Source organism: Neofelis nebulosa, chromosome 3 (assembly GCF_028018385.1).
Source record: "Neofelis nebulosa isolate mNeoNeb1 chromosome 3, mNeoNeb1.pri, whole genome shotgun sequence".
Lineage (NCBI taxonomy): Eukaryota > Metazoa > Chordata > Mammalia > Carnivora > Felidae > Neofelis > Neofelis nebulosa.
The window spans coordinates 88398415-88470503 of NC_080784.1; the positions used below are offsets into that span (position 1 = coordinate 88398415).

Below are 72089 nucleotides of genomic sequence, written 5' to 3' on the forward strand. Positions count from 1 at the left end.
TTCTTGATGTTTTTACATTATAGATAAGGATTCTGTAATCCTATTTCAACATTCTTGTACACAAATTGTCCACATCTAGAAACCTGAATCTGTTTAATGTAGCAAGGTAATTTATACTCTGCTTTATTACCAAAAGAATTTCAGATAGTTTACATATTCTAAGAACAAGTGAAAGTCAAAAAATAGGTAAGAGAAAAAAGGATGGCAAAAGATGAAAACATACAGAATACATGTTGTAAAATGTTACACAGTAATTAAAATTCAGCTACAAGGTTTGGTTTTGAATGTCTTGGAGGCCAAGGCAAAAAAGATGATCAGTAATGAGATTCAAAGAATCCAGTTTACCAGCTGCTTAGAAGCAACTAAGCTTTTCCTAGCATTTTGTCAAGAGGAATCGGGGTGCCTGGGTGGCTAAATCAGTTAAGCGTCCGACTTTGGCTCAGGTCAGGAGCTCACGGTCATGAGTTTGAGCCCCACATGGGGCTCTGTGCTGACAGCTCAGAGCCTGGAGCCTGCTTCCAATCCTGTGTCTCCCTGTCTCTCTGCCCCTTCCCCACTTGCACCTGTCTCTCTCTCCTTCATTCTAAGAAATAAACAACAAACAAAAAGGAATGGCCGTGTCTGCATGTCTAATCTTGCATGAGTGTTCTTAGATGTGGGCTTTACACAGAAATCTGGGGAACAAAGGCCTGGAATTGTGAGTATTCTGTTCATCACTCAAAGGCAGATATTTTTTTACTTTACAAATCAAAGTAGGGTTGACATTCTCTCATGAAATTTAAAAACCAGATCACCCACAACCTCACATATGCCTGGAAGAACAATTAGGAAAAAAAACCCTTGCCATTCATTCTATCAACCTCTCACATATTTGGGCTTTATTTTCTATTACTGCTATTAGTTCTGCATTTTCAAACTGAAAGATTACTCTTCTTGGAATAGTAAGAGTGGGTTGTTACAACATCCATGAATATTTTAAGACATCAAGTACAGTGCCCTTCCCTTTGTTGCTCTGAACCTTTGAAGGAAGGTTCAGTGACTTACGTGTATAACAATTTACAGTATTGTTTTACAAACACCTCCGATATCTGTGGGGTTGACAGGACAGGTACAATGCAATACTCTGTAGATGAGAAAACAGAGGCCCTGGAGATGGAGCAGCTCGTCCAGGGCCACGCCGGTCATGTGTCTTCGCTTGGAGCCTGGCCCCTTCTACTTGATATTGTTTGTTTTCTCCTCCCCTTGTTTCGTGAGCCCAACTCCAGTCCTCTACCATTCTGGGATCCATCCACTCTAGATAAAAGCTGGACTGTGCCATATTTTTATACATGTCATTTAAAAAAGCTCTTTCTGCAAGTACATTTGTTTTTTGGATGACTATCCTTGTCTAAAATTGAAATCAACTTTGATTATGAACATGTGTTTTTATCTCTTTTTAGAATTTATATCTTGGATATAAGCTTCCTCAAGCCTAAAACACATTATCTAATTATATTCCCTTCACTATTATAAAACCTTGGATGGTTTAAAAATTTGCTCAAATAGAGAATACTTGCATCAATTTCCTCTAGTTTGAAACACTCCCGAGTAGCTGTTCTCACTGCTTAAAAAAAAAAAAAAAGCTACCATCAAAGTATGCAAATAGTATTAGATATTCTACTTTTGAACTACTTCGCTGCCATCAGTATAACTGAAATCTACTCTTTCGGCCACTATTTGGCCTCTGTATCTCGCTTCTGTTCTATACTGCGTATGTACTACAAAGTATTTGACTCAGGTGTTTGACCATTTTTCATTGAACCAATCTCTTCCTCCTCCACATATCACTTTTCTCTCCAATTGTACTCACTTGGGGCCAAAGGAGCATGTTGGCAGGGGAAAGAAGCACGTACTCTGGAGTCAAGAACTATTAGCTGTCATGTCACTTTGGTCCCCGTATTTGATGTTTTACATCCATTTTAAATTAAGAGTAGTTGTAGAAACATTAATAATAAAGAATAGCTGTAAGATCATATATGTAAAGCTCTTAGAGGCAAAGGTGTAAGGAGTTCAAATGTTAGTTTCTTTGTAAGTATACACCACCATGCTTTGCTTGAGTAAATGAGGTGGTCATTCCTATTCCTACCACCTTGTAGAGGGGAATCTACTGAAATAGGGCACGGAGGAGGAAAAAAAATCCATCGCCCCTCATTCTCTCTTCAAATCGGCACAATTTTACCTTCTCTCCGAAGACTCTTACTATGACCACGACTAAAATATTATGTGATATAAAAAGAAAAGCCAAACCAAAAGGTACAGAGGGATGGAATAAGAGAAAATCGTTAAATGGAACATGCTTAAAAATTTAGAATACAGATTTGTTACTTACCATTCTGCCTTCCGGTTACTCTGATAGTCCGTAAGGCAAAGGTGTCTATAAAGACTTAAAAGGAAGAATAAAATATGAAGTATAATCCAACAAGATTTAATACACTACTAAGAAATTATTTACCTAAATGCTCCCATAATTACATTTTAAATAGACAAATACAAAAGCATCAAACGCAAGCATACTGAAGTGTTTAGGCCTCCTGTCACGGTAACTCCACAAGACCACTCATAACGAAGAGTTCCATTATAGGTTTTCCCCCATCTCCTTAATTTATGGGAACATCACAATCACAAGGTGTTTCCAATTTTTTTGTTCATTAGCATTCCCACCAACCCCTAGCCTAACACTCAACCCATTGCCTGTTAATTCATATATTGGTGGACATTTTAAATTCAGACATTATTTTGGCTTTCATACTCATCTGGAATTGTTTGCTTAAGGCTGTCATGATAGTTTCTCTTCAGGCTGGTGTACTTTGGGGTAGGCAAACAATATTTAATGCTGGTACTAGTGAGTATTCTAATCAGTATTCTGTTTCTCAACAGCATAGGATTACCATTTTGAACCGAATGACAGTTGGTATAGATGTTCTTCCTGCTTACCATTCCTTCCAGGCAGCCCTAAGATTTTGTGTGTGCAATGTACTGAAAACCTCATTTGTTTCCAAAGTAGCTCCAATGCAGAACATTTGGGTGAACCATTTTGGGGGACTCCAACCTTGATGCCTAGAGATACTACATAAGCACAGCACAGATGCCTTTCATGTGCAGCTACAGACCCACCTTTGTCCGCTTTGAAAATGAAGGTCTGTGGGTAAATGGATACTGTCCGTCACCATGTTAACAGTATTCAAAGATCAAATCTACTCCCAGATTCTTTTTTGGACTAAAAAGACAAGATATTAAAAGCACTAGCTTTAAAAGACCATTTATTATTCTTAAATATTTACAACTCATGGGTTAAAATATTTACCAGTTTATTACCAATAGGTTATTTGTTGGGATTTTGTTTGGAGGGGGCTTCGCCTGTTATCTTTACCACTTTTATTTCCTATGGAAGAGAATTCCAGGTTATCTTTCAGACTTTTTATACTCTTCTTTCTAGACGTTTTGAACTAGTCACCTGGCTATCTTAGGAAATTTCAATGACAGCTTCGTTAATAGGCTTTCTACTTTCCCATCTCTGAAAAGCAGGTCCCACTTACTTTCTTAGCTACTGCCACGTAACAGTTCCTAATTGTGAAAAGCACAGTCCAATACAAATAGACACTGGGTGACTTCAAATGTATATACCATAGCATTCCAATGGAAAACTATAAATGCAAAACAGTGATTAAATAATGAAGACTGACTGGCCATAGAATCTCTTTAAGAAACACAATTATGGGAACATGGAGGCATAGCAAGCATTACTTATGAAGAATGCATCAAGGAAACCTGATATTGTCACTTAAATAACAAAAAAATGCCTTCGGGCTAAATAGTCCCTTCTTACACGGCTACTGTTAGACCTGAAGTAAAAATATCTTAGAGATTTAAGAAAATCACTATAAATTACTCTATAACTTATGGTTTGCAAGGGTTTAAAATGTTCATAATGTTCTTATTTACTTCATCTTACACGAAGATATAAAAAAAATAAATATTGCCATGCATATCTTGTTGGCATTCTAAAAACCCACAAATAAATAACTTGAAATGCTATCTAGAGAAATTGCTCCTGTATACTTATTATTATCTACGGAGGACTCAAGCAAGTCTGTTTTTATATAGCATCCTTAAACTGAAAAAGCTACAAAACAAGCCTAATTGAAATACCCTTAAATGATCAAAATGTAATGCTAAGGGAAAGAAAACAATACAAGCCAAAACTGGAGTGCAAACACCTTTTTTGCTGTAGGTTTTAATGGAAAAGGTTTGTGGACTAATGGGATTCCTGGGTTCCCAAGGGCATGCTGGAAACACAGAAAATGATGTAAAAGAAATTGGGAATCCTTCCTCAGGCAACTTTTTATCCTATTTCAGTTTCCTGAAACATCCCTGGTTAAGACTTCTTGTGATGAAAAAGACACAGACGAGCATTTATAAAAGTCCATCAGGTTCCTCATTAAAGCTGAAGTCACACACCAGAGACAGATGGTCTGAAGGGTAATTAAAAGACGGCAGCCGGTTGGGTCCAATCTGTTCTTCGGTGAGCAAATCAAGAGCTGACCTCACACTCAGAGCATGTTTAGAATACCAGATATAATCCAGCGTGTGCCGGCACTCCCCTGAGGTCCGGATCTTCCAGGTAGTATATGGGGGCTCTGACTGCCCGTCAGCACTCAGCAGCTTGTAGGCACTGTTCAGGTTGAGGCTGGAGGAAGCAAAGTGTTTGTAGACCTCCTCTGTTGGCTCTGCGTTGAAGTCCCCACAGACGATAAGGGGAATCTTGGCTCCTTGAGTGATGTTTTGGAGGTTCTGGAGAAGGTCACAACCCTGAGCTGAGCGAAATCGTTCCCAGCCAGTGCGTGCTTTTAAGTGGGTGACAGCGATACAGAACTGTCTACTGGACTCCTTGCACTCTAGGGTCTGTGCAATGGCCACCTGATTGGTTTTCAGTGTCATGGCCGTCAGCCTGATATTGGCACTATTGACTAGCTTGAATCGGTTCTGGAGAAAAAACAAGGCACAGCCATCTGGTCCGTTGTTGTGTTCCACATCTAGACAAGGTGACCAGGGCTTGGGGAAAAATGTGCCTTGATAGCCCAGTCTACTGAGGAGTGGTTGGAAGGTGTCAAAATAATGGTCCACCTCTTGGAGGCATAATATATCAGGCTGGTAGGCCAGGATTTCTTCTAGGATGAGACATTTCCTTTCTTCCCACTTGAGTGCTTCCACAGGGCATTGCACAAAGTTGTCTTTTCCTTCTCCAAGAGCTGAAATAAAAAAGCCAGTCAGCTGTCAGCTACTACAGGACACATGACTTCTAAGTACCTGGAAGTCTCCTTAGGTCTGACAGTACTCAAGACCCTCAGAACGCTTCCTCTACTTCAGATGCTTTGGGTGATTCTTCTCTGTCTAATCTGCATTAACCTACCAAACTAAATAACCTCTTACTATCCAAATGAGGCAAGCAATTTCTTTTCTTTCATATTAGAACTGTTTCGTGTAGGGGTGCCTGGGTGTCTCAGTTGGTTGGGCAGCTGACTACAGCTCAGGTCGTGATCTCGCGGTCTGTGAGTTTGAGCCCCGCGTTGGGCTCTGTCCTGAGAGCTCAGAGCCTGGAGTCTGCTTCCGATTCTGTGTCTCCCTCTTTCTCCCCTCCCCTGCTTGCTCTCAGTCTCTCTCTCAAAAATAATAAACAATAAAAAAAAAAGTAAAAACAAAACAAAACAACAAAACTGTTTCATGTAACTATATTCTAGGATATAAGATCTTAAGTTTTAGCTTGAAACCGTGTTCTTTACAATCCCTGGGATCTAACCTATGTCAGAGGAAGTAAATATTTAACTCTGTACACTAATTTTTTAAGGAAGATTTTATTTTTAAGTAATCTTTATGCCCAACCTGGGCTTAAAACTCACAACTCCAAGATCAGGAGTCACATGCTCTACTGACAGCCAGCCAGGCACCCCATCTATACGTTGACACTAACTATAATGAACCATAAGGACTGATGCAGACACTACTTGGAATGAATGGAACCGATTTTAAATAGGCAGCTTTTCCAATCAAATACTGGGAAGTCAGGGTATACACCCTTCTTAAAAAAGCTGCCTTTGTTTCTTTTTCTTAAAATTTCAACTGCAACATGAAAGGCAATTCTACAGAGAGCCGACACATTTTTTTAAATTCAGCAGACCTACGAAAGACAGGCTTTCTGCCATAACAAAGTAATATCTTAATGAACTAAAGCATTGTCTCCTTAGCCTTCGGTTACAGATGCATATGGGTGGGAATCTAGCTTCAAGAACACCCAGACTCGGGGAGCCTGGGTGGCTCAGTTGGTTAAGCATCTGACTTCGGCTCAGGTCGTGATCTCGCGGTTCGTGGATTTGAGCCCTGACAGTGCCGAACCCACTTTGGATCTTCTGCCCCCCTCTCTGCCCTTCTCCTGCTTGTGCGTGCTCTCTCTCAAAAATAAACATTAAAAAAAAAAAAAAGAATATCACCACCATCCACAGAGGCCCCATTCCCTGCAGAAAAGTCCTATATGTTACCCATCCAGCAGACTTAGTTTCTGCCTTGCCAATGCTATCTTAGTGCTGTGGACTGAAAGTTGGAGGCAACGGAAAGTGTGAGAATGATAAAAGACAGGGTCCTTTAAATATGGATGTGCTAGGAGGCAGACATTGTATTTGGATAGCCTACAAACATGAGGTAAGGTATAAATCTTGAGTTGCTGGATTTGTTAGTGAAAATCAGATGGCTCCCTTTCTTACCCTCCCCGTCTGGGAGCTCCTCATACTGCCCTGGTCACCCCGTCCTCCTACACCTCTATCTGCCCACGCCTCTTCCCTCCACGTAACACATCAGTGCTTTAGGTATGCGCAGAAACAGAAAGGAAGTCACAGCAACCTTAACTGCTCAGGCACAAAAGCATCAGGCATACCTTGGGCAAGGATGTTCCACTGCATGACCCTAATAGGTGGGTGGCTGCTGGGGTGATCCGTCCTCAGGTCTACAAAATCCCTCTGGAATCGGGGGGGTCGAGTGTGCAGGACAGCCCTGCATTCCTCAAGGAGTTCTTTAGGATCAATGGGCTCCAGATGTTCTGGATCAGGTGACACCAAATACTCCGGGTGCTGGGAGGCAGTGCTGCTGTTCAGTGTCTTGGCGAGAGCACTATAGAGCCTGCTCGTGCCGTGTCCCATGGAGCACACTGCAGGGAAGGAGAGCACAGTCACACACCCCGCTCAACCAGAAGATAAAACATTCACCGTCCCTAGAAGCCAAGAACCCGACAGAGGGCAATGTTGCCATGTTCATGCAGAAAGCCATTGCCACAGAGGTGGATTAAAGGAGTTGCCAGGTTCTAGCTTTCTACTAGGACAGGTAACTTAAATACAAATGTTAAAGTCAGTTTCTGATTAACTAAGATAATTCTTTTAAGGGAGAAATATCTTCATCTTCATGGCCTCTTCTAATTTAGGATTTGTCTTTATAATTTATAAACCCGGTCTTGAAAGCATGGCTCAACAAAATTCACATTCCTTTTCCTAAATATTTTACTAAAAATTTGGAGGCCAGTTTGGAAAAAGCCAGATGTTAGAAAGCCCATGTTAATCTGGAAGAGATTAGGTTATAGCAAGCTGTTGCTGTGGACACCTCATCTATATAGATCCCTCCGTTACGGAAAGTAACAGTTGGGTTAAATCCATATCCGTTTCTCTTAGGTGTCTACTATACATAGGGCTCTGGCTTTCTGTAGGCTCTGGACATCGCTGAGCAATATTAGTCTATAATATCAATTGCCAGATTTTTTAAGAATCTAGAAAAGGGGTTGTAGGTAGAAGGGGTAAGAGAAGGTTGCCCACATCTCCTGGGATCCTGTGAGGAGAAATGGGGTGGAGAGGAGCAGAATACATTTTCTAGTGCTCCACTTTTTATCCTGATAGATTATAATTCACCAAGGAGAGGAGAGCACAATCTCCCACTAATTAGCATGAGGGAAACCGTACTTGTAAGCAGGTGATGGCTCTTTTATTCTGTTCAGTTAAACATAAATTAGGGTCAATTTTACTTGGAACAACCTTCAAGATTCTGTGTATGATGAATGTTGGTATGGACGAATCTGGATTTCCCTACCACATCCATATCCTTGCCTTCTCTTCAAAGACACAGTTTTCTAGGGTGCATGGGTGGCTCAGTAGGTTGAGTGTCAGACTTCAGCTCAGGTCATGCTCTCACGGTTCCTGAATTCGAGCCCCGCCTCGGGCTCTGTGCTGACAGCTCGGAGCCTGGACCTGCTGCAGATTCTGTGTCTCCCTCTCTCTCTGCACCTCCCCTGCTTGTGCTCTCTCTCTCTCTCTCTCTCTCTCTCTCTCTCAAAAATCAATAAACTTAAAAAAAAAAAAAAGACACAGTTTTCTTATAAAATACATTATCTGGCAGGCTGACTGACTGCACCTGAAACCAGCAATCATATTCACTGTCGCAGGACACAAAGGCAAATTCAAATATTTACCACCAAATGTCCTTAAACATCAAGGTCAATAAGCATGCAAGCATGCTCTCTATTGTTCCTTTTCATCAACTCAACGTAGTTTTTTTTTCCCCCCAGCAAGAAAACTAAATAAAGGCAAAGAAACAAACACATCATACATTTAAGCAAGCCTGTTCTCTCTCACACATACATGCGCAAACACATGCACACACCTGTCTCCAAAGTGCTTGATTTGAATATATTAAAATATTTTTGTCAATTTGCTTGCCTATCTGAATGCATGGGTCCAAAGGAAGAGATTTTCTTCTGGGCTGGTAGTACAACTTTGAAAATCTTTCTTCTGTACTTCTAGTTTTTAAGAAAAAAGAAGTGAAAGGTCTTACTGGTTTTTCAAGTGTAGTCTCTAGAAGAGTAGCACCACCCAAACTGTAGACCGGAATGTCACAGAGCACCACAACAAACTCCCATGTTACCACGGGGTATTTTAAATTTGAAATGTACAGCAATATTTGACATATGTCAGGCTCTAAGCAAGCTACTAGCCTGATGTAGCTTAGTTTCATTTGTCAGGCTGAGTTTTGGGGTGGTTACTGTGATAAAAAAACAAGTGTGCAAAAATGAACATGAAAAAGAGAGTAATAGCGTCCAACAGGAGTCTAGGGTCGGAGGAGTTATGTGAAGCCAGAAAAACCATCTTGAACCACATTTCTTTTTAAAAAGTTAGGAACACCTTCACATAAAGAGAGTAACATCCATTTTCAGACAATGAATGCAAACCAGAAAGACATGCCCAGAAAGCAAATCAAAACTGTATCTCACTACAAATGCAAATGAGCTTTCTTATCATTAAGAAAATGATAGTACAGCCTAAATCAGAATTAAGAAACTCAGAAATGAGGCAAGAATCAGTAATTAAAAAAAAAAAAAGATCATTTGAGAGATAGTGGCAAATATTATGTGCTTATTTTAAGCAAAGACACAGTTTTGTGCTTAAACTTAAGCAAAGACGATCCAACATATGGGTAAAAGGAATTCTTGAAGCAGGAAAACCAATGCAAGGAAATGAAACAAATACTGAAAACTATAAATCAAGAAAACTTTTGAGAGTACAAATCATGGAGGGTTGAATTAAGTTCTGGAGAGGTAATTTCAGCATGGTAACTATAGTTAATACTACTGTACTGTATACTTGAAATCTTCTAAGAGAGTAGACAGATCTTCAGTGATCTCAACACACACACACACAAGGTAACTGTGAGGTGACAGATGTGTTAATTAGCTTGGTTGAGGTAACTATTTCACAGTGTATTCGTATACCAAAACATCATGTGGTATATACCTTAAATATATACTACTTTATTTGCTAATTATACCTCAATTAAGCTGGAAATAAATAAAATGGTTTAAAAGAAAAAAACTATATGAGGTTAAAAAAAAGACGTATCATGGATATATTTAAACATTACATGCATAAAGGTCTACCTTCTCTTTGCTAGTCTAAAAAAAAAAAGAAAGAAAAAAACCTTAAAAAAACAATATTTGAAACCACATATTGAAAAACACATCACATACCTGAGAATATCAACCCAGAATGAGCAACACCAACTGGACTGTAAAGAAAAAGAAAATCCCTTGGGCATCTAGGCAAAAACATCGAGTTAACTTGTAAGGAAAGTAAATTAAGAGTATCATCAGACTTCAATTGCAATGTTTTATGCCAGAAGAAAATGAAGTTGCATATTTGAAATATATAACTCAAACTTTATATATATGGCTCATCTACATGTGAGCAAGGAATTTATATCTAGCAACATGGGAATATTGACTGACTCCATCAGCCCTTCCTGAGCAAATGAGCGGGGCTGACAAACTAGCCGGAGGTACTTTTGCACAGTCCTCCAGCTAAGAATGGTTTTAAAGGTTGTTAAAAACATACACAGACACACACACAATATGGAATAGGATCACTTTTGGCTCTCAAAGCCTAGATGTTTACTATCCAGCCCTCTTCAGAAAAATTTTGCCACCTCTGGAACTAGAGCACTAACTTCAGACCAAAATGGTAGGACTTTGTGCTCGCTTCGGCAGCACATATACTAAAATTGGAACGATACAGAGAAGATTAGCATGGCCCCTGCACAAGGATGACACGCAAATTCGTGAAGCGTTCCATATTTTTTTTGGGATGAGCACTGGGTGTTGTATGGAAACCAATTTGACAGTAAATTTCATATATTAAAAAAAAACAAAAAAAACAAAAAAAACCCCCCAAAATGGTAGGACTTTGATATAAGATGGGCGGTAAGCATTAAACATACTGCTTAGAAAATCAAGTCTAGGGGCACCTGGGTGGCTCAGTTGGTTAAGCGGCCGACTTCGGCTCAGGTCATGATCTCGCAGTCCGTGAGTTCAAGCCCCACGTCGGGCTCTGTGCTGACAGCTCAGAGCCTGGAGCCTGTTTCAGATTCTGTGTCTCCCTCTCTCTGACCCTCCCCCCTTCATGCTCTGTCTCTCTCTGTCTCAAAAATAAATAAACGTTAAAAAAAAAAAGAAAAGAAAAGAAAAGAAAATCAAGTCTAAATGAGGTTGAGAGAGTACATTATTTAACGGCTATGTGATCCCACAATGAACTTACAAAGATTTAATACAGCTGAGAAAGGGGGCAGGGAGTAGGGACCACAATGACGAAAATATATTTAAATTTTTTTTTTTTTTTTAAATATATTCTAGGGGCATCTGGGTGGCTCAGTGGGTCAAGCGTCTGACTCAATTTCGGCTTAGGTCATGATCTCGTGGTTCATGAGTTCAAGTCCCGCGTTGGGCTCTACACTGACAGTGTGTGGCTTGCTTGGGATTCTTTCTGTCTTCCTCTCTCTCGCTCTCTCTCTCTCTTTCAAGAATAAATATTTAAAAATATATATTCAATTTAAAAATTTTAAACTGGGGTGCCTGGCTGGCTCGGTAGGAAGAGCACACAATTGATCTAGAGGTCATGGGTATGAGCCCCATGCTGGGTGCACAGATTACTAAAATCAAAATACAATAAAATTTAAAAACCTGTAAACTGTTTTCAGAGATCATAATTAGTAGTGGTAGTGTTTGTATTGTTATTATTGTGAGACTGTTGCGTAGGTATGAAACAAAGCAAATGGATATTCTAACTCCATCATTCTCTGTTGTCCTTTTTTGGGTTCAGTTTTGAAAATGCATTTATAGACTTTTAGCCACAACACTCAAGGAAAACACTCTTTTTTTTTTTTTTTTTTTAAATTTTTTTTTTCAACATTTTTTATTTATTTTTGGGACAGAGAGAGACAGAGCATGAACGGGGGAGGGGCAGAGAGAGAGGGAGACACAGAATCGGAAACAGGCTCCAGGCTCCGAGCCATCAGCCCAGAGCCTGACGCGGGGCTCGAACTCACGGACCGCGAGATCGTGACCTGGCTGAAGTCGGACGCTTAACCGACTGCGCCACCCAGGCGCCCCTCAAGGAAAACACTCTTGTTAAAGCCAACCCATTTTGGACTAATTGCAATGATTAAATCTGATCACCTATCTGTTGACTCAGCCTCTCAAAGTCTTTCAGTGGTTTTCAAAAATTAAATCTGCCCTCGAAAGACAAAGCTTTATAGCAAACACAATGAAGGACGCCTTGTGGCACAGCCAAGTACTCAGGCCTGAACGGGACAGATGTCAACACACCAATTCCGCTCCTGATTCCGTCAGTGTTTAACTGTGCCCGGCTCTCTATACCTGCTTACCCAGCTTTCAAATGAGGGCCTGTCAAAGGATCCTCATTTTCTCGAGATTTTTTTTGGAAAATGAATCAAGGTTAGAACTGGTGGCAACCTCAAAATAACATTTCTATTACTTGTACCAGAGACACACATATTTCTCTTGAGAAAACTTGCATGTACCATTCAGAATGACTTTTATTCCTCTCATATTTGAGGCCCAGAATGGACAATTTCACATATTAACAGAACAGCTGACCCTGAACAACACAGGTGGAACATGTGATTCAATTATATGTGGATTTTTCACAGTACAGCACTCTAAATGTATTTTCTCCTTCTTATGATTTTCTTAACATGTTCTTTTCTCTAGCTTGCTTTCCTGTATGAATACAGCATATAATACATTTAACAGACAAAATATGTGCTAATCGACTGTTTACATTAGCAGGAAGGCTTCCTGTCAACAGTAGGCTATTAGTAAAGTTTTGGGGAGTCAAAAGTCACATGCAAATTTTTTTTACATGCACATTTTTAACTGTGCAGGGGGTCGGTACTCTTAAACCCCCTGTGTTGTTCAAGAGTCAACTGTACCTGGGTATGGAATGCACTAAAAAATAAGCCTTTAAAGAAGTTTTACTAGCGTAGACCTCTTGCTCTTATTTCACTGTGGATTCATTTAGCTGCAAAAGATGTCATTAGGCTAAACTGTGAAGATTCTAGATAGAGGGAAATTGTTAGGGAGCATTATTATAGTCTTGTCTCTGCTCCTTAGATCTTAAAGGAAACTGAAAGATGGTCCCTAAGATGGACTGATGCAAGCGTGAATACCAAGTTCTATAATAACAGTGACCCAGCACATGCCTTCTAATGGTAAAGTACCTGGGAAGCTGACTAATCAATCAACCAACGTGCTGCACAGTGAGCCTGAACTAGAAGAGAGAACAGATGATGCTGAAAGATGTCTCTGAGGTCTACCCACTCCTGGAGGAGGGCGTCAGTCTATGCCTTACTGTACACTATACAATTTAATCTTTTACTCTCTTGGGTGTGGTCTTGGAGAAAACTTTTTTTTTAATGTTCATTTTAGAAGGAGAGAGCATGAATGGGGGAGGGGCAGAGCGAGAGAGAGAGAGAGAGAGAGAGAGAGAGAGAGAGAAGGGGGGGACAGAGACTCTGAAGCAGGGTCTGGGCAGACAGCATCGAGCCCCACACGGGGCTCAAACTCACAAACTGCAAGATAACGACCTGAGCCAAAGGCGGGCACTCAAGTGAGTCACCCAGGCACCCCAAAACTCTAATCTTCTTAATCTAATCTCTCAGTCCTCAGGGATAATCTGTTGACAGTACATTAATTTTACATTCTTATTTCCCTATTCCCTGAGTTTGGGGATGGGCACTCATACCAATAAGATGTGTGTTAGATCTTTTCTCTCAAGAAATTAACAAGTGTTTGGGGGAAAGATTAATACACGTGAACTAATGAGAGAAAAACTGAGTACTTACTATGCGGAATGGGCTAGGGTATAATAAGGGTTAAAATAATCAGAATGGATAACAATACCCAGAAAAAGACTTAAAATATGGAGCTCTAATTGCTGACTAAAACACTTGGCCCATCACAGGTAGCCACCATAAAGTCCTGCTTGCCTCTCTCAAACACACACATACTGGACACTAGCCCACTGGAGACAGACCAGTGAACTGACGAAAATCTGTCTTCATGGAGCTTCTGCTGTAGTGGGGAAATACAAGGTGATGGTCATCTGGTGAAAACGGCTATGGAGAGAAAAATGAAGAAAGGGAGATAGGGAATGCTATCAAGTGGGGAGCTGCTAATCCGTGTGGGATGCTCAAGGAGGTCTCACTAAAGGATGGAATTTGAGCGGAGAGGTGAAGATGGTAAGGCAAAAAATTCATTAGGTCTTATGGAGATCCAATGGGAGAACAAACATTCTGGGCGGAGGGAACAGCAAATACAAGTCCTGAGAAAGGACCACGCTTGGCAGGGTTCATAAATAGCAAGGCACTGAAATGATACACTGAATGAATAAAGAACTAAGTGAAGCAGTGAGGACAGGGGAGCAGATTATACAGGGCACTGTAGGCCATTCTAAGGACTTGAGCCTTTATCTGAGAGGGGAAGCCACTTGAAAATGTTAAGCAGGAATAAGAATCTGATTTACAATTAAAAAAATCTCACTGGCTGATGTCTTAAAAATACACTACACCGGAGGGAAGTAAGGGCAGACATAGAAAAAGCCATCAGAGGACAATTACAATCATCCAGGTGAAAGACAGTGTCAGTGTCATAGCTTAGACTAGTCAGTGACAGCAGTCAAAGTGGCTGGATTATGAATACTAAAATTGGAGCCAATAAGTTTTGGTGATAAGCTGGATGTGGTCTGAGAGAGAAGAATAGTCAAAAAGGTCCTGAGCGTTGCCAGCAGAGCAACCAGAAAGAGGAGGTTTCCAATACTAGCTAGGAAGATTTGATGGGGTTTGCAGAAAATAGGAGTTTAGCAATTAGATACGACTAGGGTTCAGGAGAGAGGTACACACTGGAAATAAACGTTTAGAAGTTAGTGGACACTTGAGACTAAAGTGAGTGTAGAGAGAAAACAGGTCAAAGGATTGAGCTCTGCGGCAAACCGGGAAAGATGTGGTGAAAATCTGAGGATGACAAGCCAGAGAAGTAGAATAAGGGGATCCTATGCTGGAATCTTCCCGGAAACAAAGCAAAGAAAGTGTTTCACCCATGAAGTAGTCCCCTCTTGTGCCAAACACTACTGACAGTTCAAGCAAAACAAAGACTGAGACCATCTGGATTTAGCAACATGGAAAACTTCAGTGACTTTAACAATAGCCATTTCCAATTTTTGGTGGAGTTGTGGGGAAAAAAGGAAACAGGAGAGAGTAGAGACATATTTTGAGGAAATTTTGCCCTGAAAGAGAAATGTAGTGGCTAGAGATGGAGGCAAGAGAATTTTTGGAGGCTACTATACATGTTTAGTTTGCTAATGGTGGGGGGGGGGGGGGGGGCGGGTACCAGAGGGAAAAACGCCGAAGCAGGAGACTTTGGACATGACAGGCATGAAGAAGCCCACATATCCTCTCCGCCCGAAAAGCACTATAAACCTGAACAGAACTGTCAAAACCAACTATGTCAATGCTCTGGATACAGACCAAAGGCATACGACAAATAGAAGCTTCTGTTCATGAAAGCTACCGAACCCTGCACCAGGGCTAGTCCCCCCTGCCCCTCAAGCTCGATGCAAGTAGTTCAACTAGGGCAGCAAGGATACCAAATTATCAAGCCCAGGCCCTGTTGGCCTCCCTGGTGAGTCTATCAAATATTTAAATAAGAAATGACACCAATTTTCACAAACTGCCATTTATTGCTTCCCACGTACAGCCCCTCTAGAAGACAGTCTGGCAGGTTTTTATAAAGCCTAGACTTACATATGGCCCATAACTCGTGCCCCTAGGTACTTTAGCTAAGTGAATTGAAAACTTCTGTTCCTGCAGAAAAATACACACACAAATGTTAAGCAGTTTTATTAATAATCATCCCAAACTGGAAGCAACTAAGATGCCCTTCACCATGGGAATGGATAAACAACTGAATAACACGGTATCCAGCCGTGAAAAGGATCAAGCTGTCGATTTGCAAGAGTCATCCTTGCAACACGGATGGATCTCAACTGCATTCTGGAAGTGAAAGAAGCCAGATCCTAAAACTTACCTATTATGTGACTGTGTTCACATGCCATTTTTGAAAAGGCAAAACTATAGATTAGTAGTTGCCAAAGGATGGAGTGGGGAAGCGGTGGCTGACTAGGGGACTATTTGGGGTGATGGAACCAATCTGCACAGTCCTAGAGTGGTAGAGACACGATCCTATGCCTTTGTCAAAATCCAAACAACTGTCTGTCAAACTTTAATGTGTACAAATTTAAAATATCAACCAGGAGGTGGAAGGATCTCAAGAGGGAATGCAGACTTTGACAAATGAATCTAACTTTTTACAAATAAATGTATGGCAATCTCACAGAAGGGGTTCAGTAAAAAGGGAGCTGTTGATCTGAGTAATTTTGGAAAACACTGTTTAATGGGAAACCACATGGCTCAAGACGAAAGGAACAGTATTCTAGTTAGTAAAGTTTCTCACGGGTGTAGTAGGTGTTAATCTCAAAACTGCTTCATATATATTGGTGTTGAACAAGTAAAGGGGTAGTGGATGATGGGAACCCTATTTCTCACAGAGACTGAAGTTAAGTTAAAGAGCAAAAAAGGCTAGAATGAATTATGTGGTCAGAGACATCAGGATGAATTCATGTTTTGCTTACCATACACATAAGATGTACAGATACAGAAATAACTATAGATATGTGTAGGATTCTGATTTGCCACTTGCTGTATGCCATTAGCTAACAACTGAGTTATCTCTGCCATCAACCTGCTTTTATGCATTCTAAAAACATGCATTTTATATCTTTATATGTCCAGGATTATTGTAAGGATAAAAATAAAGATATGAGTCTAAAACATTTCTTATAAAATATAATCTCTCTCTGCTCGAGAAAGAAAAAGAGAAAGAGAGAGGGGGGGGGGGGGAGAGAGAGAGAGAGAGAGAGAGAGAGAGAGAGGCAGGCGCCTGGTGGCTCAGTTGGTTAAGCATACCACTTCAGCTCAGGTCATGACCTCACGTTCGTGAGTTCGAGTCCCGCATCAGGCTCTCTGCTGTCAGTGCGGAGCCTGCTTCAGATCCTGTCTCCCTCTCTCTCTCTGCTCCTCCCCGACCTGTGCCCTCTCTCAAAATTAAACATTAAAAATATGTTTTTTAAAGACAATATAAGAGGTTGAAAGCAGACATGTATACAATTCATACAAACACAGAGCACATAACTAAATTTGTTTTAAACTGTTTTTTTGTTTAAAAAAAAATTTTTTTTTTTAACGTTTATTTATTTTTGAGATAGAGAGAGACAGAGCATGAACAGGGGAGGGTCAGAGAGAGGGAGACACAGAATCCGAAACAGGCTCCAGGCTCTGAGCTGCCAGCACAGAGCCCGACGCGGAGCTAGAACTCACGGACCACGAGATCATGACCTGAGCCGAAGTCGGCCGCTTAACCGACTGAGCCACCCAGGCGCCCCATGTTTTAAACTGTTTTAAACTGGTAGCACATACGATCACAAAAGCTAGGAAGTCACTGCTGTAAAGTTGTCTCCGTGCTGCTCCAGAGACTTCAATTACCCCAAATTACGGATAATCTTCCCTGACGTCTGTCTTTATATTTCTGGTATCCAACCTAGATTTTCTATACTTCAAAAATATTCTTCTCAAAAAGTCATGAGACAGAAAGAAAAGAGGGATTTGGGGAAGTCCCAACTCATTTTTTCCCATGTGTTCGGTTTTTCTTTTTCCTAGTCCCAAGAACATATGAGCTTACTTAGTTATTTCTTAAGGCTGTATTTCCCAAAACTTTCTGGTAACATACAGACATGTCAAAGTAAGTGCAAAATCCCAAGCTAGGGAATTAATAACTAAAAGTGAACACATAAAGACTTCACATATGGCAGCTCTTTCTGCCCCGGGGCCCTGTCCCCATGCTTTAAGAAAACCTGTTCATTATGCACCAGGGGAAAAAACCCAAAACAACACTTCACATACTATTTTTGCACTTAAAACACAGTGCCAGCCAAGACTTAGACCCACATAAGGACTACAATGTAGTAAGGCTATAAAAATTTGAAAACATAAGAAAACTAAAGATTATTGGGCACCTTTCTTTCTCCCCATCCTAAAAATGATGCCAGTGACCACTAAGGATTACTGAATACTTAACAGGCACCATTTACAAATTCTGGGGTGTCTGCGTGGCTCAGTCAGTTAAGCGTCCAACTGTTGATTTCTGCTCAGGTCATGATCTCACGGTTTCTAAGATGGAGCCCCACATCATGCGATTCTTTCTCTACTTCTCTCTCTCACTCTCTCAAAATATATAAACTTAAAAAACAAACAAACAAAAACAAAGAAAACCCAGGAGCACCTGGGTGGCTCAGTCGGTTAAGCATCCCACTCCAGCTCAGGTCATGATCTCGTGGTTCCCGAGTTTGAGCCCTGCATCCGGCTCTGCACTGACAGTGTGGATCCTGCCTGGGATTCTCTCTCCCTCCCTCTCTGCCCCTCCCCAACTTGTGTGCACGTGCACTCGCTCTCACTCTCTCAAAATAAACTTAAAAATAAACAAACAAACCTTACACCATTTACAAATTCTGCTTGCTCTAACTGCATTTTCAATTAACTCTCATAACAATCCTAGGATGTAGGGACTCTTATTATGCCCTTTTTACAATGAGGAAATGACTTGGTATCAATTCTCATTGTTTCTCACCTGTTTTTTAAAAATAGCATTCATTTTGTTCTTTCAGAGAATTAAAACAAAATTTCTTTCCATACATAAATACATGTCCAATATCAAGATTTTAAGTCATCCTAGTTTAAGTCTTATGCCATAATAGGGGTTGCTATGTGGCACTTTAAAAAGATCTTCAAAGGTTCAGGATGCTCAACATCCAAAGCCAATTTCCTCAGGTGAGACAGTATAAATAATTCGTCCCCGAAGACACTGAAATGTATGAAATATTGACAAAAACCTCTGCGCTAAACTTTATTTGGCACTCATACTGGCTTGTAGGTGAGTTTTTTATGTATTTAGAGATGAGTATTTTCTTTTAAGTTCTTCTCAGTACAAGGAAGTCACTTTTTTTTTTTTTGAATGTTTATTTATTTTGAAAGAGAGTGAGCATGAGCAGGGAAGGGGCAGAGAGAGAGAGAGAGAGAGAGAGAGAGAGAGAGAGAATTTCAAGCAGGCTCTGTGCTGCCAGCGCAGAGCCCCATAAAGGGCTCGAACTCACGAAGCATGTGTGAGATCATGACCTGAGCTGAACTCAAGAGTCAGATGCTTAACTAACTAAGCCACCCAAGTGCCCTGGAGATTGGTATTTTTGATTTGACCCCATATTGTATTTGTTCCCCCTCCCCACCCCCACCAGGCATTTTACTAGAAAAAGTATCAGCCATCATCCTCAGTGTGATACACATTATATAATTTATACAGGCAACAGGCAGATCAAAACAGATTTCTTATGACTAGTTATGATTTAGCAATACCATTCCTGCCTTTTTCTTTTTCTAAAAGCGTATTTCCATATACATTTGGAACTGGGTATCTTCACTCCTTGTGTAAATACCTCACTGCTGTTCTACTTAATAGGAACAAATACTTCTTCCCTCCCTCATAATAGCCTTTAAAGAGTTGCCAGAGAATTCAGATTTAGGTTTCTGAAATACCCATTTAGTCATCCCTTTCCTAGAAAACAAGGCAAAAGTGAGCTAATCACTAAAATACAGAATACAAGTTTACTCTTCATATCACCAATTATACATACTTCTAAAGCAACAGGCAGACTACAGTATAAGTTCCTGAGTGCCAACCGTCAGAGGGAAGTGATGAAGACTTAATGAAACACCTTCACACCATAATCAGAATGCTGGATGAGAATCCTAACAGTTAGACCCAAACTGACTGGGCCTAACATTCCAAGCAGTCCTAACAGCACTCAGAAATCACAACAGAAAGAATCTCTCCACATAATGTTTCTCTAGTTACCCAGCAGTTGCATACTCTGGAGCTTGCCCAAATCAGTCTGCGAATAATTTCTCTCACAAGTTTAGTCTCCTGAAACTGTGGGTTGGCCAAAAAATGCTGATTAAACGCCAAAAACTAAACAAAAACCAGGATAATCTGCATACACACCTGGGAAGCTGCTGGAGCTCACCAACCCTGGGCCCAAGGAAACCTCAAAGAGCAGAGTATACACAAACTGCAAACGACCAACGTCACAGGAAGCCATCATGGAAACAGCAATCCTGTGCTGCCATCTGCTGGCCATATGTTGAAACCTCAGAAAATTTACTTCCCTTGTTCAGCAGCTAATTTTCATTAGGCTTCTTGGGGTAACTAACCAAATACACACACACACACACATACATACATACATACATACATACATACATACATACATACATTAGAAAAGATGCCAAGAGACAGCAAAGCCCCAAGGAATTCTGTCAAACACTGACGAAGAACTGCCTTACACTGGTAGTGCGTTTTATGGTATACTGAGCACTTTTACTTGTGATCTGTTACCCTCTCAAAAACTCCTTGGCTCTTTCATAGATGAGGACACTAAAGTTCATAAGCTTAAGTGACTTGTCCTGAGTCACTATGAAATGTAACTATCTAGAGTTTTGTGAGACTGCAGTTGGGACCCTCTCTCTGTGGTGGTCAGCAGGTCGACCTGGTAAACACACATAACCGCCTTCAAGTTTTGTGTAGGAGTGTGGACGTGTAGCACATTAAATCCTGGATTCTAGGGGCTGGATTCTAAGTGCCAATTTAGGAAGAGACGACTTTCCGGTGAGGGTTAAGTATTTTAGCCAACGTCCAGTCTTCAAATTTCTGTTGTTGAGCACTCCTGACTGAATGTGACAGGCATGCCTGGAGCACTCGGCAATCAGGTATGTTCTTACGTGAAACCCCTGTGGCCAAAGCTTCAACTTTTCTCAGTGAGGCCAGGCTATAGTTTAGCAGAGGCAAAAACAGTCGTGAACGCAGGGACTCAAGTTAGGCTGCCTCGCTTCAAATCCCAGTTCCTCCTTTTACTAATAGGACCCTGACCAAGTTAGCCACCATTTTGCGCCTCAGTTTCTTCATCTGGGCATCACTCTAATGTACTTCACTGTGTTACTATGAGGACTGAGTTAAACCAGATATACATCCTAACTGGTCAGTTAAAGCTTAGCTATTCTACGTAGTGAAGCTCACTTTCCGGGTTTAAAGGGAAGGCTGTTCACTTTTGAAAGCCTGGCATACGCCATACTGCTTCCGTGTGTTTTCATTACTCTTTCCAACAATCTGGCAAAGGAGGTACCGTATTCACCATTTCACAAAAACAGATACTGAGGTTACGACATGAGGACACAGTTTTTTTTAAGATTGCACAATTACTGAGAGGTCTGGCTCCGGAGAAAGTTCCTCGCACCTTGGACTCTTGCTCATCAGCATCTCCGACAGCACGGACAGCCAGGACAACTGCCATGCTGCCTTGCCAGGGCACACACGGGAATAAACAGAGGTCGAATTCCACCTGCTCCATCTGCCAACGTCACTGCCGCCACGGCACACGCGCTGGCATGGCACACGGTGTACAAAGCAGTGTAACAGCCTGCACGGCAGTGCTAGAGACACAAGTGAAGGTCGGGACTCTCAACCGAACACGTCTAAAAATACCAGCACCTAGACACAGTGGGACAATCCGGACGACCTTTCCTCTCGAGGCAGCAGGCTATACAAGAACGCCAAAACGTTTTCCAGGCTCAGCCACACCTTCAGCCATGCCAGATTCATCTAGAAAACCTCACCACGGAAGAAGAAATCTCTCCACAGTAAGAGCTTAGGTTGCCCATTTTAATTGGTGCTCAACTGTGAAGCTGGCTGACCAATCATTTCCACAAACTGGGCTTTTTCTAGCTCAAAGTGAAATGTGAAAAGGTAGAAAAACTAACAGAATGTGGTGGAACTGCTCCCCACTAAGACATGAAGTCTGTGTTACTACACCTTGCCCCCCAAATAGTGCATTTTTACAGTTACGAACGGAAACGTGAAAGCTAAAAGGAAAAATCTGCTGACAGTACAGACATTTTCCCTTGTGACCAGGAGTCCACAAACTACAGTCCATGAGCCAAATCTAGCTGGCACCCTGGTTTTGTGCTGCCTGTGGTCTTTCATTTTTTAATGTTTGAAAAAAAAAATAATAATAGTTCATGACATGGGAAGACCGTATGAATTCAAATTTCGGTGTCCAATTAGTAAAGTTCATGTCCTGTCTATGGCTGCTTCTACACCACGACGGTAGAGTGGAATAGTTGTGACACTGACATATGGCCCATAGGCCTAACGTATTTCCTACCTGGCTCTTTACAGAGAAGGTTTGCAGACCCCTGTTCTAGATTCTATTGAAATGCAATTGTATAGCTAGTTTGTATACATTTCACAAAACCAATGAACGATTTTCAGTAGCTTCAAATAGGGGAAAACAATTTGCACATATAAATTTCCATGGCCTTGCTTGAATAGTTAAAGGTACATGTAGGAAAAGAATGATCTTTCACCATTTGAACTGAAACTGTAAGTGGCTTTAAAATCTCTATTCATACCACTCAATTTTCAAGTGGGAATTGAAACAAATAATTAAAAATATATATAATAGAAATTGATATGTTAATACACTCAATAGGTCACTGGGCATAAAGTACAACATACATTTACCCTCTCCTTCATTAAGAGCTTTCAGGAATAAACTGAGTATATTCAAATTTTTAAAAAGGATGAAACGATAATATGGGAAGACAAGAAAGGATGCCATCAGTGGACCAAGAATTTGGAGGAATTCCAGGAAGACAGAAACAGATTTGCATTAACAGAGAAACCAGAGGGGAGGAAAATGTAGTACAAGTTATCAAAGGTGCATTAAATATGGTTCTTCCCAAGGGAGCTTTGAAGAAACTCCAAGTGGAGTCAACAAAGATAAAGGGCAGGAGAAGCTGAGGGGCAACTGTTAGGGTAATTAATTCAAGAATGGCTTTTGAAACAGCTGTGCTAATTCCCCCACATCCCCTGTCTTCCCCAGAAGCAAGGGGGGCTTCTGCCTGTGGGACAGAACCAGAGAACAGCTTCAAAGAAAAGGGGGAGATGTGCCTTGGAAGGGCTCCCAAGGATGACAGATCTAAAAGGAAAGTAGACCAGGAGCCCCTGGCTGGCTCAGTCAGAAAAGCATGAGACTCTTGATCTCAGGGTCATGAGTTTGAGCCCTATGCTGGGTGTATAGATTACCAAAAATAAAAACTCGAAAAAAAGAAAAAAAAAAAAAAGAAAAGCAGACCAGATCAAGGTCTAACTCTGACCTCAAGAATATTTTTATGGGAATGCAAGCTGGTGCAGCCACTCCGGAAAACAGTATGGAGGTTCCTCAAAAAAACTAAAAATAGAACTACCCTACGACCCAGCAATTGCACTACTAGGCATTTATCCACGGAATACAGGTGTGCTGTTTCAAAGGGACACATGCACCCCCATATTTACAGCAGCACTATCAACAATAGCCAAAGTATGGAAAGAGCCCAACGGTCCATCAATGGATGAATGGATACATAAAATGTGGTATATATACATATATACAATGGTGTATTTCTCAGCAATCAAAAAGAATGAAATCTTGCCATTTGCAACTACGTGGATGGAACTGTAGGGCATTATGCTTAGTGAAATTAGTCAGAGAAAAGACAAAAATCATATGACTTCACTCATATGAGGACTTTAAAGAGACAAAACAGATGAACATAAGGGAAGGGAAATAATATAAAATAATATAAAAACAGGGAGGGGGACAAAACAGAAGAGACTCATAAATATGGAGAACAAACTGAGGGTTACTGGAGGGGTTGTGGAGGGGGGATGGGCTAAATGGGGAAGGGGCACTAAGGAATCTACTCCTGAAATCACTGTTGCACTATATGCTAACTAATTTGGATGTAAATTTGTAAAAATAAAAAATAAAATAAAAAAAAAAAGAATACTTTTAAAAGTAGGGAGTTAAACAGATTAGTGAACACAGAAAGAAGCCTTCCTAGCTTTGGCAAAGGTAGAGGTCTCCAACCTGCTCTTGGGAAACCTGCCTGTCCAACCACCACATAACCTTCTACTTACAGAACCGTGTAAACTGTTCTCCCCCTTAGGGGAGGCCTGTGGGAGAACCAGGCTTACATATCTGCATATATTTAAAGCTACAGGAGAGTATTATGGACACAAAACAAGCTTCTATGAAAAAAAGCCACAAAGAACTAGAAAATGTCTAGAAATTTTTTTTTTAAGTTTATTTATTTGAGAGAGAGAGCAAGAGAGAGAATTCCAAGCAGACTCTGTGCTATCAGCACAGAGCCCAATGTAGGGCTTGATCTCAAAGCGTGAGATCACAACCTGAGCCAATATCAAGAGCGATGCTTAACTGACTGACGTTCCCCTAGAAATTTTAAATGACTGCAAAACAGAAATATTCAGAAAAACTGACAAAATGGATGAGATAAAGGCATTTAAAAATGACAGAAGAGACACAGGATAGATCCACATGGTCAACAATCTGTCTAATGGGAGTTTAAGAACATGAGAGTAGATGACAGAGTTGATAAAATAATCCAAAAAATAACAAAGTTTTCCTGTACTAAAGAAAGGTATGGCTTTAGATTAAATGGGCTTGCTCAATGCTGAGACATTTTTCCTGATGGAATTTTGGAACACAAAGTGTAAGAAAAATCCTGTAAGTTTCTGGAAATACTCATAAAGACATTTAAAGTTTTGAGGACAGAAGATTTTTATTGATGGGCATGCGTTATTCCAGTAATTTTCTAAAGACTTAATTTAAAAATTCATCATGACTTTTTTTCTAAATAAAATTCAGAACGAAGTACTTGAAAGAGAAACCAATTCCAGAATACGTCTCAGGACACCTATCTGACCTATTAAGATTTGAAAGATAAACTTCAGTAGTCCCTGGATGATGGCTAACATTCATGACAGCAAAACATAAAAAGGAAATACAAAACTATTATATTCCAGGTATCTTTAGAATCTGCAAAGTACTTTACTGTGTACCCTGTACTGCACGAGACACTCAGAGTCACAAGTGTGCCTGCAGACTAGCAATGACCTGCCCAAGGACCGGAAGCGCGAAGAGCTGGGAGCAGGAAGATAGTGGGAACAGGCAGGGCAAGTGTGAGGAACTCTCTGGACATCCTGTGGAAACAATTCTTTACTGTACTTCTGTCTGCACTGTAACTTTTACTTTCCTGGACTTCCCACACTACTCTGATTCTGAAGATGGAACAAAAAAGGTTTTAAATTTTTCTTCTCTGCACAGTCCCTCATCATCTAACAGCAGAATCTAACTTTTGGAGGCATGAGAACCAATGCACTGGTAAGAAATTTCTAGCAGGCTGCTATGCATTTAGTAAAACAAATCTCCTCACTGGCAGTAAAACAAATCTGTGTGGTAAGAGGCTCTCTGCCTGGGCTATGCATCAGAATCATCGGATGCTCAGGCCCCATGAGTTAAAATTCAGAAGATCTGAGTGGGCCCAGGTATTTTTAAAAATCAATTTATTTGAGAGAAAGCACAAGTGGGGGAAGGGCAGAGAGAGTCCCAAGCAGGCTCCACACTGTCAGCATGGAACCAAATGCAGGGCTCCATCCCATGAACCTTGAAATCATGACCTGGAGGGAAGTCAGAAGCTTAACTGACTGAGCCACCCAGGTGCCCCACCCCTCCCCCAGGCATTTTTTGATACTGAAAGGAGAAAAAAGTATTTCTGGGGAGACATTCAAAGTAGTAATTTTCTTTATCCCTCTTTCCCCTGAGCACTCCTGCCCACAACAGATACTGAATTCTTGGTAACCGGTATCTTAAGTGTTGCTTTGACACCAGCTAAAATCATCCACTTGAGGTATTACTCCTTCCTGTGGGAAGGCTGGTTTTCACCTATTCTAAGAATAACAATAAATTCAAAATATTTTGGCTGCTTTTCATGAAAGTACAATTGAGTTTATTTTTTTTTTAATTTTTTTTTAACGTTTATTTATTTTTGAGACAGAGAGAGACAGAGCATGAACGGGGGAGGGGCAGAGAAAGAGGAAGACACAGAATCTGAAGCAGGCTCCAGGCTTCGAGCCATCAGCACAGAGCCCGAAGTGGGGCTCGAACTCACGGACCGCAAGATCGTGACCTGAGTTGAAGTCGGACGCTTAACCGACTGAGCCACCCAGGCACCCCCAATTGAGTTTAGTACAGAGCCAAACACCCATGCACATTATCCTTGAATTTCTCAGTATTTATTCAAGTATGATAACCATTTTCAAGTATATAAATCCTGATTAGAATTTAAGCAAATGGGGCGCCTGGGTGGCTCAGTCGGTTGAGTGACTAACTTCAGCTCAGGTCATGATCTCACAGTTCGTGGGTTTGAGTCCCGTGTCAGGCTCTGTGCTGACAGCTCAGAGCCTGGAGCCTGTTTCAGATTCTGTGTCTCCCCCTCTCTCTTTTCCTCCCCTGCTCTGTCTCCCAAATATAAATAAACATTAAAAAAAAAGAATTTAAGCAAATATAGGGGTGCCCAGGTGGCTCAATTGGTTAAGCGGCCAACTTTGGCTCAGGTCACGATCTTACATTCATGAGTTCGAGCCTGCGTCAAGCATAGTTCAGAGCCTGGAGCTTTAGATTCTGTGTCTCTTTCTCTCTGCCCCTCCCCCACTCACACTCTATCTCTCTCTCTCTCTCAAAAATAAGTAAACCTTAAAAAAAAAAGAATTTAAGAAAATATAGACACTTCCTCTTTTCTTCCTCCTCCTTCCAAAAAAATTTGGAAATCGCCTCATTTATTCATTAGTAAACATCATTGAAATCTACATGATACTACATTTATCCACACTGCTACACTTCCATTACAATGTCAGTCTCAAATTTTTCCTCACTGAATTTTCTTAAATGCACCAATTCTTTCCTTTTTTAAAAAATTTTTTTAATGTTTGTTTATTTTTTGAGAGAGAGAGCCAGAGCGTGAGTGGGGGTGGGGGTGCAGAGAGAGAGGGAGACACAGAATCCGAAGCAGGCTCCAGACTCTGAGCTGTCAGCACAGAGCCCAACGCAAGCCCGAACTCATGAACTGTGAGATCATGACCTGAGCCAAAGTCAGACACTTAACTGACTGAGCCACCCAGGCGCCCCTCCTTCCCTTTCTTAAAGCCTGCTTTTTGTTCAGGTAAATGTTCTTACTCAGAGGCCTCCTAAATTGCCTTGGAGCCCAAGTTCAAAGATCTTAACACTCCTCCAGAATCCTCTCCCAGGTTTCTCAAATTTTCCAGAAATAAATACTTTTGAAAGGAGGAGTGGAGCTTATAAAATACTCGCCAAGTTTTCCAGAAAGAATCACCTGGGGCACTTGTTAAATATACAACTTGGGGTGCTTGGGTGGCTCAGTCAGGTAAGCCTCCAAGCGTCCGACTCTTGATTTTGGGTCAGGTCATGATCTGGCAGTTCGTGGGTTTGAGCCCCATGTGTTTGAGCTCTGTGCTGACAGTGTGGAGCCTGCTTGGGATATTCTCTCTCTCCCTCTCTCTCTCAAAATGAACACACACACACACACACACACACACACACACACACACACACACACACACCAGGCTTCTCCTAGGAGGAAATGATTCAAGTACATAGGTAAAAGACAAGAAATCTGTCTTTTAACAACTGTCCCAGATTCTAGAAGTACATCTTTTCTGATGGTATTCATTCATCACTGCTTCCATACCTGCCACCTTCTCATCTGGTCTTTTCGCCCTGCCTGTCATCACTGTGCTCCCTTCCAGGGATGTACCCTCCTTTCACCTATTCAAAAGCACTTTGCTTCCCAACAAATCCAGCCACACTGATTTCTCTTTCTTCTCAATTCCTGACACCATTAGTCATGTGATACAATATTTGGCCTTTTAAGTATACTGTATTCAATTCAATAAAACTTGTGGACTGAATGATGTCAATTTATCTTATTTTTTCTAGGTCAAGTCCAGTGTTGAGACAGTAAGCAAGATTAAATGCTTTGCAAAGGTTCATACGTAAATGTGTTGAATGTGATTCTGGAGCTATGGTTATTAACTCAAACACCCCCAATAGCTCACTATTTAAACTATTAGCACTGAATGCTACAGGAAAATGATACCTTAGTTCTCCCACAAGGAAAGCAATTTATTCTGTAGGAACTTGATAATTACAAGCTTTCCCATTTCTTCTCTCTCATCAACAGCTTACTCACAGAGTTAAGGGACATACTAAATAAAGCCACCCCCTGAAATGAGCTGGTATTTGCTTTTAAAATTGTCCCAAGAAAAAAAGCAACATGTTCCAGGGGTGGCGAACAGTCATTCAGCCAAACTCTTAATTATCTGAGGAGGAGGGATCTGGAAGACAGCACTTATAAACCCACAGATGACTCCCGATGGCATTTCATCCAGTACAGTAACCGTGGCAATTGCTGCTTCTTTATGGGGGTGCTGTCCTTGTGTGAGAAAAGACAGCAAAACACTGAAGTTGTTTCCAAGTTCCCCTTTAAATTCTAATAACCTAGGATGTGATGACTGTACTCGTCTTTCTAGTGACCTCTGATGGACTGCCAAGGGACCTACGTTACGAAGGAAACAATTATCAAATGGAGTCAAGGGTTGGGGCTCATCACCTACCCCCAAGCCTCGACAAGAGACTCTCTGGAGGGAAGAGTAGCTTTCAGCTACCTGAGGACTTCTCTTGCCAGATGTCTAAACTTTGGGGCATGGAAGAATAATGGGGAGGTTTATTCTTATTGTTAGCTTGTTAAGTAATGTGGAATCTGTTAAGTAATGTGGAACCAATTCTTTTAATAGGTCTCTAGTAGGATCCATTAGTCTGCCATTTTTAAAAGCACTGAATGCTGGTTCTGGGGCTCTTTGGAAAACATTTTACTGGGGGTTTCTTCTCTCACCCTGCCAGCTGCTTCCATGCTTCATGCTTTTCCCTTTTTGTTCCTGCCTTTCCCCAAATAAAATGATTTAATTTATTTCAATCTTAACCATGCTTCAAGGCCCAGCTCAAATACCAATTACTTCTTGAAGGCTAAAAAGATCACCTTTGCTGAAAGGGACCTCCCCATCTCTGGCACCCTTGTGTCATGAGCAAACCTCTAACTGTAAGAGAATAAAAGGTGTTTCATTTCATTCAACAGTTATTTCTTTTTGTAAGTTCTTCTCTCTTATTAGGCAGTAAACTCTATAAAGGCAGACTAAGGCTCACATTCTTTTACTTCCTGTAATAAAGCACCTACAGCGTGTGTAAGGCATTCTGCAAAGACTTCCTGAATGAATGAGTGATCCAGCAATGAGTAAATGAATGTATTCACATTTCTTCTCTAACAAGTAGCTGAAGCTAAAACTGCATGAAAAAGGAAAACTGCCTAGATTTATAGTAACTGTCTATGATATCATAAGCATCCTAAAGCCTTTCAGTTTCTTTATTTGTAAAACTAGGGGGTTTCAGAGACTTTTTAAAAAGTTCATTAAATACCTGTATCAAAAGCCTAATGTTCCAAATACTCTAACCTGACCTTTTTTCCTCAGCCAACACCACAGCTATCTGTATCACACAAGCTATCTGTATTCCCAAGATGTAACTACGGACAAACTCTGCCTAAGGGACTTTGAGATCTGAGCTGGTTCTGGAGAAGACACTAACTGGCTTTCTCTTTTACCTCTTCTTCTTCAAACCAAACAACATTCCTCTTGAAAATTTCCAGCAAGAAAAAACACTAACAGTTATTAGGTGGCACCCATCCTAACAGCTATTTTCACACAACCTGCCAAATTCCTACAGAGCTGGGGGGGGGGGGGGGAGAAACCCTGTGAATTTCATGTAATCGACATGTTCATCACACTACAAAAAACAAAAAACCAAAAAAAATGAATAGGACTATCAAGTTCACCCTTTGTAAAGAATAATATGGAGTTGAGTCTAAAGTAACCAGTTTAGCATCCTAATTTTAAAGGTACATCTCAGCCTAAACATCTGCTAATAATCTGAGAAGAGTTTAAAGTCTTTTTTTTTTTAATGTTTATTTGTTTTTTGAGAGAGACAGAGTGCAAGTGGGGGATGGGCAGAGAGAGGGAGACAGACTCCCAAGCAGGCTCCTGGCTCCTAGCTGTCAGAAGAGTCCCAAGCAGGGCTGGAACTCAAGAACAGATCATGCATGACCTGAACTGAAGTCGGAGGCTTAACCTACAGAGCCACCCAGGAACCCCGAAGAGTTTAAAGTCTTGGCTTCAATCACGTTTAGATTTTAGATTATCACTTTCATTAATAAAAGAAAGTCCCGGGGTGCCTGGGTGGCGCAGTCGGTTAAGCGGCCGACTTCAGCCAGGTCACGATCTCGCGGTCCGTGAGTTCGAGCCCCGCGTCGGGCTCTGGGCCGATGGCTCGGAGCCTGGAGCCTGTTTCCGATTCTGTGTCTCCCTCTCTCTCTGCCCCTCCCCCGTTCATGCTCTGTCTCTCTCTGTCCCAAAAATAAATAAAAAAAAAAATAATAAAAAAAAAAAATAAAAGAAAGTCCCATTAAACATGTTTTTTCTACTGATCAGTTCTTAAATCAATCCAAAACTTTCTGAGGAAAATGTATTTATAACCTAGGATGGCTATACAAAGGTCTTAAACAGCAATAACCTAACTTGAGCATGGCCAAGATACACTTTTTAGTGTGATGTAGTAATTGCCAGATTTGAAAGAGAACCTTCATTCTTATTTAAAACAGTATCATTACTTTGTAGGTAATTTTTAGCCTCAGCAATGTGTCCTCAGGCAGAAACGGAGGTGGCAAAAAAGGTAAAGTCCAGGGTATGTATGTGATGTATCACACTGGTTCTTGACAAACGAAGGCATCGCCTTTACAAGATCTTAACCCAGGTATACAGTACACACAGATTGACCTAAGTAGTAAGAGTGGAAGACTCCGGAAAAATCCAAATACGTAAATGTAAAACCAGTCAATGTGTGTTATAATGTAGTCAGCATAACTTTAAAGAAATTCATAACATCTAAATCATGCAAGCTCCATGATCAAAAAATACCACTTTCGATGGCTTTTTTTTTGCACAAAATTTGCTTAATTAGCGCAATGGGAAGTAAAACAGACACAAGTTAATTTGCGGCCTTGGAAGGGGCAGATATAGCGTTAAGAGCGAGAAATACCAAAGGCACCGCATCCAAGGATCAAACGGGACCCAGAAAGGTGTTCCAGTTCTTGCTGGACGCAAACCCCAGGATAGGCAGGGCAAGGGGAAAGCGGAAAACGGGCAGAGTCGTCTGTTCGGGGAGAGGAGGGCCGGCTTCCTCGCCAGATCCCCACACCCTGGCAGCCCCGGGCTTCCCATTCATTCCGCGCCGTCCCCAGTAGGCGGCCGCGGGTCGGCAGCCGCGGGGTTCTCCGCCCGGTACCGCGCACTCACCTGTTCGGGAACACGACCTCGCGGCGCCCGAGGCCGCTGAGGCCGCCGCCAGGAGCCGGGGGGACGCGGGCCGGGGGGCGGCCGCCGGCGGAGGCGACTGGCGGCGCAGCCCGGGGGTGGGCAGGCGGCGCAGGCCGGACGCGTCCCTCTGCAGCAGGGCGGAGCAGAGCCGCCGCGGGCTCTGATACATGCCGGGCGCCGCCGCCACAACCGCCGAGGCCCCTCGCGCGCGGGAGGAGCGGAGCCTGGCCGAGGCCGAGGCGGGCGAAACGAGCAGACTCTCGGGGACCTTCTGAGCGGATGCTCCCAGGCTCCTAGTCGCCCAGCCCAGGCCTGAGGGCAGTGCTGAGCAGACCAGCCCGAGAGGGAGACGCGGGAGCTTCGGCAGCTCAGGGAGCAGCAGCTCGGTCTGCCGCCGGCCGGCGAGAGCTGGAGGGTAACCGGCTAGCGCAGCGCGCTGACAAAGCGGGCGCGACCAAACGGGACCAGGAGGGGGGGATCCATGGGACCGGACCCTGGCGCGACCAGGCTGCGGCTCCCTGACTCGGAATAATAGTATTTTGAAAGGAAGGGGATCTTAAGCTCTTCGTAGGGCGGAGGCTGTGGAAGATCTAAAGTAACAAGTATCTGTTAGAGTGTTTTAAAGGAATGAGCCTCCCCTTCCGTTGGCTGGAATGGAAGCGCCCACAGGCGGAGGATCCCGAGACAGTTCAGGGCTGTGGCCCCAGGGACACGTGTGTGTCCAGGTGGAAGACAGCATCTGTATGTGCGTGTGAGTGTATGTGTGAATACGGCAAAGGGCGTTCGCCTCCGGTCCCTTCGGAAGTATGTGTTTCATTAAACGAAATTGAGCGTGTAAAGCACCGACTGTGTGCGAAGGCCATGATGGATAAGACAATGTCCCTTTCTTCAAGGGTGCTCTACTCAGGCAAAGGGGGCAGAAGATGGCAAGAGAAATCAGACCATAAAGCTCTACAAGGTAGATTAAAATCAGTGCCACAAGATCCACAAGCGTGACAATCGAGGTTATAACCGGCTTGGGTGTTCTAGGTTTATTAGAATTGGCATTTGAGTTGGGCCATGACTAGGAGGTCTAGAATTCAACACATGCGGAATTTGGGAGGGGAGCGGTGGTGATTTATACACGAAGAAAGGAAGTAAGCAGAAAGCCCTGGTTGTATTTGCGGAAACAACTCCTCTTGGTTATGTAGGATGGAAGCTAAGGAGTAAGAAGACAGATGCTTAGATAGGTTATAGTGTGGATGGCAGAGATTATACCAGACTTAATTTGGTAGAAAATGAGAGTGGTTGATGTTTTGTGAACTAGGCAAAGATATGAATTAGGGTCATGTTTTAATTGGAGGTCGCGTATTCTTGGCACTTGAAAAGGCAGGAGAGGGGCGCCTGTATGGCTCAGTCTGTTGAACCATCCCACTCTAGATTTCTGCTCAGGTCATGATCTCATGGTTTGTGGGATGGAGCCTTTCATGGGGCTCTGTGCTGACAGTGTGAGCCTGCTTGGGATTCTCTCTCTCTTCCTCTCTCTGCCCTTCCCCTGCTCGCACTCTCTTTCTCTCTAAAAATAAATAAATAAACATTAAAAAAGAAAAGGCAGGAGAGAGTTGACCAGCTGAAATGAAAGATAATCTAGATCTGCATCTGGTACTAGAAAAGAATGGAAGAAACTTCTCCAATTGGGCCGGAAATGACTAACCACGAATGAAGTGGGGGGGGGGGGGGAGGGGTGCATTAAGGGGGAAGAATATCCAAGATTGGATTCCTCTTTGAGTGACTTATGAGCTAGAAATGTTTTCTTGTTGGTTTTCCCATGATTTTGCTGATTCTCCTATCTTACAGAATTGGAAGCTTTTCATTAGCAAGAATATTCAAAATACTTTTCAGAGGAGGGTTATTTATCTAACACCCAGAAGGTAAGAATGAGTCAGCTGGCACAAGTTGATCATAACTCCAGGAAATAATCTCCTTAGGAAGTCATTAAGCCCTCTTGGTCTCAGTTTCCTTATCTATAAAACATAGAATCATACCTTAGTCATTACATGAAATAAAAGGGGATAACAAAATTAGCCCATAAAAAGTATTCTGCAAATATAAAAATATGTCGAATTAGAATCTAGGTGATGGGTGTATGGGTGTTCACTTACAATTCTTTTTCTTTTCCATATGTTTGGAAATACTTGTAATAAGTGTTGGGGGAAAGGTGCTTTGAAAAGTTAAAAGTACTGTTGAAATATAAACTGTTATCATTAAAAGGGTTTTAGAGGGCAATTCTAGCCTGAGAGTGGGTCAGTAGTATTATTTAAGATATATTAAACACTGTGTACTTTAAGAAATCAGAAAAATATAAAACTTACTCATTTCAAAATTTCATTCAGTCAACATTTTGTTGACTACATATTCTGTGCCAGGCTCTACGTTAGGGCACGTACAACAATGAACTGAACAGTCCGTTCACAGTTTAGTGGGTGAGACGTTGTATAAACACAAATATAATTATCCGATAATAAATATAGAATCATGATATGAACGAGGTACTGTGGAAACACAGAGAATTCCTATTTGCCTGGAGAAATCAGGAGAGGCTTTTGGAACAAGGTGACTTCTAAGTAGGAAGGAATGAGGGGTGATATCCACCGAGAACAGCAAGGCAAAGAAGGACAGATGTTCCAGGAACAGCAAGTACCACACTTTGATAAGGCTTGAGTGCAGGGTGCCCAGGAGGGAGTGACAAGAGATGAGGTGGAAGCTACTGGTAAGAACCAAAGCGTGAAGGGTTTCCAGAGGAGTTTGGACTTTATTCTTCAGGATAAAGAACCTGAAGGTTCTGAAGAACCTTTGAAAAAATAAGCAGACAGTTTGCAGTATAATCAAGGTTGCATTTTTGAAAGATCATTCTGGGTGGCTCAGTCGGTTGAATGTCTGATTTCGGCTCAGATCACGATCTCGAAATTTGTGAGTTCCAGCCCCACATTGGGCTCTCTTCTGTCAGCGCAGAGCCTGCTTCTGATCCTCTGTCCTCTTTTCTCTGCCCCTGTCCGACTTGTGCTCGCTCTCAGAAACATTTTTTAAAAAATTTTGAAAAGAAAGGTCTTTCTGTCAGCCGTGTGGGAGATGGACTGGAGATCAGGGAAGAATAAGAACAATGCAGGTAAGGAAGAGTATATGTTGGTTCAGATCTCTGGAGGAGGGGCATAACACACACACACACATACACACACGTGATTCTGATGCACATCTCTAATCCTCTCTCAATGAATAAAGTGGGGGCAGTGATGGTGGAAAAGAATCATGAAGGAGACAGAAACCATAGGGTTGAGTGACAGATTAAATCTAAGGGTCGAAGGAGGGAGGAGAGTACAGAGTCTAGGGATGACTCCTGTGACTGGTGGATAACAGTACCAAATAAGGAAAACAGGTGCAAATGCTGCTCTCAGGGAACACAAAACACTGAGTTAAGGTCAGAACATATAATTGTGATGTGCCCATGGAACCCCCAGGGGGAGTCACTTTGTAGACAAATAAAATGGTGGACCTGGAGTTCATAGTAGGGTCAGGGCCAAACACTTAAGAGCCCAGGAGTTGAAGCCATAGATGGTGAGATCACCCACAGAAAGCCTTTTGAGTGAGATAAGAAAAGCAGTAAGGATGAAATCCCTGTGAAACACGTACCTTTAAGGATTGGTGGAAGGGAAAGAGACTTGAGGCCTGGTCAGAGGAGAACAAGAGATTGGTGTCTTAGAAGCAAGGGGACAAATGGGGCACCTAGGTGGCTCAGTTGATTGAGTGTCCAAATCTTGATTTCTGCTTGGGTCACGGTCCCAGGGTCGTGGGGTTGAGCCTTGGCGGGCTGAGAGTGGAGTCTGTTTAAGATTAGCTTTCTCTATCCCTCTGCCCCTCTCTCCTGCTTGTGCACACACTCTCTCTAAAATAATAAAAAATATTATGTATATATATAAAAAAAAGGGGGACAGTAAGTTTCTAGAAGGGTGTAGCAGTGGTAACTGCTCCCTAGAGATCAAGGTGGGGACTGAATCCTTTGAATTTGAGTTAGAAGGTGGCTCTTTAGCTCATTGTGAATAGTTGCAGGTAGGCATGGTGATGGTGGAAGAAACCAGAGTGCACTGATTACTGGGACTGGAAGGCTGGAGACCGATGAAAAACAATGGAATAAAGCCCCAGGTGAGCCTTTCTTTTTCTTGTAAGATTGGAGCAACCTCAAAATAGAAGTTGAGGAGAAGGAGCCCAATAAACATAGGAGAAAGTGTAGTTTTTCTACTGTTGAGACTTCCTGCTTAGCACCACTGTTTGCCCAGCAGTTCTGCTAGTTCCCCTATTAACGTTAGGGGTCTGAGGCAAAGCTACATAAAAATAGCACACAGACAGGCTGGAGGGCAAGGGAAATCTCTCTCTCTCTCTCTTTTTTTTTTTTTTTTAAAGTAATCTCTATGCCCAAGTTGGGGCTCAAGGTCACGACCCTTACATCAAGAGTTGCATGCTCTACTGACTGAGCCAACTGGGCACCTCTCTCTTCTTATAAGCCTGATGAGGGAGATTGAGGCAAGCTGAGGGTGAAGTACAAGTTAGTACACATCCCCTCCCTCTGTGGGACATGCATGCTATTCCTTGGACACTCCCAGCTACTCCAAAACAGGAAAGGACAAAAAAAAAAAAAAACCCAAATGGTTAAACTGGTAAGAGTCTCCACAAGTTTACCGGAAAAATGCAATCTCATCATAGCCTAAAGTCCAGGAACTCCCTACTGTCTTAATATTAATGCCTTGCTAGGGGGAAAAACAACCTTAGCTTGACAATAGCTAGGCCTCCAGTAAGTCTTTAGCATGTGAAAGTCTCTTTGGAAACTCCCTCTTGACTTTTCCTCCCTGGACTCCATAAAACAGTCCCCCCCCCCCCCCCACCACCACCCCAACCTCAGTGCAGCTCTTCCTGCCCACAGGTCCTGTCCCCATGTTTTAATAAAATCACCTTTTTGCACCAATGATGTCTTCAAGAATTCTTTCTTGGCCGTTGGCTTGGGACCCCACGAACCCCCCATCACCCCATAACTTCCTCAAGCCTAATAATCCTTTTGGATTAGGGTGCCACCTTTATAACCTCATTTAACCTTTATTGCCTTCCTAAAGGTTCTATCTCCAAATACAGTTGCTTTGGGGGTTAGGGTTTCAACATATGAATTTGGGGAGACACAATTCAGCCCATAGCACTGTCAAAAGCTGGAAACATCAGTTGGTGAGTAATCAAACAAAATGAAAAAGTAATAAGGACTCTCAAATTCTATCACTCTAAATTATTCTAATTTTTCATAACTGAATAACTGATATTGTCTTTAGCATATTTAACAATGCAGAAAAACCCCAATTGTTTTCACTAGATTTTTATAGTTAATAAATTCATTCAAAAATCAACGTTAGTCTCCTTTGGAGTTTTCTCATTCATTATATGCTTGTTCTCAGAAGGTAACACTTTTTGCAAGTATCTTTTCAGAGGCTAGCGCATCAGGCATCCTGAACTAGGAGAAATGTGTCTTTACATCTCCTACTGGGACTGCAAAGGTATGATTGCTCTAACACCTGTCACCACTGTGGTGCTGAGGCCTTGCTTCCCACAAAATGCGTCCAGCCACGGCTGATGTGCACTGAGCTCAACAGGGGCACCAAGGCAGTAGGGTTCCTGCAAAATGTAGGACTACTTTGAGGAATGATTGAATTTGACTCAGTAAGTCCCCACTGGCCTTATCAAATTCTCTGAAAACTGCACTGCTGCCTAACCTTCCTTCTCCCTTTCCTCCTTTCCAGCTTTCCCTGTATCCTGCCTCAGAATTTCTGAGGGCAACAGCTCCCTCCACCTCTTCCAGGTCCTTTCTGTTTCCTTCACTGACTTTGCCCTATCTTTTGCATGTATTAAATGCCAGCGCCCAAATATCACCACCACCAACAAGATAAAATTGAATTTATTGCTCCCTGTTGCACAGGAGAATTACCACCTCAAGAGAACTTTGTTGTGTCTCAAAGAAGGAAGGGCAGAGTCTGTTCTTACTGAGATTTTGAAGTTTGGTTTAAGACAGGTCCTTCAATGAGGAGTGACATAATAGTGATTTAGGATTGGTGGAAATAGCAAGAAAAGGATTAGGAGGCTCGGAGTCCCAAGAGTATTGGTAAGAAAAATGTTGATACCTTCTAATAAAGAGTTGATGATCTTTCTTTTTTTTTTTTTTTTTTAATGTTTGTTTATTTTTGAGAGAGACAGAGCACGAGCAAGGGAGGGACAGAGAGAGGGAGACACAGAATCTGAAGCAGGCTCCAGGCTCTGAGCTGTCAGCACAGACTTGATGTGCCGGACGTGGGGCTTGATGTGCCTGACGTGGGGCTCCCACTCATGAATGGGTGAGATCATGACCTGAGCTGAAGTTGGACGCTTAACCCCAACTGGGCCACTCAGGTGCCCCAAGAATTGATGATCTTTCAAACAAATTCCTGGAATGAACAATAAAGTTATTTGCCTGAGGGGCACCTGGGTGACTCAGTCAGTTAAGGGTCCGACTTTGGCTCAGGTCATGATCTCATGGTTCGTGGAGTCCTGCATCGGGCTCTGTGCTGATGGCTCAGAGGCTGCAGCCTGCTTCAGATTCTCTCTCTGCCCCTCCTGTGTTTGTGCTATCTCTTTCTTTCTCAAAAATAAATAAACGTTAAAAAAATTTTTTAAAAAAGCTATTTGTCTGAGCAAAAGTCTCCTGGAATAGTAAAGTTATGCAAGTGAAGACAATGGAAAAGTAAATCAGGTTAATGCAGATGTGGGAGTGGCTGGTTTCAGTTTCACAGTTAATTACCTCTCGGCATCTGCTTCTTGAAGGACAGACATGGGTACAAGTTTAAAAGCAAATTTCAAAAAACCTTGTTTTCTTTGATGCAGTAATGAACACTCCAAACTCTTGTAGTTGTCCATGACCAGAAGTTAAATTTTAATCTCCTTTTCTGCATGGGCTCGAGGAACTCTCAAGATTTCCTCTTTATTCCTGCATTTATAACATCATCCAAAGGTATTTCATGGTCTTTCTTGTGGAAGGTCCGGTTCAGTGATGCCATATGAAATTATTATTCCCCGCTTCCTGTAAATGGACCAAATGTTCTTTTTCATGATTAAAATTAAAACATGGCAATCAGCTCAGAATAAAAAGCCCATATTTTATTCTTTAAAAGAGAAGTACATAAAGCAAAAGATTTCTCACTTTTTTTTTTTTTAAAGTCGCCAACTTTTGTTATAATTCCTGTATTTCATAGAAACAGGAGTGTAGCAGACAGGGTAATATGAAAAATGTGTTTTAAAACTGCAGGTGTAAGGGCACCTGGGTGGCTCAGTCGGTTCAGGGTCCATCTCTTTGCTTCGGTTCAGGTCATGATCTCACGGTTTGTGGGTTTGAACCCCGCGTTGGGCTCCATGCTGCCCGTGTGGAACCTGCTTGGGATTCACTCTCCTTCTCTCTCTGCCCTTCCCACCCCCTCAAAAATAAATAAATAAACTTAAAATAAAACTTTGCTCTTACAAAAATAAAATAGAAATGAAACTGCAGGTGCGTACCTGTTGCTCTCTCTCCATCTGGAACAGGCCCTCCCCCACATCAGGCACAGCAGCAGCACCATCAGGTGTCTCCTTGCGGATGCAGCCCTGGGCATACTTGGCACAGCCCACGGGGCAGCAGGAGCAGCAGCTGTCCCGCAGGGGGTGTGTTTGCACACTTTACATGTACAGGAGCCGGCGCAGGTGGAGGAGTCCCCGGTGGAACAGGAGCAGTTGGGGTCCATTTTGAGCCAAGGTGAGGACAGACCTCCAAAGCAGGAGACTCGGGAAGACACTCGATGTCTCATTGTTTTTAAAGAGCATTTATAGTATTACTGAAATCCTCAGAGACCCCTGGGTGGCTCAGTTGGTTGAGGGTCTGACTTCGGCTCAGACCATGATCTCACAGTTTGCTCGTGAGTTCAAGCCCCCCCATCAGGCTTACTGCTTCGGAGCCTGTATCGGATCCTCTGTCCCCATCCCTCTGCCCCTCCCCTGCTCTCTCTGTCTCAAACATAAATAAACCTTTCAAAACAAAACAAAAAAAAAAAAGAAAAGAAAAGAAAAGAAAAATCTTCAAAGCTTTAGGAAGATGACAATCAGTATATGTGGTTTATCAGTTAGAAATTGTGTTTAGCTGATAAGAAATCTGAAATAACTGGATTAAAACAGGATAGTGCTTTCTTTTTTTCTTATGTAAAATAGCATTTAAGAAGGCAGTCCAGGGTTGGTGTGGTCTATGTTGACCAAGAAAGAATTCACTGACAATATAAGCAAATGGGCATTTATTTGGGCAATTAAAATTGCAATTCAAGAGACACAGAGTCAGGTGACTTGTGTTCTGAGGAAGACAAAGAAAGGGCAGAGTTATGAAGAAAAAAGGTCATGAATGCAGTTCTCATTTAGGAACTCTGTGCAAAACGGAGATTGAAACTAAGTTAGCTGGTATGGTTGGGTTAATATGCAAAAGAGGGATTGAAACTTGTCCTGGAAACTGGAGGGTATTATGCTAAGTGAAATTAGTCAGAGAAAGACAAATATCATATGACTTCACTCATATGAGGACGTTAAGATACAAAACAGATGAACATAAGGGAAGGAAGCAAAAAAAAAAAATATAAAAACAGGGAAGGGGACAAACCATAAGACTTAAATATAGAGAACGAACAGAGGGTTGCTGGAGGGGTTGTGGGAGGGGGGATGGGCTAAATGGGTAAAGGGCTTAAGGAATCTACTCCTGAAATCATTGTTGCACCATATGCTAACTAACTAGGATGTAAATTAAACGATAAATACATTAAAATAAATAATAAATAAAAATAAAAAGTTCACGTCGAAAGAAAGAGAAAAAGAGAAAGAAAGAAGGAAAGAAAGAAAGAAGAAAGAAAGAAGACAGAAAGAAGGAAAGAAAGAAAGAAAGAAAGAAAGAAAGAAAGAGAAAGAAAGAAAGAAAGAAAAGAATGAAACTTGTCCTTGAATGGCGTTGGCTCCTTTGGAAGTGAAAAATGTGACTGATTCAGGTATCCTGGCGAGGACGGAGTTAAATCCAGGCTGAGTGTCTGTTGCTGGCAAAATTTCAAGGTTTCTTTGATGAGGACCTGCATAAATTCCTCCTCCCTCATGGCCCCCTGACCCCATTTAAACAAAACTCTTAGCTAGGCTTGCTTGTTCTATTTTGAAATCTCATTTTACATCTCCACATCACCAGAGATTCTGATTCCTTCTATCTTTCTGCTCTATCATCCACTGAACAGAGTTTCCATCCTTCAGCTTACCTCATTGTACAAGACAGGGCTGTTGGAACCATCATGTTCACATTGGAGGCAGGAGGCAGAAGGAAAACAACCATGCCAGCTATTTGTTCCCATTTCAAAGAGCTTTCCTAAAAGTACTTCCAACAGTTTCCATGTATATCTTACTAGTCATCTGACCACACCTGTCTGCAGGGAGATTAGAAATGTGGTCTTCTAGGGGCACCTGGGTGGCCTCGTTGGTTAAGTGTCCAACTCTTTTTTTTTTTTTTTTTCAACGTTTTTTATTTATTTTTGGGACAGAGAGAGACAGAGCATGAACGGGGGAGGGGCGGAGAGAGAGGGAGACACAGAATGGGAAACAGGCTCCAGGCTCCGAGCCATCAGCCCAGAGCCTGACGCGGGGCTCAAACCCACAGACCGCGAGATCGTGACCTGGCTGAAGTCGGACGCTTAACCGACTGCGCCACCCAGGCGCCCCTAAGTGTCCGAATCTTGATCTCGGCTCAGGTCACAATCTCATGGTTGGTAAGTTCAAGCCCTGCATCTCCTTCTGTCTGCTCCTCCCCCACTTGTGCTCTGGCACTCTCTCTCTCTCTTTCTCTTTGTCAAAATAAATAAACATTAAAAAAAAAATGTAGTCTTCTGGATGAGCACATTGCCTTCAAAAAGCAAGAGAACCTGAAATTAGATTGGCAACTAGCAGTTTCTGCTGCATATGAGAACTGAGGAATGCAACTTTTATATTTGAAGTAAGCATGTGATAAACGGTTAAAGCTTAAATTGTGCCGTGATAAATAATACCAGAGAATGGGATAAATATAGGAACATATCCACTTGCCAGTGTTGTTAAAACCTGCTACTGAATCTTGTCACTTCAGTGTTGGAACTGATAATAAGATTAAAAATAGGGACGCCTGGGTGGCTCAGTCAGTGAAGTGTCTGGCTTCAGCTCAGGTCATTATCTCGAGGTTCACGAGTTCGAGTCCCACGTTGGTCTCCATGCTGACAGCTCAGAGTCTGGAGCCTGTTTTGGATTCTGTGTCTCCCTCTCTCTCTGCCCCTCCCCTGCTCATTCTGTTTCTCTCTCTCAGAAATAAATAAAACATTACAAAAAGATTGAAAATAAAACTTTTCCCTATTTCATTTGTTCTTGAAACACATACTTAAATGTCTTCCATATATCAGGCACTGTTCTAGATGCTTGAGATATATCAGTAAACCAAGACTCCTGCCCTTGTGGAGATTATATTCTAGCAGGGGTATATGGACAATGAACAATAAATAAATAAATACTGTATTTCAATGATGAAGACCCAACTTAGAAATGTTAGGTCTTAAATACACTAAATCTATCTTAACTATCTCTGTCAAGTGACAAAACTACAACAACTGATTTTTTTAAGAACTTAAAAAAAAATTATTTAGGGGCGCCTGGGTGGCGCAGTCGGTTAAGCGTCCGACTTCAGCCAGGTCACGATCTCGCGGTCCGTGAGTTCGAGCCCCGCGTCAGGCTCTGGGCTGATGGCTCGGAGCCTGGAGCCTGTTTCCGATTCTGTGTCTCCCTCTCTCTCTGCCCCTCCCTCGTTCATGCTCTGTCTCTCTCTGTCCCAAAAATAAATAAAAAATGTTGAAAAAAAAAAATTATTTACTTTGAGAGTGAGTGAGCAGGGGAAGGGCACAGGAAGAGGGAGAGAGAGAGAGAATCCCAAGCAGTCCCCACACTATCAGCACGGAGCCCATTGCTGGGCTTGAACCCATGAACCTCGAGATCATGACCTGAACCAAATCCAAGAGTCAGACTCTTAACTGACTGAGCCATCCGGGTGCCCCAAACCTGCAACAATTTAGTAACCAGTTGATGTTCTTTATTCAAGGAAAAACAATCTGTGTATGTCCAGGGAAGTACAGTGCCTCACAAGCTGGGGAGTGCTCTGCCTGAGGAACTTGGGGGCAGGAGCAAGTTTCACAGAGCCTTAGAAAAAGCAACCCAGAAACAGGGCATGATTAGCTAGGAGGTCAGGGATCTCCTTATAAGGTTAGCAGGTCCTGGCATACCTGGGCGGCTCAGTTGGTTAAGCTTCCACTTTGGCTCAGGTCATGATCTCACGGTTCCTCTACACTGATAGGAGTCTGCCTGGGATTCTCTGTCTCTAGCCCTCTCTCTCTGCCCCTCCCCAACTCACACTTTCTCCGTCTCTCTCTCTCAAAATAAATAAGCTTAAAGGGAAAAAAAAAAAAAGAAAGGCTAGCAGGTCCTATTTTCTAGGGTAAGGTAAAGTAGCTATGCTGATTCGGATGATTATGATTGATGTGTATTTTGGGTTTTCTTGACAGGTGCTTCTGATCTGACTTCAGTTTAGATTTGTGACTTGGACTGGACCCCTAGGTAACCTCCATTTGGTGGGTCTCCATATATGAATCAAAATAATTATACCACTTCTCAGTATAAACATACATTGGTACAACTTGTTTAAAAAATTTTTTTTTAAAGATTTATTCATTTTTTTGAGAGACAGAGCATGAGCAGAGGAGGGGCATAGAGAGAGGGACACACAGAATCCAAAGCAGGCTCCAGGCTCTGGGCTGAAAGCTCAGAGCCCTATGTGGGGCTCGAACTCACAAACTGCGGGATCATGACCTGAGCTGAAGTTGGATGCTTAACCCACTGAGCCACCCAGGTGCCCCAAATTGGTACAACTTCTTGAAAAAAGCTATGAAATGGTCACATCCTTTGATTCATTCATTTTAATTCTTAGGAATCAGAATCGATCCAAAGAAATGATCCTAAATACCAAAAAGCTTTCTGTATAAAGATATTAATCTTTTTCCCATTTACTTCAGATAGGGGAAAACTGGAACCTGTCTGTCTGCCCAGTGATAGGGTAATGGTTAAACATACCATGATACCTCCATTGGCATTAAATGATGTTTATAAAAACAACTTAATGATGTGGAGAAACGCTTATAATATAATGTTAATGGAAAAAAAAACTGCAGTGCAAAATTATTGGAAGAAAACACACTGAAATATTAAGAGTGATTATCTTTGAAGGTTGGGCTCCTCCTCCTCCTACGTGGATACATTTTTCTAATTTTCTTGATTGGTCATCTATTTTTTATTAAAAATTTTTTTGAAGTTTATTGATTTATTTTAAGAGACAGAGAGCACGAGCTGGGGAGGGACAGAGAGAAAGGGAGAGAGAGAATCCCAAGCAGACTCCCCACTATCAGCATGGAGCCTGATGTAGGGCTTGAACTCATGAACTGTGAGGCAGTGACCTGAGCTGAAACCAAGAACCAGACGCTTAACTGACTGAGCCACCCAGGAGCCCCTTCATTGATTATTTATAAACTAGGTAAAAATAAGAAGTGAACACAGCTACTGGAGACTTGATTTACTGTCCTAGTGTGAGTACTGGGTAACTGACCTCCACAAATGTTAAACTCACATTGTTATGCATATTTGCTTTTCTGTATATACAAAAATCTGCCAGAGGTCTTTCATAATTGGCCCTGCTGATCATCTAAGTAAATTGAAATCATACCAGATTTTGACTATTTGGTGCTGAGGAGAAAAAAACAAAACAAAACAGCAGTTCCACTGATGGAGTCCAAGCTCTTTTAGTGTCACAGGAAGAACTTTCAGAGATCATCTGCACAATCTTTTTTATTCATAACGAGAAGACAGAGATCCATAGGTTTAAGATGTTGATAGCTAAACAGGGATTGGGAGTTAGGTTTACAGATTTTCTAAGAAATCAAACCTCTACAATCCAACCAGAGCCTTGTGATTCAAATCCCCAGTACTGGCTGTCATTTAAAAAAGAAAAGAAAAGACAAGCTCTCTGAGAATGCTGATGGTAAGGAGAAACAGAGTGACTAGTTGTCAACTGGCTATTTGGACAACATCTGCTTGAAAATATAAACAAAGAGGGGCGTTGTTAAGCATCTGACTTCTGCTCCAGTCATGATTTCACGGTTCGTGAGCTCAAGCCCTGCTTCTCTCTCTCTCTCTCTCTGTGCCCCTTGCTCACTTGCACCCTCCTCTCTCTTAAAAAAAAAAAAGAAATAGGGGCGCCTGGGTGGCTCAGTCGGTTAAGCGTCCGACTTCAGCTCAGGTCACGATCTCACAGTCCGCGAGTTCGAGCCCCGCGTGGGGCTCTGGGCTGATGGCTCAGAGCCTGGAGTCTGCTTCCGATTCTGTGTCTCCCTCTCTCTCTGCCCCTTCCCTGTTCATGCTCTGTCTCTCTCTGTCTCAAAAAATAAATAAACGTTAAAAAAAAAAGAAATAAAATATAAACAAAGAGACTATATAGGTTTTTTTTTTTAACAGCTTTATTGAGATAAATACCATATAGTTCACCTATTTAAAAATTTTTTTAAGTTTAAGTTTTTTAAGTTTTTACTTTTTTAAAAGTTTATTTACTGTGTGTGTGTGTGAGAGAGAGAGAGAGAGAGAGAAAGAGAGAGAGCGCATAAGTGGGGGAGGGTCTGAGCAAAGGAGATACAGAATCCCAAGCAGGCTTTGCACCATCAGCGCAGGGCCCAATGTGGGGCTTGAAGTGATGAACTGGGAGATCATTTCCTGAGCTGAGATCAAGAGTCTGACGCTTAACCGACTGAGCCCCCCAGGCGCCCCTACCGTACAATGGTTTTTAATACACTTGTAAGATTGTGTAACCATCACAGCAATCAATTGTAAAATATTTTGATAACCCTAAAAAGAAATCCCATAGATACTAGCAGTCACTCTCCATTTCTCTGCAAACTTCCCATCCCTGGGCGACCATGAATCTGCTTTCTGTCTCTGCAGATCTTCCAATCACGGAGGTTTCTTGTAAGTGGAGCCGTGCAGTTCGTGGTCTTTTGTGGCTGGCTTCTTTCATTGGGCATAATGTTTTCAAGATTCATCGGTGTTATAGCATGGATCACTACCTCATTCCTTGTCCTGGGCGAAAAATATTCTAAGGTCACACTGCATGTCGTTTACCATTCGTCAGTTGGGGTATTCATTCACGTTTGGGCTATTGTGAAAAATGCTGTTTGATCATTTGTGTACAAGTTTTTGTGTGGACATATGTTTTCGTTTCTCTTGGATATATAACATAAGAGTAGAATGGCTGAGCCGTATGGTAACTCTATCTTTAGCCTTTTGAGGGACTGTTGGACTGGTTTTCGAAGCAGCTGCACCATTTTACATTCCCACCAACAAGGTAGGAGAGTTTCCATTTTCTCCCTCCTTAGCAAGCACTTGTTATTTTTTATTTGCTTACAGCCATCTATAGTGGGTGTGAATTGATATTTTATTGTGTTTTTGATTTGCATTTCCTTAATTAGTAATGATGTTGGGGGAAATGTTTATTAAGATTATGTGCCCATTTAAGAAAAGTGGATGATTTCTTTTTATTATTGCGTTATAAGAATTATTCTTATATTCTAGATGGAAGGCCTTTATCAGATATATAATTTTCATAAATTTTTTCCTATTCTGTGGGTTGTCTTGATGGTATTATTTAAAGCACAAAACTTTTAAATTCTGATTAAGTCAAAAGTATATTTTTATCACTTGTGCTACTGGTTTTGTGTCTAAAAAACCATTGCCTAACCCAAAGTCACAGAGATTTACCTCTACACTTTTTTCCTTTTTTAAAACAGTATTTATTTATTTATTCTGAGAGAGAGAGAGAGAGAACGAGCAAGGGAGGAGCAGAGAGAGAGAGAGAGAGAATCCAAAGCAGGCTGGGTGCTGGCAGCACAGAACCTAATGTAGGGCTTGAACCCACAAAGTGTGAGATCATGACCTGAGCCGAAATCAAGAGTCAGACACGTAACTGACTGAGCCACCCAGGCACCCCCCCCTGTACTTTTTTCTAAGACCTTTGTAATTTTAGTTTTTACACTTGGATCTATGATCTTTTTTTGTTTTTTGTTTGTTTTTTTGCTTTTAGTAATCTCTACCCCCAACTTGGATGGGGCTGGAACTCACAACCCTAAGATCAAGAGTCACATGCTCTTCCAAATAAGTCAGCCAGGTGCCCCTCCATGATCCATTTTGAGTTCATTTTTGTGTATGGTGTTAGGTAAGGGTCCAGTTTTGAATTGTCTCAGCACTCTTCTTGAAAACCATTTCACCACAAACGTTAGTTAGGGTTTATTTCTGGACTTTCAATTCTATTCCATTAATTTGTGGAATTCAGTCCTTTTCCAGTGCCAGACTGAGTGATTACTGAAGCTTTGTGGTAAGTTTTGAAATTAGAAAGTATGTGAGTTCCTCAACTTTGTTCTTTTTCAAGATCATATTGGCTATTGTTGATTCCTTGACTCTCTTTTTGAATTTTAGGATCAACTTAACAATTTCTGCAAAAAAGCCAGCTGGGATTTTGAGAGGAAATGTGTTAATCTGTAGATCAATTTGGGTAGGATTGGCATTTTAACAATATTAGATCTTCTGATCCATGAACATCGATATCTTTCCATTTATTTAGGTATTCTTTAATTTCTTTCAACAATATTTTGTGGTTTTTAGAGTACAAGGACTATTTGGTTTTGTGGAAACAACAATAGCTTTGCAATCAGTCAGGTCTGGATTTGAATCCCAGTTTTACTACTGAGAAACTGAGTGACATTGGGAAAGTTATATAATTTCATGAAACTATTTTCTTTCTTTTTTTTTTTAAATCTTTTTTTTAACGTTTATTTATTTTTGAGACAGAGAGAGACAGAGCATGAACAGGGGAGGGGCAGAGAGAGAGGGAGACACAGAATTGGAAACAGGCTCCAGGCTCTGAGCTGTCAGCACAGAGCCTGATGCGGGGCTTGAACTCCCGGACCGTGAGATCATGACCTGAGCCAAAGTCGGACGCTTAACCGACTGAGCCACCCAGGCGCCCCGAAACTATTTTCTTCATCTGAATAATGAGAGCTGCAGTACCTATTCTACAGTTAATGTTAGGGTTAGATGAGATAATCAAAATTCTAGCAATAGAGTCTAGCACATAGTAGGTATTCAACTATATATATATATATATATATATATATATATATATTTAATGTTTATTTCTGAGACAGAGACAGAGCATGAGTGGGTGAGGGGAAGAGAGAGAGGGTGACACAGAATCAGAAGCAGGCTCCATGCTCTGAGCTGTCAGCACAGAGCCGGAATCAGGGCTCGAACTCATAAACCGTGAGATCCTGACCCCAGCCGAAGTCGGTTGCTCAACTGACTGAGCCACCCAGGTGCCCCAGGTATTCACCAATATTAATCCCTTTGGGAACTTCCTCATAGCGTTACATTATCTATCTTCCTTCCTTCCTTTTTAAAAGTAGTTTCCATGCCCAACATGGGGCTTAAACTCATGACCCTGAGATTAAGAATCCCATGCTCTACTGACTGAGCCAGCCAGGCACCCCTCATGGTATACTTTCTGATTGACTGATGTCACTGTTTGTTTTTGTGTGTACCTGTATTTATTTATTTATTTATTTATTTATTTATTTATTTATTTAAGTTTATTTATTTTGAGAGACACAAAGATAGCAAAAGTAGGGGAGGGGCAGAGAGAGGGAGAGAGAGGGAATCCCAAGCAGGCTCCACACTGTCAGCACAGAGCCTGATGGGGACGGGGCAGGTGGCTCAAACTCACGAACCATGAGTTCATGACCTGAGCTGAAACCAAGAGTCAGACAGTTAACTGACTGAGCCACCCAGGCATCCCTGTGTGGACCTGTTTTTAAACTGTAAGTTCCCTATGTACTCTATTTTCTGCACCATGGTAGGCAGACCAATTTCCTACCATACTGTTTCCAATTATATTATACTCTGTTGAATAGCCTGCAGTTTTATTCTGTTACTTTCTCTATAGTGTCTAAACATCTCTAACTTTCCAGGTCTCACACTACCCAGTCAGCATTCTTTTCTGGATAGTTTTTTCTGTCTAGAAATTGGACCAGAGATTCCACGTTGTGTAATAAAGCAAAGAGAGTTGGGATGCCATCTTGGGCTTTCTGCCACAGACATCTGTTCCTCCATCCCAACAATATGTGCCCAACAAACCAGGTTTGGACAATGCAGACTGCTCGACAATCAAGAACATTCTATCTTTTAGGCTTCAGGTTGCATGATTCTATTATTAAGCAGAACTCCCCTTTACTGATAGCAAAGAAAATATAAACTGTCTCAGTTATACAGACAGTTGACAAGATTAGAAATTTAGAATGTTAAAACCAATAGCCCAAAGCCAATCATTCATAATATAAATAGAGAAAATATTACACTGTACTTATGAATATAAACAGGATAGAATCCTTTTGACTAGAGTTATCAGTCCCTAGCTGATAGAATCCCAAGGCTACCGTGGCAACCAAAATTTATTTAAATCCCCAGGGTCCATCAGTGAAACCTATAACAATAAACAACAACAACAACAACAACAACAACAACAACAAAAACCCTGTAACATATAAATTGGTTTAGTAACCATGTGGGTTCAACTTCCTTGGAGGTGTTTTTGGGGGAATAAGAAACCAATTGGAAAGTTTCCCCATGGATATCTAAGACTAACACAGTAGGCTTGGAAGGAAGTGTGACTATTTCAGTACAAACTAATGACTTCATGGGGCCTAGATATTGACACAGATCTTCTTTGTAATGGACTCATGTTTAATAATAGTCCTCCCACTCAGAGCTCCTAATTACTTTGGCCTACAGTTTGTTCTGAGCATGTACCCAGTTCTGAGTCTTGTCCTAACAATATTTTTGCCAACCTAAAACAATCGTCATGTTTTTACATACATTTCTCTTTGGCTTCTTTCCCAGTTGAGGAAATGTGTGCCTCAGTCCAGTCCTCATCTACCAAGCTATGTGTCATCAATTCTAAGATATGTGTTTGCTATTTTTTTTTTTCCTTTTTACATTTTACCACCTTGGAATTTGAGATGGTTTTTTAAATTCAATGGAATTCAATATTTACATTCATCAGAGGTGTAATTATAACCAACGTTTTCCTAGATCTTTTTTGAGATCTGCTTTTATTCACCTAAAACTGACCTGGAGGTTTATGATTTTCCTGCCTTATGCTAAATCCTGGTTGGGTGAGGTAGGCCCAACCACTCTAAGCTGTGTCAGAAACAGGGGCATCATAGAGCCAGAGTCTTGGATCCTAAAGGACAGAACTTGTATGACCTTCAGGATGTTCTTAGACATTTTTTCCCCCAATGTCTAAATATTCTGTGTTCCAGTGTAGCAAATGCAATGGCTCCAATCTTTCTTTTTGTTTGGCTTAAATATCATTTACAAGAGATCAAGGTATTAGAAAGTGCAATTTCCCACATCTGAGATTTCAGATGCTCCCTCTTCTCCCTTTTCCCCAACCAATCACCTCAGAAACCTGTATGTTAGCCTTAGGCAAATTTGATGAAGTTTTGGAGTGATGGGGGTTCTGGGTTGACAACCAAGAAAGAATTCTGGAAGATATCTTTGGTGCATAAAAGGTGATTTTATTAAAGCACGGGAACAGGACCCGTGCAGAGAGAGCTGCGATGGCGTCCTGAAGAGTGACTGGTGATGTACTATGGAGTTGGGGGAGATAAAGTCAAGAGGAAGTTTCTTAAAGGGATTTCCATATGCTAAAGAGGATTTACAGATTACTAGAATCCTAGCTATTGTCAAACTAAGGTTGTTTGTCCCCCTAGCAAAGCATTATCATTAAGATAGTAGGAAGTTATTGGAGATTAGGCTATTGAATAGATATTTGTAAACTTATCAAGACTCTATCAGTTTAACCATGTTTTCTGTTTTTTCCTTTGTTCTTAGGCAGCCAGAAGTGCCTGAGGAAAGTCACACATATCCCACCTTGGTGGGGTGTGTGTGTGGCCTATCATCGTGCTTTATGCTCACTCATCAAACTGACCAAGCTGATTTTTGTTAACATTAGAAAGTCTCTGAGTTACTTGTCCACATAAATTAGAATCCATTTTTCTCATTATAGTCAAACTTTGGTATATTTTGATAAGCCGTTTTGTATCTGTGTCTTAAAAAAGAAATGTTTTTTATGTATATCCTAAATCTTTCTACTCATTTGTGTACCCATCCATCAGAAGTCTGGAACCAATTTGATAGTCCTCCAAATTGTTTTCTTAAACTTCATTAGCTTGTATAATAACTGTAGGGAACAAACACCAAACTTGGTGGCATTCTACTAAAGCTTTATTTAAAACTGAACCACAACATTTAAGCAGACACCATAATAGGATCTCAGCCACATGAAGCTCTGCAGTTAAAAGTTCCACCCGTGAACGATCCATTTGCGGGAAACTTTGTCTGGAAACTTAGCATCAAAGGAACTGTGAGAAATAAGCCCATTGACCCAATCAAAGGAGGGATGTGGAGACTGGAGCACAGTGAAGGGAGGTTTAATCAACTGTCTTGCAAAAGTGGGTGTCTCAGTGGACAGGCATACCCAGGGCAGTTATAGCAGGCAACTTATCTCCTGGCATGCAGGTCCTTCCCCTGGTTCCTCATTGGCTGACTCCTACAGAAGTTACAGCCTTTCCTGGATGTCCCCGATGCCCATGTAAGGCAAAAAGTATTCTGAATGGAACAAAATGTACATTCCTTGAGGTGATGCAGACTCTCAGTCCTTCGTTTGTTCTTTGGCACATGCTCATTGCAAAGCCCGAGAAAATAACCTCATGAAACGGAGAGGGGAAGAAGAACTAGGAAGTGAAGTGTCTGAAAAGTTAGGACTCCATTATGGGGGTGGGGTGGTTTGTACATATTTCCAGTAGGTTGTAAACCTACTGTTAACTGGAGAGCACAGCTTTTATTTAGCATTTCTGAAAACGAATCATCTCTTTTACTTCTCACAGGAACTGCTAGGCTGTAAATGTAATCATGAGTTAAAATTGTGTGTCTTCAGGGTCACAAGGCCTTATTTGTCACGATTGAGACCCTTCCTGGGGTGCCTGGGTGGCTCAGTCGTTAAGCATCAGACTTCGGCTCAGGTCATGATCTCAGGGTTTGTGAGTTCCAGCCCCACCTTGGGTTCTCTTCTCTCAGCACAGAGCCCACTTCGGATCCTCTGTCCCCCTATCTCTCCCTGCCCCTCCCCAGCTGTGCAGTCTCTCAAAAAAAAAAAAAAAAATTAAAAAAAAAAAGAATTGGGGCGCCTGGGTGGCTCAGTCGGTTAAGCGGCCGACTTCAGCTCAGGTCATGATCTCGCGGTCTGTGAGTTTGAGCCCCGCGTCAGGCTCTGTGCTGACAGCTCAGAGCCTGGAGCCTGTTTCAGATTCTGTGTCTCCCTCTCTCTCTGACCCTCCCCCGTTCATGCTCTGTCTCTCTCTGTCTCAAAAATAAATAAATGTTAAAAAAAAAAAAAAAGAATCAAGTCCCTTCTTTGCAAATCAGCAGATATTCTTTTTTTATCATTTCATTTCATTTTATTTTATTATTTATTTATTAATGTACATCCAAGTTAGTTAGCATATAGTGCAATAATGATTTTAGGAGTGGATCCAGTGGTTCATCCCCTATGTATAATACTCAGTGCCCATCCCAACAAGTTTCCTCCTTAATACCCCTTACCCATTTAGCCTATCCCCCCACCCACAACCCCTCCAGCACCCTCAGTTTGTTTTCTATATTTAAGATTCTCTTATGTTTTGTTCCCCTCTGGGTTTTTATATTATTTTTGCTTCCCTTCCCTTATGTCCATCTGTTTTGTATCTTATATTCCACGAGTGAGGTCATATGATACTTGTCTTTTTCTGAATGACGAATTTCACTTAGCATAATACCCTCCAGTTCCATCCACGTAGTTGCAAATGGCAAGATTTCATTCTTTTTGATCGCTGAGTAATACTCCATTGTATATATATACCACATCTTCTTTCTCCGTTCATCTGTTGATGGACACTTGGGCCCTTTCCATACTTTGGCTATTCTCGATAGCGTTCAGCAGATATTCTTAAACCTGTGTGAAATGACTGGGAAATTATATTTTGTAGCAATAATATTGTTACATAGGGCCCCTATCCAAATGGGATCACCAGTCATTTTCCAGCTTTTAAAAGCATCAAAACATTTCTATTAAAAGTCAAAGTTAAAAAAAAATCAATTGGAGTGTTAAAAAACAAAATTGAATCAAGCTAATTTTGAAGATCTAATTGGCTTTTTTTTTTTTTTTTTTTTTTTTTTTTTTTAAGTAGGCTCCATGCCCAGAGTGAAGCCTAATGTGGGGCTTGAACTCATGACCCTGAAATCAAGGCCTGAGCTGAGATCAAGAGTCTGGCTGCTTAACAGACTGAGCCACCCAGGCACTCCTGGCACTATTAAATGATTAATGAATTGGGCAGCATCCCATCGAGTAGAGTTGTACAAAATAGAAGGTTTTAATAGGAAGGAGGGTGGGGCAAGAAAGTTATTAGCAAAAGAAAAGAAAGGCTTGTTTCAGGCAAGGTCACCTAACTTCCCTTATGGGGAGGGCAAGAGGTCCTATTATGCAGATGACCTCATCTTCCTTTGGGGGCTAGAGATGGGCAGGGGGACAGATTACCTTATTTGCTCATGGGAAAATTCCTGACTCACCCAATTAAGACTTACATTTCTGGGGGAGGTTGAAACTGTAATTAGGTTAAGTATTAAGCCCTGGTTTGGTGACTTGGCCAGGCCCAAGTGATACCATTTGGGGTCTTTAGTTTTCTTTTTCACAGCAGCCCATAAAAATCAATACTATGTAAGACGTGAGTACTATTGGGATATAGAGGCTACAGGTTCATAGTACAGTAAACTCTGCAATTGATAAGGTCAGAAAACAGTAAATAGAGTCAACATATAACACCAAGCTGGAGAGCACAGTGAAAACAGTGCAGGGCAGTGGCAGTGAGGGGCTTCTTAATCATGGCTAATCTTGGCCAGTCCACAAGGACTGACCCATTGTAAAATTTCTTCCAAGTCTTTTGTTTCATCATAAAAATAAGTGCAAATTTGGCCTTCTGTACCATAACGTATCTATGTTTGTTTCAGATAAATTTGCTTTATTCCTAAACCCTGGAGTAAAAGGTGTCTTACATGAATGTGCTATGTGTATTGTGTGGCTTCAGAGAACCTGGCCTGTTGCTGAGCACCAAACTCTTGTGCTGAGAGTGAGCCGGGCTAGAAGTGGGTGTTGAGAAGTCCACCAGCTTTGAAAGGAGATAGAGCTGAGGTGAAATTCCAGCTGCGTGAATTTGGGCAAGTTATTTAACCAGTCTGAGCTTCAGTTTCATCAACTATAAAATGGTTTTAGTAATGCCTATCTTAAGATGGCTATTCATTTTCCCCTTCCTTTTGAGCCACAGCATCCTGAGTTTTAGCAGGACCCGGTACCTCGAGTTAAAAGACTACATTTTCTAGACTGTTTTGCAAAAAGGTGGAGCCATATGACTAAATTTGGGTTAACAAGGAGTGGAAGTGTGAGAAGTAAGTGAGATGATTCATTTTCAGAAATACCAAATAAAAGCTGTGCTGTCTAGTTAATAGGCTTACATCCTATGGAAATATGTACAACCCCCCCCACCCCCCCCCCCCCGCCAATGGAGTCCCAAACCCCTAGATACTTCACTTCCTCGTTTTTTCTTCTCCTCTCCATTTCATGGGCTTATTTTTTGCGAGCTTTGCCATGAGCATGTACTAAAGAACTGAAGTCTCTGGGTCACCTCAAGGAATGTCTTTTTGGCCTTACATGGGCACGGGCAGCTTCCAGGTAAGGCTGTAACCTCTGCAGTACTCAGCCAATGAGGAATCAGGGGAGGGGCTTCATACTAGGAGATAAATTGCCTGCTGTAACTGCCACAAGAGTGCCTATCCATCAGACACCTGCTCTTGCAAGAACGTTGATTAAAGCCTTGCTTCACTGTGCTATGAGTCTCTGCCTCCCTCTGTTGATTGTATCAGTGGGCTTATTTCTCAAAGAAGGAAGTGTTATATGGTACTTCTGAGAATTCTCCATGACGTTTGCTGGGATGTGGGTGTGATGACTGGAACTCTGGAAGCCATTATGAACCATGAGAATAAGGTGAACACTTCATAGAAGGTGAAACATGACTGGAAGGAGCCTGGGTCCTGGAGCATCTGGGAACATGTGACCTCGAGCAAACTCCCTCAGGCGTGAAGTTCCTCTTGAGAATGTAACAGACACCACCTACTCCCCCTCAGGTTTCCCTCAGGAATTTGACAAAAGACCTGACTAAAAAAAAGCAGTAGACCATAAAATGTATGACCAGCAAGGAACATAAGGCCATAGACCACCCCTCATACAGTAGAAATGAGCCAATTGAGAAGGAATGACCAGGCCTTTAGAGTTACCTAGCCAATAAGGGTAGAACCTGAGAAGGAACAGGATGGAGGGGGAGGGAGCCAACCAAACCCCTGTAAAACAGATTCTCTTGCCTATAGTCGGGGGGTATTCACTTTCGAATGCCCCCTCTCTGCAAAGAGAGCTTTCATACTATTCTTTCTGACCTTATACTCTAATAAACCTTTGCCTGCTGCTCATTTTATTCTGTGTCCACCTCTTCATTCTTCGAAGAGGCAAGACAACGAACCCTGGTACTGAGGCAAAAAATCCTGCAACAATAGTGTATGTACAAGGAACCCACACAGACATGGAAATTCCAGAGACAGTCAAGCAAAATGAAGGATATAGGTCATCCTGAACTAAGGAAAAGGGAGTAGAAGTCTGGGACGTCAAAGGGAAGAAATACAATCTTCAGGAAGATGAAAAAGGAGAAATGTTTGGTAAACAAAAGTTTGCTGGGCCACTCAGAGACAATGGGGCATAGAGGACTTTGATCAAACAAGGTTCCTCCATATTCACCATACACCTAGTTCGTATCCTACTGTAGTTATCTATGGTGACAGGTCTCTTCTTTGAGCAAGTTCCATAAATTATTTTAGACAGTTGTGGAGAAAGTAGGTCCATCTTGGGATGGTCTGCTATTGACCCCTACAAAGGCGATATAGTAAAAAATCAGCCTCGGGGCACCTGGGTAACTCAGTTGTTTAAGCATCTGGCGACTCTTGATTTCGGTTCCAGTCATAATCTAATGGTCTGTGAGTTCGAGCCCAGTGTCGGGCTCTGTGCTGACAGTGCACAGCCTGCTTGGGATTCTCTCTCTCTGCCTTTTCCCTGATCTCTCTCTCTCTTTCTCTCTCAAAAATAAATAAAATAAGGGAGGGGGGATGGGCTAAATGGGTAAGGGGCATTAAGGAATTTACTCCTGAAATCATTGTTGCACTCTATGCTAACCAATTTGGATGTAAATTAAAAAATGAATAAATTGAAAAAAAAGAAAAAAATAGATAAAATAAAATAAAATAAAATAAATAAACATTAAAAAAATTAGCCCCTTTTCCTCCATTGTCCCCTCACTCACATGTGCGGCTCCTAACCCTAGAGACCATCCCTGTTACCGGTGTCTTGTGTTTCCTTCCAGATATTCCACACATAGACAAGCCACACATGTACACATTACTCTGTGCCTTGCTTTTTTTTTACTTTATGTATCTTGGAAATCGTTTTTGTAGCTTACCCTAATGCTATTTCTTCCATCCTGCTTTCTTGATCTATGATTATTGTTTCTTGACTGCACTATCTTAGAAGTACCCAGAATGACCTGTACCAATGACAAATATTAGTTAATACTACCAAACGCCTGTCCCATTTTTAAATTAATGAGCTGGCATTGCAGCTTATAGTGGATCTCTCGTGTGTTTGATTCTCCTCAAATTGTCATCTTTCCTCCAGATAATAGCATTATCAAGGATCATTTCATCCAATTCTGTAACCTGGCAATTACCCTTACCAGATTGGTAGATAAAAATGCAAGTGCTCAGTTAAATCTGAGTTTCAGATAAATTAAAAATACTTTTTTTAGCATAAGTATGTCTCGTGTAATATTTGGGAATACTTATACCACAAAATTATTTAGTTTTTCCCTTTGAAATTCAAATTTAACCAGGCATTTTCTCTTTTATCTGGCAGATTCTACTTTCTCAGAATCTCTCAAAGTAGCACAGACTGCTATTCGAGCTCCAGAATACTCTCTCTCTCTTTCTTCCAGTTTGCTTCCCAGCTTTACAACATTTCTCAGTCTCCCTTGGAGTTGGATAGAGCCAGGTGACTATGTGTTCTAAAGGAATATAAGCAGGGCATGATACATGCTACTTCTAAGCCTGATCTATAAAATATCCCACACACATTCCTTTATCTTCTTTCTTTCTTCCTCTCAGGGGCTAAATTGGCCTTTCCAGGGATGGCCAGAGTGGCTTGGGAAGCAATGTATTCAAGATGGTTGAGACTCAGTCAGCCTGGGTCCCTGAATGACTATGTGAATCAGAGCCCTCACCAACTTGGGATCTCTGCCCCTGAATATTATTTGAAAAAAAAAAAAAAAAAAAAAAAGTTTGGTTTTGAACCACTAAGTTTTAAACTCCATTTGTTAGTGCAGTTTGCCTTACCCTAACACATGCACATATTTCAACCATTTTTCTCAAATCTAACAAGGCCTTCTACCCTGTTGTGTGCTGGGGCTGGCATGCACTGACTCATAAGAGCCAATTGTGAGCATCTCTTTTGTTTCTTACTGTTTAAGTTTACTTATTTTGAAAGAGAGAGAGGGAACACATGCACGCGTGCGTGGGATGGGGGGGAGAGGCAGAGAGACAGGGAGAGATAACATTCCAAACAGGCCTCCATGCCGCCAGAGGAGCCTGACGCGGGGCTCGATCTCAAGAACCTCAAGCTCATGACCTGAGCCAAAATCAAGAGTCACCCAGGCGCCCTGTAAGCATCTCTTTTCAAACCCTGTTCAGTAACATCACATTGGTAGCTTGAAAATAGCCATGGTGGGAATATTTATCCTGGGAAATGGGCAGATGTTACAATATCAGGTCTTCCCCCCCCCCCCACCAGCTGTTTGTTAAACATTTACCACACACCACTGCCCTTACTTCACTGTATTTCACTAGTTCAGGCACTTAACAGCTTATACTTGGCATATTTCATTATCTCCTGAACAGTTACCTTGCCTTTGTATTTACCTAAAAATCCCTTTTATATTTCCTTGATGACTTCCGGATTAGTTCGAATTCTTTAAACTTCTCACAGCCCAGTGTCTTCAAAATTTGCCTCCATTTTTAAGTGTGCAGTTCTGAGTTTTGACAAATGTATACACTTCTGTAATCACCAACACAATAAAGATGAGAACATTACTAATCCCCTGAAAAGTTCCCTTGTGCTCCTTCCTAGTAAATCCTTACTCCCAAATCCTGACCTCAGGCAACCACTGATCTCTTGTATATTGTTATATTTTCAGTTTGCTTTTTCTAGAGTTTTATATAAATGAAATATACACTATATATTCTTCAGCATACTGCTTTTGTGATTCATCCATGTTGCTGTGGGTGTCTCTTTTTAAAGAAATTTTTTAAAGTATTTATTTTGAGAGAGAATGAGCATGAGTGGGGGAGTTGCAGAGAGGGAGACACAGAGAATTCCAAGGGGTCTCTGTGCCATCAACACAGAGCCCGATGTGAGGCTCAAACTCACCAACCGTGAGATCATGACCTGAGCCAAAATCAAGAGTTGGATGCTTAACCAACTGAGTCACCCAGGTGCCCCAACTCTTTTTTTTTTTTTTTTTAATGTTTATTTATTTTTGAGAGAGAGAGAGAGAGAGAGACAGAGAGTGAGCATGAGTAGGGAAGGGGCAGAGAGAGAGGGAAGCACAGAATCCAAAGAAAGTTCCAGGTTCTGAGCTGTCAGTGCAGAGCCCGATGTGGGGCTCGAACTCTGGAACTGTGAGATCATGACCTGAGCTGAAGTTGGATGCTTAATCAACTGAGCCACCCAGGTGCCCCCTCTCTTTCTCTCTCTTTTTCTTAATGTTTATTTTTTTTATTTTTGAGAGACAAAGAGAGAGAAAGAGAGAGAGAGAGAGCACAAGTAGGGGAGGGGCAGAGAAAGAGAATCTGAATCTGAAGCAGGCTCCAAGGTATGAGCTGTTTGTTAGGGTCTGATGCAGGGCTCGAACCCACAAATTGTAAGATCATGACCTGAACTGAAGTCAGCCACTTAACTTGCTGAGCCACCCAGGTGCCCTGTTGTGTGTCTCTTTAGTTCCCCTCATGTTATTACTGGAAAGTATTCCATATATACTACAGTTTGTTTATTCACTCACCTGTTATTGGACATTTGAATTGTGTCCAGCTTTGGCTTTTAAGAATAAAGTCCTTTTGGAGCTCCTGGATGGCTCAGTTGGTTAAGTGTCCAACTCTTGGTTTCAGCTCAGGTCATGCTCTCATGGTTTGCGAGTTTGATCCCTGCATCAGGCTCTGTACTGGTAGCTTGGAGCCTACTTGGAATTCTCTCTCTCTACCCCCCCCTCCGCCTCTCCCCCGCTCACATTGTATCTGTCTCTCTCAAACAAACTTAAAAAAAAAAAAAAAAGAACCAAGTCCTTTGGACATTCATGTGCTAGTCTTTGTGTGGACTTGGATAAATGCCTAGGAGTACAGTTGCTGGATTGTGTGGTAAATGTACATTCATAAAAAAGATAAATTATTTTTCAAGTGGCTCTTACCCAGGAAGACAATCTCATTCTGAGAAGATAAATTAGAGGTTTGTTTTTAAAGTAAGGTTATTTTCTCTTTTTATGGTAATACATATATACAACCTCCCTTTAAGACATTTAATCATTCAAACAACAGAAGAACAGCCTCACTTGTGACTCCTCCTTCCCTTCCAGATAACTTTTTTTTTTTTTTTTAGTTTTTATTTATTTATTTTGAGAGAGAGTGAAAGCACAAGTTGGGGGAGGGGCAGAGGGAGAGAGAGAGAGAGAGAGAGAGAGAGAGAGGGGCAGCAAGAGAAACGGGGAGCGAGGATCCCAAGCAGGCTCCGCACTGTGAGTGCAGAGCCAGAAGTGGGGCTCCATCCCACAAACCTATGAGGTCATGACCCGAGCGGAAACCGAGTCGGATGTTTAAGTGGCTGAGCCACCCAGGTGTCCCTCTCCCAGGTAACTCTTACTCAGTTTCCTTGGAAGGAGCCTGCCCAAGGCACCTGGGCATCTGCCCAAGTGCCTGGGCCAGCAGGACAGAAGGAACAGGAGGTGCCTCAGCAGCACTGAGCAATTGGGTCCCTTTCTCAATGGCTCCTGGGCTTGCTAGCTATGAAAGGATTACTTTTCACTTTTGCAGGATAATTATAAAGAAGGACTGGTTATTAACCAGGTATGCTTTTCCCAAGAATACACAGTGTTTGAGAAACATAGGCAGATTCTTTCTTCTGGTGCTCATTTTTTAAGACCCCATTTGAACCACAGCCCTCTAGGTACTTCTTAAAAAGAAGTTTAAGTTTCTTTGTGAGTGTGCATGTGTTCCAATACATTTTATTTACAAAAATAGGCAGCAGGCCAGATTGGGCCCAAGGATTGTAATTTGCCAACCACTGCCCTCCATGACCACTGAGTAGACCTGGCTGCCTGGGGGACTATGGTCCCTTCTGCTCCTCCGTGAGATGGAAACCTCTAAGGTCTGGTGCTTTGCTGAGTTGTACGTGCGTGCAGCACAGGATACTGCGTATGGGAGTTTCTGACTAAGTGATGGCTGCAGAGGCCACCATGTAAGGGCCCCAACGGGACAGGTTGAGCCTCCTTCTTCATAAGAAACTGGTTTATTCCAGATCAGGCCCAACCCTCCCACCCGCATACACACATGGGCCCTGGGTGGGTACTGTCCTCACTGGGCACTTAAGAGCCCTTGTCCCGGGACCTGCCTACCAGCCCCTCTCTGGTGATGGCCTGGTTGTAGCTCTTCTGGGAGTCCAGCGCTTCTTCCACCCCCACCTCCAGGTTGTCTTGGGTGATGAAATGTTTTTGCCTCCTCCTGCAGCTGCAGCACTTCCTGCTCCTTGAGCTGCACGGGCCGCCTTCTTCTGCACCTGCCGCTGCTTCTGCTCAGGCCCCTCCTGCCGCAGCCTCGCCAATCGCGCAGCCCGAGCAGCAGCTGGTTCTCCGCTTGGTTCCAGGCCCTCAGGTCGCGGTGCTCAGCGGTATCCCGCAGCACCTTGCGCTCTGCCGGGACCGCGCCCGGGCCTCGTGCACCTTCTTCTGCATCTCGGAAGCGAAGCGAACTCCAGCCCGGGCGGAGACGCGCGCAAAGTCGGCGCCCTCTGGGCGCGCCCGCTTCCACACACCACCCACGGGGCCGACGGCAGCCTCTTCCCTGTCACACACACCTGAGGGCGCGCACCGTCTGGCGGGACTCAACCGGATCCACTACGGGCGGGTCGCCACGCACCCCCTTGCACTTGGCCGGCGGGTCCTGGCGGGTCTTGTGGCCGCGCATGGGCAGCAGCAGCGGGGCTCGGAGGCCCGCACAGGGGCCCCGCACCCAGGCCTCCAAGAAGCTTACGTATTGTAACATGTCTGTGCTCCAGTCATGTCTTCCCGAATATACACCCTAAGTGGAGATTTAGCAATCACCTGATCTTTTCTTAAGCTTTTTTTTTTTTTTTTTAATGTTTATTTATTCTTGAGAGAAGGGGAGAGACAGAGCATGAGCAGGGGAGGGGCAGAGCGAGAGAGCGACACAGAATCCGAAGCAGGCTCCAGGCTCTGAGCTGTCGGCACAGAGCCCAATGGGGGGCTTGAACCCACGATCTGCGAGATCATGACCTGAGCTGAAGTCAGACACTTAACCGACGAAGCCACCCAGGCGCCCCAAGCACCTGATCTTTTCAACACCTGGAAGATGTGGGTACTAGCCATTGGGCGTTCTCTTTTCAAACGGTAAGATTATCCCAATTTTATCTATTTTGGGGATGGGACCAAGACACTTTCTTAACTGTAATTCTTAGCACATTGAGTATTTGCCTTTTTCTCTGAGAAGAAACTTCAGACTGTAAATTCTTGGTTTGCATGTTACTTCTTTTCCTACAACGTGGTATGCTCAGTTTCATGGCCACTATGATTTGGGGCAGAGGGTATAGGGATTTTTAAGCACTCATTCATTTGTCTACCCAACACACACTTTTACTGAGCATCCCTTACTGCAGGCAGTGCTAGGTGCTGGGTGCACAACAGTGAGTGAACAAGACAGACAACAGAGCCTTATGAAGTTTACATTCTAGTTCAGGGAAAAGACACAGATTAATAGGTCAGCGAAATCAATGGGACAATTACACAGTGTGGTCAATGCTATGAAGAAGGTAAGACCATGTGATAGAAAGTAACAGTTGATTTGAGACTGAAGGATGACAATGAGCCCCCATGCGGGAAGAGCTGGGGCAGGGAACTGCCAGGGTAATGAATGGCCTTGGGGTGGGAAAATCAATGACTTTGAGGGACAGAAGGAGCCAGTGTGATGAGAGCCACATCACAACTGTCGAATAAAGAATTTCGATATTATTCTAAGAGCAATAGAAAGCCATCGGAGGCTAAGCAACAAAGAAACAATATCTGATTGATGTTCTTAAATATAAAACACATTTAAAAACATAGCATATGAAACACAAAACATCTGGCTGGGTGGAGAAGGTGTTGTAAGGGGATATAGTATCAATGGAATCAGATTCTGTTGTTTCCCTAGTGACTTCCTAGCTGAAGGCAGCACCTTTTATGCAAACAGCAGGAGCAGGAAACTCCACTTTCTTTCTTTTTCTCTTCTCTTCTCTTTTCTTTCTATCTTTCTCTTTCTTTCTTTTTCTTTCTTTCTTTTCTTTCTTTGTAAATTTACATCCAAATTAGTTAGCATATAGTGCAACAATGATTTCAGGAGTAGATTCCTTAATGCCCCTCACCCATTTAGCCCATCCCCCCTCCCACAACCCCTCCAGCAACCCTCTGTTTGTTCTCCATATTTAAGAGTCTCTTCTGTTTTGTCTCCCGCACTGTTTTTATATTATGTTTGCTTCCCTTCCCTTATATTCATCTGTTTTGTATCTTAAATTCTTCATATGAGTGAAGCCATATGATAATTGTCTTTCTCTAATTTTGCTTAGCATAATACCCTCCAGTTCCATTCACATAGCTGCAAACAGCAAGATTTCTTTTTTTTTTTTTTGATTGCTGAGTAATACTCCGCTGTATATATATACCACATCTTCTTTATCCATTCATCGTCGATGGACATTTGGGCTCTTTCCATACTTTGGCTATTGTTGATAGTGCTGCTATAAACATGGGAGTGCATGTGTCCTTTCAAAACAGCACACCTGTATCCCTTGGATAAATGCCTAGTAGTGCAATTGCTGGGTCGTAGGGTAGTTCTATTTTTAGTTTTTTGAGGAACCTCCATGCTGTTTTCCAGAGTGGCTGCACCAGCTTGCATTCCCCCCAACAATGCAAAAGAGATCCTCTTTCTCCGCATCCTCGCCAACATTTGTTGTTGCCTGAGTTGCTAATGTTAGCCATTCTGGCAGGTGTAAGGTGGTATCTCATTGTGGTTTTGATTTGTATTTCCCTGATGATGAGTGATGTTGAGCATTTTTTCACGTGTCGGTTGGCCATCTAGATGTCTTTTTGGGAGAAGTGTCTATTCATGTCTTTTGCCCATTTCTCCACTGGGTTATTTTTTTTTTGGGTGTGGAGTTTGGTAAGTTCTTTATAGATTATGGATACTAACCCTTTATCTGATATGTCATTTGTAAATATCTTCTCCCATTCTGTTAGTTGCCTTTTAGTTTTGCTGATTGTTTCCTTCTCTGTGCAGAAGCTTTTTATTTTGATGAGGTCCCAGTAGTTCATTTCTGCGTTTGTTTCCCTTGCCTCTGCATACTCTGGCTATTGTTGATAGTGCTGCTATAAACATGGGGGTGCATGTGCCCCTTCGAAACAGCACACCCGTATTCCTTGGATAAATACCTAGTAGTGCAATTGTTGGGTTGTAGGGTAGTTCTATTTTCAGTTTTTTGAGGAACTTCCATACTGTTTTCCAGAGTGGCTGCACCAGTTTGCGTTCCCACCAGCAGTGCAAAAGAGATCCTCTTTCTCTGCATCCTTGCCAACATCTGTTTTTGCCTGAGTTGTTCATGTTAGCCATTCTGACAGGTGTAAGGTGGTATCTCGTTGTGGTTTTGGTTTGTATTTCCTGGATGATGAGTGATGTTGAGCATTTTTTCATGTGTCGGTTGGCCATCTGGATGTCTTCTTTGAAGAAGTGTCTATTCATGTCTTTTGCTCATATCTTCACTGGATTATTTGTTTTTTGGGTGTTGACTTTGATAAGTTCTTTATAGATTTTGGATACTAACCCTTTGTCTGATATGTCATTTGCAAATATCTTCTCCCATTTCGTTGGTTGCCTTCTACTTTTGCTGATTGTTTCCCTTGCTGTGCAGAAGCTTTTTGTTTTGACGAGGTCCCAGTAGTTCATTTTTGCTTTTGTTTCCCTTGCCTCTGGAAACGTGTTGGGTAAGAAGTTGCTGTGGCCAAGCTCAAAGAGGTTTTTGCCTGCTTTCTCCTCAAGGATTTTGGTGCTTCCTGTCTTAACATTTAGGTCTTTCATCCATTTAAGTTTATTTTTGTGTATGGGGTAAGAAAGTGGTCCAGGTTCATTTTTCTGCATGTCGCTGTCCAGTTTTCCCAGCACCACTTGCAGAAGAGACATTGTTTATTCCGTTGGATATTCTTTCCTGCTCTGTCAAAGATTAGTTGGCCATACGTATGTGGGTCCATTTCTGGGTTCTCTATTCTGTTCCATTGATCTGTCTGTTTTGTGCCAGTACCATACTGTCTTGATGATTACAGCTGTGTAATACAGCTTGAAATCTGGAATTGTGATGCCTCCAGCTTCGGTTTTCTTTTTCAGGATTGCTTTGGCTATTCAGGGTCTTTTCTGGTTCCATACAAATTTTAGGATTGTTTTTTCTAGCTCTGTGAGGAATGCTAGTGTTATTTTGATAGGGATTGCTAGAAACTCTCCACTTTCAATTCCCCTCCTCATAACCACAGGAGTCTTTTCTTTCTGGATCCCAGCGTTATGGAAAAGCCCCGTGTATGTGTGAGAAGAGCGGAGAGGTGATAGGAAGCCTCGGGCTTCAGGGCCCTAAGGGCTGGGAGACGTCTTACCTCTTTCTCCAGACTTTTCTAGACTTTGACCGTGGTTTACTGGGCTAATGGGAAGTGCCAGTTAATGGGTGATGACTTAATGATCCGGCCACAGGACCTGTGTCACAAGAACTGAGGAAATATCAGTTCATGGTATCAGTCCATGAAAATGACAGAGAATAGTGAAATATGAGCAAAATACCAGATGAAATTACCAAAAAAAAAAAAAAAAAGAAAAAATCAGCAAGTAGCAGGAAGAAGACCTCTAAGTCTTCTGAACCAGAAAAGAAGCATAAACGGAACTTAAAAAGCCTTGTCATCCCAAAAGTTTGATATAGAATAACTGTCTTCTCTGAAGTAAATTTGCAGCAGTCTTTAGGATGAGAATATAATTTATTTATGTTTCTCTAATGTGCCCTCGACTTCCTGTCCAATTTATTCATGACAAGACTTTCTATTTTATAAACCTCAAAATAAAGATAGATTTAATCTTTTAAGAAGCCCATGTTTCTTAGAGTATTGAAAAGAAAAGTGAGATATTAGACATGTTTTCTTTACTCATTTTTTTTTCCTTTTGAGGAGAGTACATTGAGAACCAATCCTTTCATTATAAAGTAATAAAGTAAAAATTTATATAAGTGTATATATAAATTCTTATATATGTGTATGTGTATATAAGCATCACTGTCTTTGTGTCTGTATCTGTATCTATCATCCCCAACTAGATTATATTTTAATTCTGATAAAATATACAGAATATAAAGTTTACTTTAGCCGCTTTTAAGTATACATTTCAGTGGCATTAAATATATTTGTATTGTTATGCAACCTTACCACCATCTATCCCCAACTGGGTTTTTATTATTATTTTTTTAATGAAGGAAATAAGAACAATGTTCAGTAAAATTATCACACTGCCATGGCATTTGGGACAGGTATTAAAGCTGGATCTTTTTTTAAAAATTTTTTTATCACCACTCAACTTATTTTTTTAGTACTTATTTATTTTTTAGACAGAGTGTGGGGGGGAGGGGCAAACAGAAAGGGGAATAGAGGATCTGAAGTGGGCTCTGTGCTGATAGCAGAGAGCCTGATTTGGGGATCTAACTCAGGAACCATGAGATCGTGACCTGAGCCAAAGTCAAATGCTTAACCTACTGACCCGCCCAGGTGCCCTGGGATCTTATTTTCCATATTCTTAAAACTAACCCTCCAGAGTGTCAGATAAAACCATTTATTTAAAACCTACGTTGTCTAGGTGGCTCCTAAAGAAATACAAATGACAAGACAACCATGAGCACATCAACCTCATCAGTAATTAAAGAAGCAAGGCAATAACTACTACCAAAAAAAAAAAAAAAAAAGAAAATCCTGATCCTTTTTCACATATCAGATTGGCAAAGAGGGGAAAAAAAGAATGATAATATCCTGTGTATCCAACGTGATGGTGGAAAAATGCATTTTTGTGGCATGTGGTTTGACCCTATGTATCAGAATTTTAAATGAACACACCAGCCATCTTTCTCTTAGGACATAATTCTAAGGAGTTAATCACACAGATGTGGTAAGATACATATGCACAAGGATGTTCACCACAGTGTTGTTTATAGAATTAAAACACTGGAAACACTTTAGTTTTTTGTCTAAAGTATCAGATTGAGCTACGTAAATTATGATATATTTACACCACGAAAGGTCTTGTCATTATAAATGAACATACAGATCTACATTGATGTAGAAAGATTTATATCACATATGGCTGAATGAAAGAGATGGTTACAGACGGGCATGCATAGTATGATTCAATTTTTATAAAAATGTGTATTTAAATATACGTGTGTGTGTGTAGGTAGACAATGGATAGATATCTGAACAGTTCTTCACTACAGTGTTAACAGTCTTGATTGGTTAGATTTGCTTCCTATTTCTATTCTCTATTATATGATTTTTTTTTTTTTTACTACAAGTATGTTTTTAGTTTTTACTATAAGAAAAAAACTCTTCCACTTTGGAATAAAATTAAATACATCATCAAGTTTAAAAATAAATAGAATAAAAGGAGAGGAATAAGTACAACTCTGCAAACACAAATTTGATAACGTAGATGGAACGACCATTCCTTAAAAAACACAAACAATCACAGTTCATCCAATCTGAAATAGATAATTTGAATACCTCTATAACTATTAAGGAAGTTAAATTCATAATGTAAGTATTTCCAAGAAAGAAATCTACAAACATGGATAATTTCACTGGAGAATTCTACCAAACATTTAAAACAAATGAATACTGGGCACCTGGATGTCAGTCAGTTGAGGGTGGAGCCTGCTTGAGATTCTCTCTGTCTGCCCCTCTCTCCACTCACAAGCTCTCTCTCTCTCTCTCTCTAAAAAAAAAAAAAAAAAGAATAAAAATTTTATGCAATTTCTTTTTTTTTTTAAGTATTTAATTTTGAGAGAGAGCAAGAGAGAAAGAGCTAGAGAGAGAACACGCAAGAGTGCTTGCTCAAGTGGATGAAGGGTAGCGAGAGGGAGAGAGGGAACCACAAGCAGGCTCTGAGCTGTCAGCACAGAGCCCTACTTGGGGCTCAATCTCACAAATGGCGATGGTGAGATCAAGACCTGAGCTGAAATCAAGAGTTGGATGTTTAACCGACTGAGCTACCCAGGTGCCCCTCTTTTTTTTTTTTTTTTTTTTTTAATTCTTTGCATTTTCTTTAGAAGAAGAGGAAACACTTCATGATTCATTTTGTGAAGCTAGTATTATCTTATACCAGAACCAGATAAAGACAGTACAAAAAAGAAAAGTATAGACCCATATCCCTAATGAATATAAATGCAAAGCTCTTTTTTTTTTTCCCAAAATTTTATTTAAATTCAAGTTGGTTAACATATAGTATAATATTGGTTTCAGGAGTAGAATTTAGTGATTCATCACTTGCGTATAACATCCAGTGTTCATCATAACAAGTGCCCTCTTTAATACCCACTGCCCATTTAGCCCACCCCCCACCCACTTCCTTCCATCAACCCTCAGCTTGTTCTCTATCAGTAAGAGTCTCATGGTTTGCTTCTCTTTCTCTTTTTTTCCCTTCCCCTATGTTCATCTGTTTTGTTTCTTAAATTCCACATATGAGTGAAATAGTATGGTATTTGTCTTTCTCTGACTTATTTTGCTTAGCATAATACATTATAGCTCCATCCATGTTGTTGCAAATGGCAAGATTTCATTCTTTTTGATGGCTAATATTCCATTGCATATATATATATATATATATATATATATATATATATATATACACACACACACACACATATATGCGTATGTACATACATACCACATCTTCTTTATACATTCATCAGTCATGAATGGGCTCTTTCCATAGTTTGGCTATTGTTGATAATGCTGCTGTAACCATCGGGGTGCATGTGCTCCTTCAAATCTGTATTTTTTATCCTTTGGGTAAATACCTAGCACTGCAGCTGCTAGGTCATACGGTAGTTCTATTTTTAACTTTTTGAGGAACCTCCATACTGTTTTCCAGAGTGCCTGCAGCAGTTTGCATTCCCACCAATATTGTAAGAGGGTTCCCCTTTCTCCACATCCTCACCAACACATGTTGTTTCCTGTGCTACTAATTTTAGCTATTCTGACAAGTGTGAGGTGTTATCTCATCATGGTTTTTATTTGTATTTCCTCAATGATGAGTGATGTTGAGCATCTCTTCAGGTGTCTGTTATCCATCTGAATGTCCTCTTTGGAAAAACGTCTATTCATGTCTTCTGCCCGTTTCTTAACTGGATTATTTGTTTTTTTGGGGTATTGAGCTTGATAAGTTCTTTATAAATTTTGGGTACTAACTCTTTATCCAATATGTCATTTGCAAATATCTTCTCTTGTTCTATAGGCTGCCTTTTAGTCTTATTGATTGTTTCCTTCACTGTGCAGAGTATTTTTATCTTGATGAAGTCCCAATAGTTCATTTTTGCTTTTGTTTCCCTTGTCTCCAAAGATATGTCTAGTGAGAAGTTGCTATGGCAGAGGTCAAAGAGATTGCGGCCTGTGTTCTCCTCTATGATTTTGATGGTTTCCTATCTTACATTTAGGTCTTTCATCCATTTTTAATTTATTTTTGTGTATGGTGTAAAAGCGTGGTCAGGTTTCATTCCTCTATAGATGTAAAACTCTTTAACAAAATATTAGCAAATAGATTTCAGCAGTATATACAATATATACAAAGACTTACTTTTTCTAGAGATGCAATGAGAATCATCTAGCGATGAAAATGAATCAAATATAATCTACCATGCTAACAAGCTAAAGAAAATCACATAATTACATTAATTGATGCAGAAAGAGCATTTCACAAAACTTAACACCCATTTATGATAAAAATTCTCAGAAAAAATAGGAATAGGTGAGAACTTCCTCAAGTGGATAAAGAACATCTACGAAAAACTTACAGCTAACATTATACATAATGGTGAAAAAGTGCATGCATGCTTTACCCCTGTATTAGTTTGCTAGAACTGCCATAACAAAGTACCAGACTCAGTGGCTTAAATAACAGAAACTTATTTTCTCACAATTCTAGAAGCTATAGCAAAGTGTTAACAGGGGTGATTTCTTATGAGGCCTCTCTCCTCAGCTTGCAGATGTCCATCTTCTATGGTGTCTTAACATAGTCTTGCCTCTATGAGTCTGTGTCCTGATCTCTTCTTAAAAAATTTTTTTTCCTAATGTTTATTTTTGAGAGAGACAGAGCAATAGCAAGGGTGGGGCAGAGAGAGAGGGAGACACAGAATCTGAAGCAAGCTCTAGGCTCTGAGCTGTAATCACAGAGCCCAACATGGGGCTTGAAGTCATGAACTGTGAGATCATGACCTGAGCTGAAGTCCTAACCGCTTAACCGACTGAGCCACCCAGGCACCTGTTGTCCTTAATCTCTCCTAATAAGGATATTAATCATATTGGATTAGGGCCCACCCTAAGTATCTCATTTAATTTTTTTACAAATTTAAAGACGCTGTGTCCACATAAAGTCACATTCTGAGGTTCTGAAGATTAGGAATTTAGTATAGGAATTGTGGCGGGGGGGGGGACCACAATTTTGGCCCATAACACTCCCCAGTTTTGGGAACAAGGCAAATATACCTACTTTCACCACTTTTATTCAATTATAGTACTAGAAATTTCAGCCAGGACAATAAGAGAGGAGAAAGAAGTAAAATGCATACAGATGCAAAGGAAGAAATAAAATTGTCCCTATTTGCAAATAATATGATTTTCTCGGTCCTAAGAAATCTACAAAAAACCTCCTGGAACTAATAAATGAGTTTAAATATTTACATGATACAGTGTAAACACTCAAAAATCAATTGTATTTCTGTATGCAAGCAATGAACATGTAGACACTGAAATTAAAAATACTATGCCATTTACAGCTGCTTAGGAAAAAAAGTAATACTTAAGTGTAAATCTCATAAAACATGTACAGGATATGTATGCTGAAAACGACACAAAGCTGAAGAAAGAAGTCAAAACAAACCAAATAAATGGAGAGGCATATGTTCATGGATTGGAAAACTCAGCATAGCAAAGATGACAATTCTCCCCAAACTGATAGAAAAATCTAATGCAATTCCTATCAAAATCTCATTGAGACTTACTTTTTTCAATACAGATAAGGTTATAATTTATGAGAAAAGGCAAAGAAATTGAAATAACTAAAGCAATTTTGGAAAAGAATACAGTGGGACAAATCAGTCTATCCAATTTCAAGACTTCTTATGTAGCGATATTAATCAAGACCGTACAGCACTGGTAGAAAGCAGACAATTGATTAAAGGAACAAAATGAAGAGCCCGGAATAAAACCCACAGGAAAATGCCAACTGATTTTTGACAAAGATGCAAAAGCAAGTCAATAGAGGAAAGGTAGCTTTTTCAACAAATGATAGTAGAGGAATTGGATATCCATGGACAGAAAAACGAACCTTGACCTGCCTTACACCTTACATAAAAATCAACTCAAAATAGATCACAGACTTAAGTGTAAACTATACAATTATAACATTTTTAGAAAAAAATAGGAGAAAATCTTCAAGATCTATGGCTAGGCAAAGGGTTCTTAGACTTGACAATAAAAATGCCATCCTGGAGAAGTAAGGTTGATAAATTGGACTTCATCAAAATTAAGACTTTTGTTCTATGAAAGATTCTGTTAAGAGGATGAAAAGACGAGCCCAGAATGGGAGAAAATACTTCCAAACCATATATCCTGCAAAGGACTAGTACCTAGAATACATAAAGAACTCTCAAAATTCAATTGTGAAAAAGCAAACAATCCAGTTAGAATATGGGCAGAATATATGAAGAAACAGGGGCGCCTGGGTGGCTCAGTCGGTTGGGCAACCAACTTCACTCAGGTCATGATCTCACGGATCGTGGGTTTGAGCCCTGCATCGGGTTCTGTGCTGACACCTCAGAGCCTGGAGCCTGCTTCAGATTCTGTGACTCCCTGTCTCTCTGCCCCTCCCCCACTCATGTTCTATCTCTCTCTTTCAAGAGTAAATAAACATTAAAAATTTTTTTAAATATATATGAAGAAACATTTCACCAAAGAAGATATATAGATGGCAAATAAGCACATGAAAATATTGTCAATGGCATTGGCTATTAGGGACATGCAAATTAAAATCACAATGAAATATCATTACATGCCTATTAGCATGGCTAAAATGGGGCACCTGGGTGTCTCAGTGGGTTAAGTGTCCAACATCGGCTCAGGTCATGATCTCGCAGTTCGTGGGTTTCCGCCCACGTCAGGCTCTGTGCTGACAGCTCAGAGCCTGGAGCCTGCTTCGGATTCTATGTCTCCCTCTCTCTGCCCCTCCCCTGCTTGCACTCTGTCTCTCTTTCAAAAATTAGCAACTATTAAAAAGAAAAAAAAGAATGGCTAAAATAAAAACTAGTGGCAACACCCAATGTTGGTAAGGATGGGAAGAAGCTGGATCTCCCATACATTACTGGTGAGAATATAAAATATCACAGCCACTCATTCTGGAAAATCATATGGCAGTTTCTTGTAAAACTAAACATACAGCTGCCATACAAACCGGCAACAGTACTCCTGGGCATTTATTCCAGAGAAATGAAGACTTGTGTACAAAAGTCTATACATGAATGATTACAGCAGCTTTATTAGTAATA

At 41.4% G+C, this 72089-nt stretch overlaps 1 protein-coding gene, 1 non-coding gene and 2 pseudogenes across 9 annotated transcripts; 1 reads left to right on the plus strand and 3 right to left on the minus strand.

The window, feature by feature from the left end:
- Positions 1-3282: 3282 nt before the first annotated feature.
- NOCT (nocturnin) lies at positions 3283-31883 on the minus strand. Of its 8 annotated transcripts, none has more exons than XM_058721361.1 (5): positions 31448-31580; positions 10091-10158; positions 8787-8866; positions 6965-7234; positions 3283-5288 (listed from the first exon to the last, which is right to left on the minus strand). In XM_058721361.1, exons 2-5 carry the CDS (start codon positions 10156-10158, stop codon positions 4453-4455), a joined length of 1254 nt encoding a protein of 417 aa, XP_058577344.1. In that variant the 5' UTR covers positions 31448-31580; the 3' UTR covers positions 3283-4452. The 8 variants fall into 8 exon arrangements, with proteins under 8 accessions (XP_058577344.1, XP_058577349.1, XP_058577347.1 ...); XM_058721366.1 differs by having other exon boundaries at positions 10091-10128; positions 31448-31546; XM_058721364.1 differs by having other exon boundaries at positions 8731-8866; positions 10091-10128; positions 31448-31546.
- On the plus strand, positions 10591-10697 carry LOC131508145 (U6 spliceosomal RNA). Its single transcript, XR_009259856.1, has one exon. It is a non-coding gene; the product is annotated as a U6 spliceosomal RNA (small nuclear RNA).
- A 7215-nt stretch (positions 31884-39098) lies between the features above and the next one.
- LOC131506128 (metallothionein-2-like) lies at positions 39099-39458 on the minus strand (annotated as a pseudogene).
- A 21121-nt stretch (positions 39459-60579) lies between these two features.
- LOC131508016 (small ribosomal subunit protein mS26-like) lies at positions 60580-61255 on the minus strand (annotated as a pseudogene).
- Between the last annotated feature and the right edge of the window lie 10834 nt (positions 61256-72089).

What these genes read in the sequence shown, in the direction of transcription:
- NOCT (XM_058721358.1), bottom strand. Translation starts at nt 9,081, where the DNA reads ATGAAACTAAGCTACATCAGGCTAGTAGCTTGCTTAGAGCCTGACATA. An exon ending in GGACCCATGCATTCAGATAG is followed by an intron (nt 7,235 to 8,786) that starts GCAAGCAAATTG and finishes CCTTCCCTGCAG; the next exon opens with TGTGCTCCATGGGACACGGC. An exon ending in GTGGAACATCCTTGCCCAAG is followed by an intron (nt 5,289 to 6,964) that starts GTATGCCTGATG and finishes TTTTTATTTCAG; the next exon opens with CTCTTGGAGAAGGAAAAGAC.